This window comes from Indicator indicator, chromosome 25 (assembly GCF_027791375.1).
Source record: "Indicator indicator isolate 239-I01 chromosome 25, UM_Iind_1.1, whole genome shotgun sequence".
NCBI lineage: Eukaryota > Metazoa > Chordata > Aves > Piciformes > Indicatoridae > Indicator > Indicator indicator.
In genome coordinates this window covers 16,591,081-16,657,978 of record NC_072034.1, presented here as the reverse complement: position 1 = coordinate 16,657,978, position 66,898 = coordinate 16,591,081, and the positions used below count along the sequence as shown (strand labels likewise).

Sequence of the window (66,898 nt, the reverse complement as noted above, 5' to 3'; positions counted from 1 at the left end):
TGGTGGGTGGGAGGTTGACCCTGAGCCAGCAATGTGCTCTGGGGGCCAAGGAGGCCAAGGGCAGCCTGGGGTGCATCAGAAGGGCTGTGGGGAGGAGGTCAGAGAGGTTCTCCTGCCCCTCTGCTCTGCTCTGCCCTGCTGAGGCCACAGCTGGAATCTTGTGTCCAGTTCTGGGCCCCTCAGCTCCAGAAGGACCTCAGGGAAGTGCTTGAGAGAGTCCAGCCCAGAGCCCCAGAGCTGCTGCAGGCAGTGGAACATCTTCCTCAGGAGGAGAGCCTGAGGGAGCTGAGGGCTCTGGAGCTTGGAGAGGAGGAGCCTGAGGGGGAGCTGAGTGCTGGGGATGAAGATGTGCAGGGGGAGTGCCCAGAGGCTGGAGCCAGGCTCTGCTGGGTGCTGCCCAGTGCCAGCACAAGGGGCAGTGGTGGAAGCTGAGGCAGAGGAAGCTCCATGGAAACAGGAGGAGAAATTTTTCCCCTGTGAGGGTGCCAGAGCCCTGGAGCAGGCTGCCCAGGGGGGTTGTGGAGTCTCCTTCTCTGGAGATATTCAACCCCCACCTGGATGTGTTCTGTGTGCCCTGTCCTGGGTGCCCCTGCTCTGGCAGGGGGTTGGACTGGGTGAGCTTTGGAGGTCCCTTCCAGCCCCTAACCTCCTGTGAAAGCAATTAAAGAAGAGGAAAGAGTAAAGGACACTCTGAGCCCCAAACCCAAATCCTTCTCTTTGCCATCAGTCAAGTTGAAACTTGCCAAGCTAGGACTTGTCTCCTCATTTTGGTCCCTTTAAGCCAGGATGAGGTTCCATGGAGAAATTTGGGGGTTAAGTATGCCATGGGTTAGTCAGGGGGAGGTGTTAAGGCCTGGAGACAGAGAGACTCATTCACTCATTGACTTGTTGGGGTTGGAAGAGCCTTCTGAGCTCATCCAGTCCCACCAGCACCACCATGACCACTAAACCATGGCCCCAAGTGCCATGGGCACAGCTTTCTGGAACCCCTCCAGGGATGGAGACTCCACCACCTCCCTGGACAGCCTGGCTCAGCACCTGCTGTTCATTGCTGTGTGTGAGAACCAGGCTGCTGATTAGAAAATAGGCATTAGAAGGAAATCCTTGGCCAGGAGAGTGGTGAGGCACTGGCACAGGTTGCCTAGAGAACTTGTGGAGGTTCTAAGACTCAAAGTGTTGGAAGCCAGGTTGGGTGAGGCCTTGAGCAACCTGAGCTGGTGGGAGGTGTCCCTGCCCATGGCAAGGGGTTGGAACTGGATGATCCTTGAGGTCCCTTCCAAGCCAACCTACAGATCAGTGCTGTGGCCACAACAAGTAATGATAGCATCAGGTGTTGGAATCAGAGAACTGTCAGGGCTGGAAGGGAGCTCAAGGCTCAGCCAGTCCCAACCCCCTGCCATGGGCAGGGACACCTCACACCACAGCAGGTTGCTCACAGCCACATCCAGCCTGGCTGCAAAAACCTCCAGGGATGAGGCTTCCACCACCTCCCTGGGCAACCTCTGCCAGGCTCTCACCACCCTCCTGCCCAACAACTTCTTCCTCACATCCAGTCTCAAGCTCCCCACTTCTACTTTTGCTCCATCCCCTCCACTCCTATCCCTCCCTCACACCCTCCAAAGTCCCTCCCCAGCTTTCTTGGAGCCCCCTTCAGATGCTGCAAGGCCACCAGAAGGTCTCCTTGGAGTTGGAGTAAATCTGAGCTGAACTCTCTCTCATCTCACTCCTGCCTCATCCCTCTCCCTACTGATCTCTGCTGCCATTGTTTCTTTCCCCTTCCCAGGCTCTGCAAATCAATGAACTGAGTGGGCTGGACTTCTGTGGCCCCAGCAACATCACAGATGTGGTTGGCAATGTCAGCTGCTCACAGACAAACCAGACGTGAGTATTGTGCTGCCTTCCAGTGAATCTCACCAGCAGGAGCTGAGGAAAGCCTCAAAGCATGAGTGGTCTGTGTGAGACAGAGACACAGAAGGGTCAGGGCTGGAAGGGAGCTCCAAAGCTCCTCCAGGCCAACCCCCTGCACTCAGCAGGGACATCCTCCACTAGATCAGGTTGCCCACAGCCCTCTCCAGCCTCACCTGGAAGATCTCCAGCCATGGAGCCTCAACCACCTCCCTGGGCAACCTCTTGCAGTGTTGCAGCAGCCTCCTGGGGCAGAACTTGTTCCTCACATCCAAGCTCAATCTGCTCTGCTCTCATTTCAAACCATTGCCCCTGGGGCTGTCCCTGCAGGCCTTTGGCAACAGTCCCTCTGCAGCCTTCTTGGAGCCCCTTCAGCTACTGCAAGGCTGCTCTGAGCTCTGCCTGCAGCCTTCTCTTCTCCAGGCTGAACTCCCCCAGCTCCCACAGCAGAGCTGCTCCAACCCCCTGAGCATCTTGGTGGCCTCCTCTGGACCCTCTCCATCAGGTCCAGGTCCCTCCTGTGCTGAGGGCTCCAGCTCTGGCCCCAGCCCTGCAGGTGAGGTCTCCCCAGAGCAGGGCAGAGGGGCAGGATCCTCTCTCTCCAGCTCTGGCCACACTGCTTTGGATGCAGCCCAGGCTGCCCTTGGCCTTCTGGGCTGCAGTCTCACACTGCCTGCTCCTGGCCAGCTTCTCCCCCCCAGCACCCCCAAGTCCTTCTCCTCAGGGCTGCTTTCTCTCCCCTCCTCCCCCAGCCTGCACTGACACTGAGGATTGTTCCAGCCCAGCTGCAGGACCCTGCACTTGCTCTTGGTGAACCTCAGGAGCTTCCCCTGGCACCACCTCTGCAGCCTGCCCAGCTCCCTCTGGATGCCCTCCTGTTCCTCTGGCACATGCCCAGCACCACTCAGCTGGGTGCCATCTGCACACTGCTGATGGTGCCTCCCCCCTGCTGTCTGCAGCAGTGATGCAAACAGTGACCAGCACAGGTCCCAGCACAGATGCCTGAGGGACATCACTTGTCAGTGATCTCCAGCTGGATGTCCACTGCTGCCCAGCCTGCTCTGTGAGGTTTTGTGAGGACAATGGAAGGTTTGAGTGGGGCTTTGCTTTTCTGTCTGCAGGGAACATTCTGATTCTTGTCCTCTTTTGGTGTTTATAGCACTCACAAATTCCCTGGTGGGGTGCTGCTCACTTTTCTCTGAGCTGCCTTTACGTGGAACGAATCCAAACAGCCCCCCAAAAAAAATTCAGCCTCAGAACTTCACTTCAGCCTCCTGGAGGAAACTGGTGGTGGCTACAGGAAACAACCCAACTGAAATAGAAACAGGCATGAAAGGAGGTGATTGAAATGAGAGAGATAAGAGGAACAGAGGAGATAGGTCCCAAGGGGGGAGGTCTTTGCCTGGCTGCTAGAGACAGGGAATCACACCACAGCTTCCTGGCATCTTCTCAGACACTTCAAATTTCAAAGATGCTCAGGGGGTTGGAGCAGCTCTGCTATGGGGACAGGCTGAGGGAGCTGGGGCTGTTGAGCTTGGAGAAGAGAAGGCTGCAGGCAGACCTCAGAGCAGCCTTGCAGTAGCTCCAAGAAGGCTGCAGAGGGACTGCTGCCAAAGGCCTGCAGGGGCAGCCCCAGGGGCAATGGCTTGAAATGAGAGCAGAGCAGATTGAGATTGGATGTGAGGAACAAGTTCTGCCCCAGGAGGAAGGCTGCAGAGAGACGTTTGCTGAGGGTGTCTCAGATAAGCCAAGGGGAATGGTTTGAAGCTGAGGCAGAGCAGGATTAGGCTGGAGCTGAGGAAGAAGTTCTTCAGTGGGACGGTGCTGAGACTCTGGCACAGGCTGCCCAGGGAGGCTGTGGCTGCCTCCTGCCTGGGTGTGTTCCAGGCCAGGCTGGATGATGACTTGAGCAACCTGGGCTGGTGGGAGGTGTCCCTGGGCTTGGCAGGAGGGTTTGGAGTAGATGAGCTCTGAGGTCCCTTCCACCCTGAGCCATTCTGTGAGTCTCTGCTAGACCCCAGAACCACATTGATACAGGTTAGGAGGTGGCTGCCTCCTCCCTTAGCGGTGTGTGCAAGGCCAGGCAGGGTGTGACCTGGAGCAGCTGAGCCCAGCTGTGGGCAGATGCTCCCTGAGGGCCCTCCTAGCCTTAGGACAGCCTCTGCTTCCAGGAGAGCAGCCTGAGCTGGTCCCTGTCTGTGTGCTGCTCTGCAGGTGGTGCATTGGGGACGAGTACCTGAGGAGGCAAGGCATCGAGGTGAGCACCTGGGGGCTGTGGCAGAACCACCTGGCCCTGGCCTGCATGACCCTCATCTTCCTCACCGTTGCCTACCTCAAACTGCACTTCATGAAGAAGTTCTCCTAAAGCCAGAGAGCAAAAGGCAGCTCCTGCTGGACCAACTGCCAGCTGCCCTGCAGCTCTTGGAGGAGAGCTGCCTGCTTAGTCCTCTGCTGGCTGCAGGACCTAGCCCTGTGAGCACCAGCCTGGGGCTGCACACCCTTGGGGTGAGACCCTTGCTGAGAGGCCTCCTCCCTTCTCCTTCCCATGGGAAGGATCCCAGCTCTTCAGTCCTGCACTTCATGCTCCAGCCTAGGGCTGTGCTCAGCAGTGCCACTGAGGCTGAAAAAGGCTGAACCTGAGCAGACAAATCATGGCTGCAGCCGCTGAGCAGCACCTGCCCCCACGCAGGCAGCCCCAAGGTGGTGCTCAGCAGGCCAGCAGCACCACCGTGGTCATGGGCTGCAGGAGACAGGAACCAAAGCATCCTCTCCACCCCAGGGCAGGCCTGGGAGTCACTGCTGCCCCAGAGGGTGCTGGATTGGTGCCATCAGGCTGCTTCTGCCCAGGCTGGGCTGGGAGCAGCTCTGGGTTTAAAATAAAGGTTTGAAATAAAGGTCCTGATTCTGCCAGCTCCTCTGCTCCTGGCACCACAGCCTGAGTGTGCTCTGCCCAGGCCCTCTTCACCCTCCTGCAGCTGGCCTGAGCTCTTAGTCTTTGTTCTGGCCACCAGGTCCAAGTGTGCAGCTCCAAAGGATTGGTGGCACAGGGGTGGGAGTCCAGAGGTTGCAGGAACCCTTTCCTGGCAGCCCTGCTGTGCTCCTGCCCACACAGCAGCAGGAGCTCAGCTCCTTCCACCTGCTACACAGCACAGCAGCAGAGAATGGCTTTGGTTGGAGAAGCTCTTCAGGATCATGGAGTCCAAACCATTCCCTAACTCTGCCAAGGCTGGGGCTGAACCCTGGCCCTCAGCACCACAGCTCTGCCTCTTGCAAACACCTCCAGGGATGGGCATTCAACCACCTCCCTGGGCAGCCTGGGACAGGCTTGGAGAGCCCTCAAGTGGAAGAAGTTTCTTCTGATGTCCAACATAAGCCTCCCCTGGCACAATTCCAGGCCATTCCCTCTCCTCCTGTCACTTGTTTTAGGGAGCAGAGCCCTACTCCCATCTCACAGCAGCCTCCTCTCAGGGAGCTGCAGAGAGCAATGAGGTCTCCCTGAGCTCAGCCTCCTCTTCTCCACACCAAACACCCCCAGCTCCCTCAGCTGCTCCTCCCCAGCCCTCTTCTCCACACCCTTCCCCACCTTTCTTGCCCTTCTCTGGCCCTGCTCCAGCTCCTCAAGGTCCTTCTTGCACTCAGGGCCCCAAAACTGAAGCCAGCACTCAAGCTGTGGCCTCCCCAGTGCTGAGCCCAGGGGGACAATCCCTGCCCTGCTCCTGCTGCCCACACCATTGCTGCTCCAGCCCAGGCTGCTGCTGCCCTTCTTGCCCCCCCGGGGTGCAAAGGCTTTGGCCATGTGTGAGGCTGGATGGTGACACCATGGAGATCCTTCAGAATTGCTTTGGAAGAGCTTGACCCTGTGACAGGAATTAGCCTCTCCAGCGGCTCCTAATCCCCCCCCAGGTCCATGGCCCTGACTCCTTTCTCACAATCCTTCCTCTCTGCCCCGCACCCCCTCATTAGGGAGGGATTTTAGCAGCATTCCTGCAGGGCTCCGGGGCTCCTTAAGCCTTTTTTCCTCCTTAAGCTGCTCCGAATGGCTCTGGCTGTGATCCCTGCTTCGCACTGCGAGGCGCTTAGGAGCTGCTTTAGCTCTGACATTTGCTCCTCCGGGCAGGAGCTTAGCCGCAGGGGGCCGCGGACCGAGGGCTTTGGGGTGCGCCGAGGCTCAGGCACTGCCGCGGCTCAGGGGCGGCCAAGCGCCCGGCGGAGCCTCCGCTGCCGGAGAGCTTCGGAACCTGCCCCTGATCCACGCGGGGAGGTGCGGAGGAGTTTCCTACCCACAGATGTTCATCACCTTCAGATTTTTACACTTCGAGGTTTTTCTCTTTTTCACAGTGTTATAGTTTCAGATTTCTTTTTTTTAATTTTAGTTTTCAGGTGTTTCGATTTTTGGATTTTTGTATTTTCAGATTTTTATATTTTGAGATTTTTGTATATTCAGATTTTTTTTATTTTCCACATTTTTCTCTTTTCCAGTTTTTTTTCTAATTTTTCATATTTTCAATTTTTTATCTTTTTAGATTTTTGTATTTTCAGAGGTTTTATCTTTTTTTCTTTTTTTTCGTTGTTCAGATTTTTACATTTTTCAGTTTTTTATGTTTTCACATTTTTTTCCAGATTTTTACATTTTCAGATATTTGTATTTTCAGATTTTGCTCTTTTTTCCCCCAGATTTTTATATTTTTCAGATTGTTACATTTTCAGTTTTTTATAGTTTCAGGTTTTTATCTTTCTCAGATTTTTATAATTTCAGATTTTTTTGAAATTTTATTTTCCAGGTTTTTACATTTTCACATTTTTGTAATTTCAGATTTTTGTCTTTTCCACATTTTTCTCTTTTCCAGGGTTTTATATTTTTTCAAATTTTTCATATTTTCCACATTTTTATCTTTTTAGATTTTTATATTTTCAGGGGGTTACCTTTTTTCAGATTTTTTTTCTTTTTTCAGATTTTTATATTTTCAAACTTTTATCTTTTTTCCAGATTTTTACATTTTCAGATATTTGTGTTTTCAGATTTCTCTCTTTTTTCCCCCCAGATTTTTATATTTTTCACATTGTTACATTTTCAGGTTTTTACATAGTTTCAGATTTTTATCTTTTTTCAGATTTTTATCTTTTCAGATTTTTTCTAGATTTTTATACTTTCCAGATTTTTTACATTTTTAGATGTTTATATTTTCAGATTTTTTTATTGTTCAGATTTTTTTTACTTTTCAGATTTTTATTTTTTTTCCCCAGACTTTTATATTTGCTGTATTTTTACTTTTTCAGATTTTTATCTTTTTTCCCAGGTTTTTATACTTTTTTTACCTTTTCAGATTTTTTATTATTCCAATTTTTATTTTTCAGCTTTTTATATTTCCAGATTTTGATATTTTCAGATTCTTACATTTTTCAAATATTTATCTTTTTTTCCCAGATATTTACACTTTTTACTTTTTCAGGTTTTCATGTATTCAGATTGTTACATTTTCAGATTTTTATATTTTTCACTTTTTTATATTTTCAGACTTGGATAATTTCAGATTTTTTTTATTTTTCACATTTTTCTATTTTCAGATTTTTACCTTTTTAGAATTTTACATTTTTCAGATTTTGATCTTTTCAGATTTTTCCTTTGTTTTATTTTTACATTTTTCACTTTTTTTTTTTTTTTACATTTCCACATTTTTACATTTTCCACTTTTTTTACATTTTCACATTTTTACACTGTCAGATTTTTTTCCCCAGGATTTTGGATTTTTTCAGATTTTACCTTCCTAGATTTTTACCTTTTCTGATTTTTATCCTTTCAGATTTTTACCTATTCAGATTTTTATCTTTTTCTGACTTTTTAACATTTTCAGATTGCTAAATTTTCACATTTTTGTCTTTTCCAGATTTTTGTATTTTCAGATTTTTATCTTTTCCACCTTTTTACATTTTCAGATGTTTAATTTTTCAGATTTTTGTCTTTTTCAGATTTTTATCTTTTCCACCTTTTTACATTTTCAGATTTTGATATTTTCAGATGTTTAAATTTTCAGATTTTTTATATTTTTCAACCTTCTTACATTTTCAGTTTTTTACATTTTCTGATTTTTGTATTTGCAGATTTTTATCTTTCCATATTTTTTCACTTTCACTCCTTTTTGTGTTCACACTTTTAGATTTTTTCAGGTATTTTCTGACATCTTCTGATTTTCACATTCTCAGACTTTTCCTCATTTTTTGACCTTTCCAGCTTTTCACACTTTCAGAGTTCTCTCTTTTCAGCTGTTTCCATTTTCAGCTTGGTGATGTGCAGGAGTCAGATCTCTGCCCCAGGGCTTTGCCCATTGTGGCTGACCTCATGCCCTGGGGCTGCTCCTTGCAGGAAGCTCTGCAGCAGCTCTCCCTGCACTGCTGTGCCAGGGTCGGGGTGGCCAATCCAGGCCCCGGGGGGGAGATGGAGAGGAGCCTGAGCCCTGTTTGCATACCCACTGGAGATGCTGCTGTGCCCTTCTGGGGGCAGTGCCCTTTTGCTCTCCATGCTTAAAATCCCAGCACCAACATCAGTGTTGAGGTCAGGATCAGTGAATGTCCAGTTAGGCACAACCATGGAACGTGGAAGTGTCCCCAGTGCTGAGCCCAGGGGGACAACCCCTGCCCTGCTCCTGCTGCCCACACCATTGCTGCTCCAGCCCAGGCTGCTGCTGCCCTTCTTGCCCCCCTGGCCACCCCCTGGCTCCTCTCCAGCTGCTGCCACCCAGCCCCCCCAGGCCTTTCCCTGCTGGGCACTTTCCAGCCACTCTGCCCCCAGCCTGGAGCCTTCCTGGGCTTGTTGTGTCCCAAGTGCAGGACCCAGCCCTTGGCCTTGTTGAGCCTCCTGCAGCTGAGCTCAGCCATGGCTGCAGCCTGCCCAGGTCCCTCTGCAGAGCCTTCCTCCTCTCCAGCTGATCAACACTGCCACCCAATTTGGTGCAGAGCTGCACTGTGCTGGGCACTCAAGGTCTGTGGCTGCCCAAGAGGACATGGGGCTGCCAGACTCTTCCCCCAGCTCCTTTCCAGTTCTTCTGCTCGCTCACTCTTTGGTTTAGGTTTGGGGGCTTGGTCTTCCTGGCTTAACTGACTAAAAATGGAGTTTCTGTCTTAAAAGTACCTCTAGAACTGCCACAGAGGAGCTGCTGCTGGCCCCAGACCTTGGGTCTTAAAAGCACCTCCAGAGCTCCCACAGAGGAACTGCTGTCCCAGACCTCGGGTCTTGAAAGTCCCTCCAGAGCTCTTCCAGAGCTGCTGCTGGCCACTGCCCTTGGCCCTGCCACCTCCTAGAGCTGCATTTCAAGGTCTTTGCAGCACTCTGCAGCTTTTCCCCTGGGCTTCCCCATGCTGCAGAGCACCGAGGACCCAGCCCACCAGGGCATCCCACCCCTGCTCACTGGCCCCTCCTCCCAGGGGGGACAGGCTCCAGTGGTGACCTCTCAAGCAGGAACGTGGCTGCTCCAGACTTTATTGCAGGCTGGAGGGTGACCCTCCTGCACTGGCTGTGCTCAGGACCAGAGTCTTTTTCCAGCTGCCCAGCAAGTGTCTGAGCTTGGGGAAGTCCTTGGAGAGGGCAGGTTCCAGGCTGAGCAGCTGGGAGGTTGTTACCTCCTGCAGCTCCAGAAGCTTTCTCCCACAAGCAGGAAATGGTGGAGGTTACACTCCTGGAAACCAGAGCCATGAAGTGGTACTTGAGACCCCCCAGGAGAGGTGCAGCAGGGCTCTGAGGGAGGCTCAGCACCACTCAGTGCTGTGCTCCAGAGCTGTGGGGGGAGGCTCAGCACCACTGAGTGCTGTGCTCCAGCGCTGTGGGGGAGGCTCAGCCCTCACTGCTGTGCTCCAGAGCTGTGGGGGAGGCTCAGCACCACTGAGCAGTGCTCCCTCCACACTCCTGCCTGCTTTCCCCAGCTCAGTAATGCACCCCTGCAGCCTCTCCCTCCGAAGATTCTGCAGTGCCAGCTTCCCAAGAGCAGGATGAGTACAGCTCCTGGCAGGTTGTCTCCTCTCAGCCACACTTCCACTCCATGTTTCCTCCAACCACCAGCGACAAAGAAGCCTCCAGCAGCAGGGCAGCTGCAGCAGGCAAGGTTGGCAGCAGGACAAGGCAGGGTTTGTTTCTTGCCCACAGCCCCCAGGGTGCTGAGCAGCTGTGAGGTGCTTTGCTCTCTGCACTGCCAAGGAGGGAGCAGCTCACATGCAGTCCACGACGTTGCTGGAGCCTTGGCCCATGTCCCGGATCTGGCTGCTGAGACAGGAGCACACAGCCACACCTGCCCCTGCCCTGCAGTGTGACACTGAGCCCACCAGCTCCCACCTGCAGGAGATGGGGAAAGAAAAAAAAAAAAAAAAAACAAAAAACCACAAAAAGTGAATCCCTGGCCCTTTCTCAGCAGCCTGGAAGCTTTTGTGCCTGTCTGAAGTGCTGTCACCCAGCCCCCCCTGGGCAGCCTGCAGCAAAAGACATCGTGAGGGCTTCTGGCATCTCTCTTCCTGCAGCTGGGGCAGGGCAAGGCCAGGCACTGAGACAGGTTGGGCAGGGACTGGAGCCTCTGTTGCAGGAAGGATCTGGAGGGGCTGGAAGGTGTCCAGAGAAGGGCCCTGAGGATGAGCAGAGGGCAGATCATAGAATCAAGAAGGCTGGAAGAGACCTCAAAGATCATCGAGTCCAACCTGTCACCCTACACCTCATGACTATCTAAACCATGGCACCAAGTGCCACGTCCAATCCCCTCTTGAACACCTCCAGGGATGGTGACTCCACCACCTCCCTGGGCAGCACATTCCAATGGCCAACCACTCTCTCTGTGAAGAACTTTCTCCTCACCTCCAGCCTAAACCTCCCCTGGTGCAGCTTGAGACTGTGTCCTCTTGTTCTGCTGCTGGTTGCCTGGGAGAAGAGACCAACCCCCTCCTGGCTACAACCTCCCTTCAGGGAGTTGTAGAGAGCAATGAGGTCTCCCCTGAGCCTCCTCTTCTCCAGGCTAAACACCCCCAGCTCCCTCAGCCTCTCCTCACAGGGCTTGTGCTCAAGGCCTCTCCCCAGCCTCGTTGCCCTTCTCTGGACATGCTCCAGCAATTCAACATCTTTCCTAAACTGAGGGGCCCAGAACTGGACACAGTACTCAAGGTGTGGCCTAACCAGTGCTGTGTACAGGAGTACAATGACCTCCCTGCTCCTGCTGGCCACACTATGCCTGATGCAGGCCAGGATGCCATTGGCTCTCTTGGCCACCTTGGGCACACTACTGGCTCCTGTTCAGCTGCTGTCACCCAGTACCCCCAGGTCTCTTTCCACCTGGCTGCTCTCCAGCCACTCTGACCCCAGCCTGTAGCTCTGCATGGGGTTGTTGTGGCCAAAGTGCAGCACCTGGCACTTGGACTTGTTGAATGCCATCCTGTTGGACTCTGCCCATCTGTCCAGCCTGGCAAGGTCCCTCTGCAGAGCCCTTCTACCTTCTAACAGATCAGCATCTGATGAGCAGATGCTGAGCAGATGAGCAGATGAGCAGAGCTGCTCTGAGGACAGCCTGAGAGAGTTGGGGTTGTGCAGGGTGCAGAGGAGAAGGCTGCCAGGAGACCTTCTGGTGGCCTTGCAGCATCTGAAGGGGGCTCCAAGAAAGCTGGGGAGGGACTTTGGAAGGTCCCATGGCAGGGTGGTTGGGACTGGCTGAGCCTCGAGGTCCCTTCCAGCCCTGACAGTTCTCTGATTCCAGTAAACACAGTGCACAACCAGACTGGAATCACCAGAGGGATGAATGTTCTTGTTGGAAGAAGGGGAGAGGACAGGGTGGGAAGAGGAGGAGGAAGTGGAGCTTCAGTATTTATAGGCAAGAGTAGCACTCCTGGTGCTAGTCACACAGAGTGGGCTGGGCTGCAAGGGAGCTCCAAAGCTCATCCAGGCCAACCCCCTGCACTCAGCAGGGACATCCTCTCCAGCCTCACCTTGAATAGCTCCAGGGATGGAGCCTCAACCACCTCCCTGGGCAGCCTGTTGCAGTGGATGGGGGAGAGAAGCATCGGGGGGGTGGGGGGGGGAGGAAGAGGAGAGGGGAAAGAGGAGAACAGCAGGGGGTAGAGGAGGGGGGGAGGAGGAAGAGGAGGGAGGGAAGGAGGGGGAAGAGGAGGGAGGGAAGGAGGGGGAAGAGGAGGGAGGGAAGGAGGGGGAAGAGGAGGGAGGGAAGGAGGGGGAAGAGGAGGGAGGGAAGGAGGGGGAAGAGGAGGGAGGGAAGGAGGGGGAAGAGGAGGGAGGGAAGGAGGGGGAAGAGGAGGGAGGGAAGGAGGGGGAAGAGGAGGGAGGGAAGGAGGGGGAAGAAGAAGCAGAGGGGGGAGGAGGAGGAAGTGGAGGGGGAGAGGACCAAATGTCCCCAGCAGTTCCCTAACCCCAGGAGGGGTCACAGTCCCCAGCAGTTCCCTGTCCCCAGGGGTGTCACAGCCCCCAGCAGTCACCTATTGAGCAGGGGGTCGAAGGCCTCCACCGTGTTGAGGTAGGCGTTGCCGTTGTGGCCTCCCACGGCGAAGATCTTGCCCATGAGGGTGGCGATGCCCACCCCGCCCCGGGGCGTGGTCAGCTCTGCCACCGCCTCCCAGCGGTTCCGGCGGGGGTCGAAGCGCTCCACCGAGCTCAGCGGAGAGTTGTCGTCAAAGCCCCCTGCAAGGCACCGCCACCGCCTCAGCACACGGGGGGGCTGCTGATGGCACCCAGGGGGGATGCTGATGGCTCATAGGGGGACTGCTGGCACACAGGGCAGCTGGTGCTGGCACCCGGGGGGGTTGCTGGCATTCAGGGAGGACTGCTGGCACCCTTGGCTGCTGCTGGCACTCAGGGGGACTGCTGGTGGACAGGGCAGCTGCTGGCACCCAGCAGAGGGCAGCTGACACCCAGGGCAGCTGCTGGCACCCAGGGCAGCTGCTGGCACCCAGGGCAGCTCCTGCTGGCACCCAGGGCAGCTGCTGGTAGCAATGGGAGCTGCTGGCACCCAGGTGCCCAGGGACCCAGTGGCCAGCCCTGGTTCTTCCCCTGAGCTTTCCCAGCTCCTAGAAGCAGCTCTGAGAGCTGTCCCTCCTGTCACACTGTCACGGAATGCATCCTGCTGGAGGACACCTCCAGGCTCAGCCAGTCCAGCCCTGCACCCAGCACTGCAGGCTCAGCACCACAACACATCCCTGAGCACCAGGTCTGTGCTGCCAGAACACCCCCAGGGATGGTGACTCCAGCACTGCCCTGGGCAGCCTCTGCCAATGTCTGAGAACCTTCCAGGGCAGAAAGATTTCCTGAGATCCAGCCTGAACCTCCCCTGGTGCAGCTTGGAACCATTTCCTCTGCTCCTGTTGCTCAACATCAAGGAGCAGAGGCTGCCTCCTCCTTGCTCCAACCTCCCTCCAGGGAGCTGCAGAGAGCACTGAGGTCTCCCTCAGCCTCCTCTTCTCCAGCCTGCACACCCCCAGCTCCCTCAGTCCCTCCTCTAGCCCAGGGGCTCCAGACCCTTGTTGGACAGGCTCCAGAACCTCAATGTCCCTCCTGGAGTGAGGACCCAGAGGTGAACACAGCACTCAGGATGTGGCCTCCCCAGTGCTGAGCACAGGGGGATGGTCACCTCCTGGCCCTGCTGCCCACCCTGCTTCTGACCCAAGCCAGGAGGCCTTTGGCTATCTTGGCCCCCTGGGCACTGCTGGCTCATGGGCAGTGAGTGCCAACCAACACCCCCAGGTCCCTCTCCAAGCTGCAGCTTTCCAACCACACATCCCCAGGTCTGGAGCTCCCCATGGGGTTGTTGTGACCCAGGGGCAGGACCTGGCAATCAGCTCTAGTGTGAGGTGTCCCTGCCCATGGCAGGGGGCTTGGAACTGCTGAGCCTTGAGGTCCTTTCCAGCCCCTAACAATTCTGTGGTTCTTTTCTCCCCTCACCTTTCTCCTGCCTCATTTGATTTACCTTAACAGGAAAAAAAAACAAGGAGAAGGAGGAGGGAATCTAAACCTGTTTCCCACTTGGGCTTTGGGACTGCAGGGGAAGCTGAAACCAACCCCAGGAGAGTGCTAAGTTCCCTGTCCCCAGGAGGGGTCACAGTCCCCAGCAGTTCCCTGTCCCCAGGGGGGTCACAGTCCCCAGCAGTTCCCTGTCCCCAGGAGGGGTCACAGTCCCCAGCAGTTCCCTGTCCCCAGGGTGGGTCACAGTCCCCAGCAGTTCCCTGTCCCCAGGGGGGTCACAGTCCCCAGCAGTTCCCTGTCCCCAGGAGGGGTCACAGTCCCCAGCAGTTCCCTGTCCCCAGGAGGGGTCACAGCCCCCAGCAGTTCCCTGTCCCCAGGGTGGGTCACAGTCCCCAGCAGTTCCCTGTCCCCAGGGGGGTCACAGTCCCCAGCAGTTCCCTGTCCCCAGGAGGGGTCACAGCCCCCAGCAGTTCCCTGTCCCCAGGGGGGTCACAGTCCCCAGCAGTTCCCTGTCCCCAGGGGGGGTCACAGTCCCCAGAAGTTCCCTGTACCCAGGAGGGGTCACAGTCCCCAGCAGTTGCCTGTCCCCAGGGTGGGTCACAGTCCCCAGCAGTTCCCTGTCCCCAGGAGGGGTCACAGTCCCCAGCAGTTCCCTGTCCCCAGGGAGGTCACAGTCCCCAGCAGTTCCCTGTCCCCAGAAGGGGTCACAGTCCCCAGCAGTTCCCTGTCCCCAGGGAGGTCACAGTCCCCAGCAGTTCCCTGTCCCCAGGAGGGGTCACAGTCCCCAGCAGTTCCCTGTCCCCAGGAGGGGTCACAGCCCCCAGCAGTTCCCTGTCCCCAGGAGGGGTCACAGTCCCCAGCAGTTCCCTGTCCCCAGGGAGGTCACAGTCCCCAGCAGTTCCTCCGCATCCCCAGCAGAGGGCAGCACCGCAGCCGCTACTCACCCACGACGTAGAGGCAGCCGTGCAGCTCGCTGACGCCGTTGCCGGCTCTCCTCTGCCCCATCTCCTTCACCTCCAGCCACTTGTCCAGGTGGGGGTCGTACTTCTCCACGCTGGACAGAGAGGCCACACCGTCGTTGCCCCCCACGGCGTAAACGTGGTTCTGGAGGGCAGTTGCAGAGAGGCAGCTGAGCTGTGCCTGGAGCCCTTCAGGCAGAGGGCAGAGCCGAGGGCTGTCCCCCACAGCTCTCCCTCCCTCCCCCATCTCCAGAAGACAAAAGGACTGAAATTGCCTTCTCCTCCCCCTGGGGGGACAGGTAACAAGGCTCCATTCTTCTTCTATGGGAGAAGCCCACGCTGGGATTTGGGACTGTGCTTGGCTGGGCTCTTCCTGCCCAGAGTATGTTGGCAGTGGGCACATTGCCCAGGAAGGTCTGAAACAGAGTGAGCAGGAAGAGGTCTCTGCTCTCTCCTCTTGGCTCTCCTTTTGGGATCAGTTTTGGGGCTCGTTTTAGACTCTTGCTCTGAATTTACAGTGAGAAACCAGAGCTTAGAACCAGAGAACTGTCAGCAGGTTTGCTGCTGGCACCAAGCTGTGAGGTGCTGCTGACAGGCTGGAGGGAAGGGATCCATCCAGAGGGACCTGCACAGGATGCAGAGCTGGGCCCAGGACAACCTCAGGAGCTTCAACAAGACCAAGGGCAAGGTCCTGCAGTTGGGGCAGGGCAATCCCAAGCACAAATCCAGGCTGGGAGGGACTGGCTGGAGAGCAGCCCTGAGGAGAGGGACTTGGGGGTGCTGGGGGATAAGAAGCTGAGCAGGAGCCAGCAGGGAGCACTTGCAGCCCAGAGAGCCAAGCAGAGCCTGGGCTGCAGCAAGAGAAGTGTGGCCAGCAGGGCCAGGGAGGGGATTCTCCCCCTCTGCTCCACTCTGCTCAGACCCCACCTGCAGCTCTGGGGCCAGGGCTGGAGCCTCTGTTGCAGGAAGGCTCTGGAGGGGCTGGAAGGTGTCCAGAGAAGGGCCCTGAGGATGAGCAGAGGGCTGGAGCTGCTCTGCTCTGAGGACAGCCTGAGAGAGTTGGGGTTGTGCAGGCTGGAGAGAAGGCTCCCAGGACACCTTCTGGTGGCCTTGCAGCATCTGAAGGGGGCTCCAAGAAAGCTGGGGAGGGACTTTGGAGGGAGTGAGGGAGTGATAGGAGTGGGGGGGATGGAGCAAAAGTTTAAGTGGGGAGCTTGAGATTGGATGTGAGGAAGAAGTTGTTGGGCAGGAGGGTGGTGAGAGCCTGGCAGAGGTTGCCCAGGGAGGTGGTGGAAGCCTCATGCCTGGAGGTTTTTGCAGCCAGGCTGGATGTGGCTGTGAGCAACCTGCTGTGGTGTGAGGTGTCCCTGCCCATGGCAGGGGGTTGGGACTGGAATGAGCCTTGAGCTCCCTTCCAGCCCTGACAGTTCTGTGATTCTATCATTTAACAACTTGTTAATGCCCTCTCCCAACCAAAGAGGTGGAGAAGCTGGGCAGGGCATCCATGGTGACAGAGGGGTTAAGGTGCAGATACCTTCAGCAACCATGACCAAGCAGAGCCTTTGGAGTGAAACATGAAGCCTCAGGCTGATGTCAGCAGGAGGCTGCTACCTGCCCCCAGTACCTCAAATCACAGAATCAACCAGGTTGGAAAAGACCTCAGAGATCATCAAGCCCAACCTATTACCTAACACCTAACCCCTCCTGACAGCTAACCCATTGCACCAAGGGCCACAGCCAAGCTTGGTTTGAACACCTCCAGGGATGGGGACTCTACCACCTCCCTGGGCAGCACATCCCATGGCCAATTACTCTTGCTGGGAAGAACTTTCTCCTCACCTCCAGCCCAAACCTCCCCTGCACAGCTTGAGACTGTGTCCTCTTGTTCTGGTGCTGCTTGCCTGGGAGCAGAGCCCAAGTCCCACCTGGCTACAACCTCCCTGCAGGTAGCTGTAGAGAGCAATATGCTTGGAATGGGCAGCAGGAGGAGTCTCTGCCTAAATATCCTCACCTCAGTTACAAAATGGGTTGGAATGGACCTCAAAGCTCCTCCAGCCCCCAGCCCCCTGCCATGGGCAGGGACACCTCCCACCAGCCCAAGCTCGCCCATGGCCTCATCCAGCCTTCAGCACCTCCAGAGAGGAGTTCCCTAGGGATTTTGCTGCCTCGGGGTGCTGAGCCCCACCGGCTGCACTGAGTATGGAGGTGTGTGGCTAAGCTGTGCCCAGCTGGGGAGGGGCAGGGTGGCACTCACCAGGAGGGCAACGGAGCCCACCCCTCCACGGGGCGTGTTCATGGGGGCCACGGCGCTCCAGCGGTCGCAGTCGATGTCGTACCTCTCCACATCACTGAAGCAGGTGTTGTCATCCAGCCCTCCTATGGCATAGATGGGGCCACCAAGGGAGGCCAGGGCAATGCCCCTCCTAGGGGAAAAGCACAGCAGACACATCTCAGTGCGAGCCCCACCGGGGAGGGAAGGCAGCCAGGAAGGGAACTGAGGAGGCTGGGCAGGGACCGGCTGGAGAGCAGCCCTGAAGGGAAGGCCTTGGGGGTGCTGGGGCTGGTGTTGGGTATTTGCCTCTTTATCCTTATCCTTTGCCTTTGTGACCCTCCCTGTTACTGAGGGATACACACACACAATATATACACACACACAATATATACACACATCTAGCAGGACATCCCTGTCAAGACATCCCTATCAATCAGAATATCTCTATCAGTCTATCAGAATGTCCCTACCAGTATACACACATATCTGTATATATATCTATATCTATGGTTAAAAAATTCCTTTCTTTACTTCCAAATCGATTCTAGATCCAGGCTGGGCAGGGACTGGCTGGAGAGCAGCCCTGAGGAGAGGGACTTGGGGGTGCTGGGGGAGGAGAAGCTGAGCAGGAGCCAGCAGGGAGCACTTGCAGCCCAGAGAGCCAAGCAGAGCCTGGGCTGCAGCAGGAGAAGTGTGGCCAGCAGGGCCAGGGAGGGGATTCTCCCCCTCTGCTCCACTCTGCTCAGACCCCACCTGCAGCTCTGGGGCCAGGGCTGGAGCCTCTGTTGCAGGAAGGCTCTGGAGGGGCTGGAAGGTGTCCAGAGAAGGGCCCTGAGGATGAGCAGAGGGCTGGAGCTGCTCTGCTCTGAGGACAGCCTGAGAGAGTTGGGGTTGTGCAGGCTGGAGAGGAGAAGGCTCCCAGGAGACCTTCTGGTGGCCTTGCAGCATCTGAAGGGGGCTCCAAGAAAGCTGGGGAGGGACTTTGGAGGGGGTGAGGGAGGGATAGGAGTGGGGGGGATGGAGCAAAAGTAGAAGTGGGGAGCTTGAGATTGGATGTGAGGAAGAAGTTGTTGGGCAGGAGGGTGGTGAGAGCCTGGCAGAGGTTGCCCAGGGAGGTGGTGGAAGCCTCATGCCTGGAGGTTTTTGCAGCCAGGCTGGATGTGGCTGTGAGCAACCTGCTGTGGTGTGAGGTGTCCCTGCCCATGGCAGGGGGTTGGGACTGGCTGAGCCTTGAGCTCCCTTCCAGCCCTGACAGTTCTGTGATCCTGTGACACCAACTCCAGCACTACTTGGGCAGCACTGGCTGCAAGCTATGGCAAAAAGAACAGGGAAAAGGTCAAGTTTGTAATAAATAATCACTGAGTGGGCAGGGTTGGAAGGGATCTGAAAGATTGTATAGCTCCAGCTTCCCTGCTATGTGCAAGGGCAGTTCCTCCTAAGACCAACTTCCTCAATGCCCATCCACCCTGGCCTTGGAACCCTTCCAGGCTTGGAGCCTCCACAACTTCTTTGGGCAACCTGTGCCAGTGCCTCACCATCCTCCTGGGCAAGAATTGCTTCCTCAGGTGTCATCTCCATCCAGCTTCTTCCAGCTTGAAGCCATCACCCCTTGTCCTGTCACTCCATGTCCCTCAGCACCACATCTCTGCCTCTTTGAAACACTTCCAAGGATGGGGATTCAACCATTGGGGGATGTTGAGCTTGTTCCAGTCTTTGATAGGCCTTTCAGGGAAGAATTTTGCCTCATATCCAACCTAAAGGTACCTCCATGGGATTCTTGAGTGGGAATCTTTTTTCCTGCCTTTCTCCCCCCACTTTCCCCAAGTGAGATTAGACATAGTATTGTTAACATAGAATCATAGAATTGTTTTGGTCAGAAAAGGCCTCCAAGCTCATCCAGTCCAACCCTCAACCGCACCATGGCCACCAAACCATGGCCCCAAGTGCTCTGTCTGCAGGTGGTGGAAATCAGGACTGGCCAAGGGGCTGAAGGCTCAGAGAAAAATCACAGAATCATTAAGGCTGGAAAAGCTCTCTGAGGTCATTCAGTCCAACACCAACCCAACCCCACCATGGCCACCAAACCATGGCCCCAAGTGCCATGGCCACAGCTTGCTGGAACACCTCCAGGGATGGGGACTCCACCACCTCCTTGGGCAGCCTGTGCCAGTCCCTGACCACTCTTGCAGCAAAGAAATTGTTCCTCCTCTCCAACCTAACCCTCCCCTGGCACAATTTCAGGTCATTGCCTCTACTTCTCTCACCTGAGCCTAGTGAGCAGAGCCCAAGCCCCACCTGGCTGCAGCCTCCTCTCAGGGAGCTGCAGAGAGCAATGAGGTCTCCCTGAGCTCAGCCTCCTCTTCTCCACACCAAACACCCCCAGCTCCCTCAGCTGCTCCTCCCCAGCCCTCTTCTCCACACCCTTCCCCACCTTTCTTGCCCTTCTCTGGCCCTGCTCCAGCTCCTCAATGTCCTTGTTGGAGTGAGGGTCCCCAAACTGAGCCCAGTAGCACAGAGTGGGATTGAAATCTCAGCTCAGGGCACACATACCTCTTGGTGTTCATTGATGCCTTCATCATCCACTTGTTTGTGAGAGGATCAAACACTTCCATGCTTCCCAAGTGTTCATTGCCATCATGGCCTCCCACTGCATAGACTTTACCTGAAACACACAGACACACCCCCCCACACACACACAACCTTTCAGATGGCTTGGCCACACCTCAGCTCTCATTTACCTCCCTGCATGGAAATGGAAAGCTCAGCTAAGGGCTAAAGCTTTCCAATGTTTTCAAAGCTTTCCAATGTTTTCAACATCAGGGCTTCAGGAAGTGCATTTCTGCAGGCTGTACCCAACCAAGGCTCTGTCCTGATGTGGACTTCCAGAAGTCTTCCCCTGAGTACTGTAGCAGAGATCACTTTGGGATGTTTCTTTCAGCCTCTTCTGTTTTTCTACAGGGGTAAAAAAGATCTCTGGCCTCCTGCAGCACCACAGGGGAGCCTCCTGCAGCCCCTCCAGGGCCTACTGTGTACATGGAGAAGTTGCTTCAGGGCTGCTGAGTTGCTCTGGACTGCACAGACCTGTGTCAGAAGATGGCAGAGCCAAAACTAAAGGGCTGCCCTTGGAGGAGTTGTGGCCTTGGGGGCTTGCCCATACAGATTTAAGTCTGAAAGGAGCAAATTCCAGGTGACTCTCATTATTATAAATGGTCTTAAACTGATGAACAAAAATATAAATCACCCTATTAAAGCAAGAGTTCATAGAATCAGAGAGTACCTTGGTCTGCAAGGAACCTTTAAAGGTCATCTAGTCCAGTCCCACTGCACTCAGCAGGGACAGCTTCAACCAGAGCAGGTTGCTCAGGGCCCCATCCAACCTGACCTGGAATGGTTCCAGGCATGGAGCTTCTACCTTCTTCTCTGGGCAACCTGGAACAGGCTCTCACCACCCTCAGGGTCAAACATTTCTCCCCTCTCTCTACTCTGATTCTCCCTCTGAGTTCAAACCATCCCCCCTTGTCCTGTCACACCAGGCCCTGCTCAAAACCTGTCCCCAGCTTTCTGATCAGCTCTTGAAGCACTGAAAGGCCACCAGAAGGTGTCTCCAGAGCCTTCTCTTCTGCAGGCTGAACAGCCCCAACTCTCCCAGCCTGCCCCCACAGCAGAGGTTCTCCAGCCCTCTGATCATCTTCTTGGCCTCCTCTGGACCCACTCCAGCAGTTCCATGTCCCTCTTTTGCTGGGGGCACCATTGCTTCAGCATCAAGTTCCACTTCTACATTTTATGAAAACCACCAACCATCAAATCCTGGAAAGCTCTAAAGTCACCTTGGAGCCTTTTCTCCAGGCTGAACAGCCCCAACTCTCCTAGCCTATCCCCATAGCAGAGGTTCTGCAGCCCTCTGATCATCTTGGTGGCCTGCTCTGGACCCTCTCCAACAGCTCCAGGTCCTTCTTGTGTTGGGGGCTCCAGAGCTGGAGGCAGTGCTGCAGGTGTGGTCTGAGCAGAGCAGAGGGGCAGGATCCCCTCCCTGTCCTGCTCCCAGCTTGTCCCCATAGCAGAGGTCCTCCAGCCTTGGATCATCTTCATGCTCTCCTCTGTCCCCATGTCTCTTTAAGCACCAAAAGGCCTGGCCAAGGTGCCCCTGGAGCCTTCTCTCCAGCCCAGCTCTCCCAGCTGGCTGCAGAGCCCTTGCCACGAGCACGCCTTGGGATCGCTTCAGCATTCAAACCCCCTCCCGGGGGCAGCAGCTTCCCTGGGGAAGCTTGCAGTGAAAGCAAGCCCTGCAAAAGCAGCAGGAGCACACAAGAGGCTGTGGAAGAGGCCTGCTGGGCTGGGGGGTTACTGACCTCCCACGGAGATGACCCCCACGTGCCTCCTCCTGCTGTTCATCTCGGGGCCGAAGAACCAACTGTTCCTCCTGATGCAGTAACACTCGATGCTGCGGAAGGGGTCCCCCGAGCCTCCTCTGCCCCCCACACAGAACAGCACACCTGCAGGAGACACAACACCACTGCCAGGCAAGCAGGGAAAGGAGGAGAGGGCTAAAGCTGCAGAGCAGAGAGAACTCCACAGCAAGCAGCTGGGGAGAAGTCCTTTTGCAGGAGTGCTGACCTGCCTAAGTGGGTGCTTGGGTTCTGGCCTTGGGCTGCTGCTATGGCAATGAACTCTCTGTGCTCTTGGCAAAAAAAAAAAACCAAACCCAAACAAAGCATGTTTCAGATATGCTCTTGGGGATCTGGCTCAGCTCAGGGAGATAAATGGGGAGCTTGTTAAATACAACAATGGGGAAGTTAAGCTTTAGAGCCTCGTTTGCAGCCCTTGCTTCTGGCTCTAGGTTCAAGCCACAGAGTTTTAAAAGGCAGCTCGACCTTCTCAAGCCAAAAAGGTGAGCACTGACTGCTCTGGGTATGGCTTTGAGCCCATCCTTCCCATCCCAGCTTTGACAGATATCCCATCAGGATAACCAAAGAGTGTTCTGGAGATCCAGCTTTAATAGATATCCCATCAGGATAAACAAATAAGTGTTTTGGAGATCCTTCCCATCCCAGCTTTAACAGATATCCCATCAGGATAAACAAATAAGTGTTTTGGAGATCATTCCCATCCCAGCTTTAACAGATATCCCATCAGGATAAACAAATAAGTGTTTTGGAGATGCTTTCCATCCCAGCTTTAATAGATATTCCATCAGGATAAACAAATAAGTGTTTTGGAGGTCCTCCACATCCCAGATTTAATAGATATCCCATCAGGATAAACAAACAAGTGTTTTGGAGATCATTCCCTTCCCTCCTTTAACAGATATCCCATCAGGATAACCAAATAGTGTTTTGGAGGTCCTCCACATCCCAGCTTTAACAGATATCCCATCAGGATAAAGAAATTATGTTTTGGAGGTCTTCCACATCCCAGCTTTATAAAAAATGCTATGGAGATCCTTCCCATCCCAGCTTTAACAGATATCCCATCAGGATAACCAAATAGTCTTTTGGAGGTCCTCCACATCCCAGCTCTAACAGATATCCCACCAGGATAAACAAAGAGTGTTCTGGAGATCCAGCTTTATTTGTTTATCCTGATGGGATATCTATTAATGTTTTGGAGGTGCTTCACATCCCAGCTTTTACAGATACATCATCAGGATAACCTAATAGTGTTTTGGAGGGCCTCCACATCCCAGCTTTAACAGATATCCCATCAGGATAAACAATGTTTTGAAGGTCCTTCACATCCTAGCTTTAATAGATACATCATCAGGATAAAAAAAATAATGTTTTGGAGGTGCTTCACATCCCAGCTTTAATAGCTATCCCACCAGGACAAATAAATAATGCTGTGGAGATCCTTCTCATCCCAGCTTTAATAGATATCTCATCAGGATAAACAAATAATGTTTTGGAGGTCCTCCACACCCCAGCTTTAATAGACATCCCATCAGGATAAACAAATAATGCTCTGGAGAAAGACAGTGGCTGCTAAAGGTCTGCTAGGGAAGGGCAGCACAGCCCCTAACTGCCCAGAGGCACAGAATGGCTTTTCCCAGTGCTCATCCCATGTCCACAGAATGGGCTGGGTTGGAAGGGACCTTCAAGATCATCCAGTTCCAACCCCCTCCCACCAGCACAGGCTGCTCAAGACCTCATCCAGCCTGGCCTTCAACACCTCCAGGGAGGAGGCCATCCACAGCCTCCCTGGGCAACCTGTGCCAGTGTCTCCCCACCCTCACTGGCCAGAATTTCATCCTGATCTCCAGTCTCAATCTCCCCACCTCAAGCTTTTTGCATTCAGGCCATGACCAAGCCTTTCCAGCAAGCTCCCTAAACCCTGCACACCACTTCCCTGCTGATCACCAGACACACATTTAGATTACCAGCAGTCTGCTTCCTTGGTGTTGTGCGAATGGAGTACTCAAAGTCTGGCACTGCCCTGCTGCTCAGGTGAAGGTGGTAGTTTCTTGCTTCATCCAGCAAATCCCTACATTTTAGATTCTGCTTGACAATCTCTTCCTTTGCCACAACACCCATAAGGAAGCAAACGGGCAAGAGAGGCAGCCGGACCTGACAGAAACGAAGACAGTTGGAGTCAACTGCTGGAGGGGCTCAGGGTCACCCCCGGCCAGCTGCCAGTCCCCATGCTCCTCAACAACACCAGCCAGGGTTCAGCTGGCCCTGCCCACACTCCCAGTAGGGTCAGCAGCTCTTTGGAGGGACTACAGCCACGTGGGTTTCAGCAGCAGTGCAGAATCGGCCCTTGGAGCAGGCTGGGAGCAGAGGAATCATCGATTCGTAGAAAGGTCTGGGCTGGAAGGGAGCTCCAAAGCTCATCCAGGCCAACCCCCTGCACTCAGCAGGGACATCCTCCACTAGATCAGGTTGCCCACAGCCCTCTCCAGCCTCACCTGGAAGATCTCCAGCCATGGAGCCTCAACCACCTCCCTGGGCAACCTCTTGCAGTGTTGCAGCAGCCTCCTGGGGCAGAACTTGTTCCTCACATCCAAGCTCAATCTGCTCTGCTCTCATTTCAAACCATTGCCCCTGGGGCTGTCCCTGCAGGCCTTTGGCAACAGTCCCTCTGCAGCCTTCTTGGAGCCCCTTCAGCTACTGCAAGGCTGCTCTGAGCTCTGCCTGCAGCCTTCTCTTCTCCAGGCTGCACACCCCCAGCTCCCTCAGCCTGTCCCCATAGCAGAGCTGCTCCAACCCCCTGAGCACTTTTGTGGAAGAAGTGCTGCTGCTAGTGCTGCAAAACCCACCTGGCCCAGCAGCTCTGACTCCACCAGGAGAGCCTGGGTTAGGTTAGTCTGCTGGAGGCAGGGATTTTGTTATGCCAGCCTAGGAGGGTGGATTAGGAAACACTGAGCATGAGCTCTGTGCCTACTGAGGAGGTGCTGCTGGTGCAGTGACACCTTGCTCTGGTGTGGACTTGACAGACTACAGGATTGAAGAAAAAACAAACAAACCCAGCCAAAAAAAAAGGAAAAAAAACACCTAATAGGTTGTTGACTTCCCCAAATCCTTCCTGTGGCTCCCCAGCAGAGAGCTGGAACAGGCTGAGGAATGGAAGGGCCCTTTCTGGGTGAGGCCACAAGTGGTCACTGCCCAGAGCAATCCCCAGTGCCAGAGCAGCTCTGAAGATCTGAAGAGCAGCCCCTCCAAGCCTGCCCTGAAATGTCCTCCTCCCCACAGCCATTTATTTCTGCAAGCCTTCTGTGTGTCCTTGTGAGAGAAACAGTGAGGAAGATGAAGAACAAGAGAGGAGAGAAAGATCCACTGAGGTAAAACAGCATATCCAGAGGAGATGCACTAGGAGGAGTGTGGGCAGCAGAGCCAGGGAGGTTCTCCTCCTTCTCTACTCTGCCCTGCTGAGACCTCCCCTGGAATATTGCATCCAGTGTTGGGCTCCCCAGCTCAGGAGGGATCTACAGGGATCTGCTGGAGAGAGGCCAAGGGAGGGCTGCAAGGATGCTGAAGGGCCTGGAGCACTGCCTGGGGAGGAGAGGCTGAGAGCCCTGGGGGTGGTTAGTGTGGAGAGGAGAAGGCTGAGAGGGATCTGCTCAATGTCTCTCAAGAGCTGAGGGCTGGGGGGCAGGAAGGAAGGGACAGGGACAGCCTCTGCTCACTGTGCCCTGGGCTAGGCCAAGGGGCAAGGGATGGAAACTGCAGCACAGGAGGTTCCAGCTCAGCAGGAGGAGGAACTTCTGCACTGGGAGGGTGCCAGAGCCCTGGAGCAGGCTGCCCAGAGAGGTTGTGGAGTCTCCTTCTCTGGAGCCTTTGCAGCCCTGTCTGGATGTGTTCCTGTGTGCCCTGTGCTGCATTCTCTGGTCCTGCTCTGGCAGGGGGGGTTGGACTGGAAGATCTCCAGAGGTCCCTTCCAACCCCTCACATCCTGTGAGCCTGGGAGCCTGTGAGCTGAAGGATTTTGGAAGACAGAGTTGTGATCTATAATGAGGAACTGTGAACACTGCTGAGGACAATGACAGCAGCATGCCAGTGGAGCTTGGCACTCACAGAGCTTGGCACTCACAGGGGACCAAGGCAACTCTGCAGTGCAAAACACCCAAGGAGAGTTGAGGGACTGAAAGCAGCAGAGCTGATGCCACCTGCTAAGATCCAGAGGGCATTTTGCAGTGCAGGGCTGGTACCTTCCCTCCTCTCCAGCACAGCTCCCCCACACCTGACTCAGACACTGCATTTCAAACTCTCACAGCCACTACCTGTGGAGCTGGAGCAACACTTTGACAGGGGGCAGGCTGATGGTGTTTGGATGAGTTCAGCTGAGGGTCATCCTGACACCTGGGTGTGTTTCTTTCAGATCACAGAAGGGTAGGGGTTGGAAGAGCCCTCGAGAAGCAGTGGACTCACATCAAGTCTAGAGGTGTGAACTGCAAACTCCTTCTGGATCCTGCAGTGCCAGCCCAGTGAGCACTGACAGTTCCAGCATGTCACCTCCAGGGATGGGCACTCAACCACCACCCTGGGCAGCCTGGGCCAGGCTTTGAGAAGCCTTTCAGGGAAGAAATTTCTTCTCATGTCCAACCTAAACCTCCCCGGCACAATTTCAGGGCATTGCCTCTTCCCCTATCACTTGTTCCTAGGCAGAAGAAGTGGCACAACGTGATGGGGCACAGCTCAGGCAGAGTTTAAATTGCCCAGCCATGGACAGACCCTCCTCAACAGCTCTGCTCTGCTTTCTTAAGCACAAACACTCACCAGCAAGGGAAGTGAGTGTTTAACAGAATCACAGAATGACTGAGGCTGGAAAAGACCTCTGGAAAAGACCTCTGAGATCACCAAGTCCATGACCTAACACCACCACCTCAGCTAAGCCCTGCCACCAAGTGCCACATCCAACCTTTTCTTAAAGACCTCCAGGGATGGTGACTCCACCACCTCCCTGGGCAGTGCAGCCCAGTGCCTGAGGCTGCAGCAGCAGCAGGCCAAGTGATGGCTTTCAGCTCCCCACCCCTCAGCTATGACCACCAGAAGTCTCCCTCTTCTCTCTACAGAAAGGAGAATGATTCTTCCTGATGGTCAGGGGACCTAACCTGCTTCCACAACTGCCACCACTCCCCACATGAGGCACCAGCTGCTAAGGACACTTCCCCCCTTGAGATCTCCCTAAGCACAGGCTCACAGATGTTAGGGGTTGGAAGGGACCTCTGGAGATCTTCTAGTCCAAGCCCCTGCCAGAGCAGGACCAGAGAATGCAGCACAGGGCACACAGGAACACATCCAGACAGGGCTGCAAAGGCTCCAGAGGAAGGAGACTCCACAACCTCTCTGGGCAGCCTGCTCCAGGGCTCTGGCACCCTCCCAGTGCAGAAGTTCCTCCTCCTGCTGAGCTGGAACCTCCTGCGATGAAGTTAATATTCATTGCCCCTTTTCCTATCACAGGGTGCACTGAGCAGAGCCTGTCCCCTCCCTCTTGACCCCCAGCCCTCAGATGTTCCACAGAATCATAGAAGGGACCTCCAAAGCTCACCCAGTCCAACCCCTGCCAGAGCAGGGGCACCCAGGGCAGGGCACACAGGAACACATCCAGGTGGGGTTTGAATATCTCCAGAGAAGGAGACTCCACAACCCCCCTGGGCAGCCTGCTCCAGGGCTCTGCACCGTCACAGGGGAAAAATTTCTCCTCCTGTTTCCATGGAGCTTCCTCTGCCTCAGCTTCCACCACTGCCCCTTGTGCTGGCATTGGGGAACACCCAGCAGAGCCTGGCTCCAGCCTCTGGGCACTCCCCCTGCACATCTTCATCCCCAGCACTCAGCTCCCCCTCAGGCTCCTCCTCTCCAAGCTCCAGAGCCCTCAGCTCCCTCAGGCTCTCCTCCTGAGGAAGATGTTCCACTGCCTGCAGCAGCTCTGGGCTGGACTCTCTCAAGCACTTCCCTGAGGTCCTTCTGGAGCTGAGGAGCCCAGAACTGGACACAAGATTCCAGCTGTGGCCTCAGCAGGGCAGAGCAGAGCAGAGGGGCAGGAGAACCTCTCTGACCTACTCAACACAGCCCTATACATTTATTAAATCCCCTCTCAGCCTTCTCCTCTCCACACTAACCACCCCCAGGGCTCTCAGCCTCTCCTCACAGGGCAGTGCTCCAAGTCCTTCAGCATCCTGGTAGCTCTCCCTTGGACCCTCTCAAGTACATCCCTGACTCTCCCCAGCAGATCCCTCTGCCGCCTAGATCCCTGACTCCCTCCAGCAGATCCCTGACTCTCTCAAGTAGATTTCTGAGTCTCCCCAGCAGATCCCTGACTCTCCCACATAGATCCCTGACTCTGCCCAGCAGATCCCCGACTCTCCCCAGCAGATCCCTGACTCTCTCAAGTAGATTTCTGAGTCTCCCCAGCAGATCCCTGACTCTCCCACCTAGATCCCTGACTCTGCCCAGCAGATCCCCGACTCTCCCCAGCAGATCACCGACTCTCCCACCTGGGTCCCTGCCCCAGCCGCCGCCGAGGCAGCCCATGCCCGCCCCCAGCCCGCCCTTACCTGTGCCAGGATCTCATCCAGCCATGCGGCATGGTGCTGGGGGTTGGCCAGCAGCCACTTGATGGCGGCGTCGTAGACCTGCCGCTCATCCTGGATGTTGAGGTCGCTGGAGGAGAGCAGCTTGTGGAGGTGCTGGGGGGTGACGGTGACGAAGTCCTCGCCCTCCACCACCTGGGCGAAGTGCTCGCAGGCGTAGCGGTCGGCCATGTCCATCAGGTCCAGGCGGTTGTGGCTCTCGGCGAAGGCCCTGACCGCCAGGCAGTTGGAAGGGTGGAAGTGCAGCTTCATGTACTCGCAGCAGGCCTTGGCCACCAGCTCCACCTGCAGGATGCAGGCGGCGTACAGCAGGGGCTGGACGTTGTCCACCGTCAGGGTGAGGCGGGAGGAGTAGACGAACTTCACCAGGTCCTCGATGGCGTCGCCGTCGAAGTCCCGGATCTCGATCAGGCTCTGCTTGGCCTCGGCCATTTCGGACAGGAACATGGCTCTGAAGTAAGGGATGACACAGGCCAGCACCAGCTTGTGGCAGGAGATCAGCTTGGAGCCAACCTGAAAGAGAAGAAGAGGACACCATGTGGGGAGACCCCACCTGGAGAGCTGCATCCAGGGCTGGAGCTGCAGGAAGGTGCTGGAAGCTGTCCAGAGAAGGGCCACAAGGGTGAGGAGTGCAAGCCCAGAAAGGAAGGGAAGGCAGAAGGGAACAGAACCAATATAGGATGGGCAGGGACTGGCTGGAGAGCAGCCCTGAGGAGAGGGACTTGGGAGTGCTGGGGGAGGAGAAGCTAAGCAGGAGCCAGCAGGAAGCACTTGCAGCCCAGAGAGCCAAGCAGAGCCTGGGCTGCAGCAAGAGAAGTGTGGCCAGCAGGGCCAGGGAGGGGATTCTCCCCCTCTGCTCCACTCTGCTCAGACCCCACCTGCAGCTCTGGGGCCAGGGCTGGAGCCTCTGTTGCAGAAAGGCTCCGGAGGGGCTGGAAGGTGTCCAGAGAAGGGCCCTGAGGATGAGCAGAGGGCTGGAGCTGCTCTGCTCTGAGGACAGCCTGAGAGAGTTGGGGTTGTGCAGGCTGGAGAGGAGAAGGCTCCCAGGAGACCTTCTGGTGGCCTTGCAGCATCTGAAGGGGGCTCCAAGAAAGCTGGGGAGGGACTTTGGAGGGTGTGAGGGAGGGATAGGAGTGGGGGGGATGGAGCAAAAGTAGAAGTGGGGAGCTTGAGATTGGATGTGAGGAAGAAGTTGTTGGGCAGGAGGGTGGTGAGAGCCTGGCAGAGGTTGCCCAGGGAGGTGGTGGAAGCCTCATCCCTGGAGGTTTTTGCAGCCAGGCTGGATGTGGCTCTGAGCAGCCTGCTGTGGTGTGAGGTGTCCCTGCCCATGGCAGGGGGTTGGGACTGGCTGAGCCTTGAGCTCCCTTCCAGCCCTGACAGTTCTGTGATTCTATGACACCCACAGCCTTTTACTGCACTGTTCAGGTTCAGCCACAGAGGAGGGACAGCTCAGCTGAAAGGTGAATTCTGAACTCCAAGAGCAGCGAGCTGCTGTGTTTTAGTCAAGCTGACTCCTTCTGCCCTGCTCTTCTGACATCAGATCAACAGATCCCAAGCAGATCTCAGTTGTAATCTGGCCACCAGAGCTGGGCAGGCCATTAAACAAGGATGCAACAGCACTGATGCAGTAAACTTAGAATCACAGATTCCTAGACAGGTTGAGGTTGGAGAGGACCTTGAAGACCACCTGGTATCAGCAATGGTGTGGGCAGCAGGAGCAGGGCAGGGATTGTCCCCCTGGGCTCAGCACTGGGGAGGCCACAGCTTGAGTGCTGGCTTCAGTTTTGGGGCCCTGAGTGCAAGAAGCACCTTGAGGAGCTGGAGCAGGGCCAGAGAAGGGCAAGAAAGGTGGGGAAGGGTGTGGAGAAGAGGGCTGGGGAGGAGCAGCTGAGGGAGCTGGGGGTGTTTGGTGTGGAGAAGAGGAGGCTGAGCTCAGGGAGACCTCATTGCTCTCTGCAGCTCCCTGAGAGGAGGCTGCAGCCAGGTGGGGCTTGGGCTCTTCATCCTCTCAGCAAGTGATAGGAGAGGAAATGGACTCAAGTTGCCCCAGGGGAGGTTTAGGTTGGACATTGGAAGAAACTTCTTCCCTGAAAGGGTTCTCAGAGCCTGGCCCAGGCTGCCCAGGGAGGTGGCTGAATGCCTATCCCTGGAGATGGTTCCGAGAGGCAGAGCTGTGGTGCTGAGGGCCATGGCTTAGCAGTGCACTTGGCCTGGATGACCTTAGAGGTCTTCTCCAGCCTAAATGACTCCATGAAGTCTCTGCCTACCCAACAGCAGTGTGACCCTGCCTGGGGAGCAGTCAGCTGAGTACAAAACCAAACACACTCAGAGGAGGCTGCAGATCAAAACGGTGCAGTGGAGTTGATTACATCACTCCACAAAGAACAAAAAGAAACCAACCCAGGAGGAAAAAAGCAGATGGTGAGCATCTGCCACCCTCCACCTTCCACCAGGGAGCTGCTCACGTGGCAGATGCAGCAGGGTAGGTGAGGTTCCACGCTGAACTCCTTGGAGCAGAGCAAGCCTCCCTGCCTGCTCCCACGGCTTTGTCACTCCAATTAATGACAGCACTGAGGCAAAAAGGCTGCCACCAGCTTCTCTGCTCTACCAGGAAGAGCCCCTGTGCCTTTCTCACCTTCAGAGATCCTCCTTCTGCCCACATCCCACTCTCTAATTAGAGCCTTTGGTTTAATTGCCCCATCCCTGGAGACATTCAAGACCAGACTTGGTGTGGCCCTGGGCAACCTGATCTACTTCGGAGCTGGGGGTTGGACAAGATGACCTTGGAGGGTCCCTTCCAGCCCAGTGCAATCTGTGACTGAAGTGGTTTTGCTGTTTTACCCAAATCTGCTAATTTTAACTCCCCAGCATGTGCTTGGCATTGCAAAAGCAGAGCTCCCCTCCAGCCAGCAGTTAAATCAGTAACTGTCTAACAAGAGCAATGCCAGAACTGCTCACCGTCAGAGCTCAGGCACAAGGGCAGTAGTATTCTTCTGAAAGCAGGAGAAATCAGAGAGTCACACAATGGTAGGGGCTGGAAGGGAGGCCCAGAGATCACTGGGTCCAAGCCCCCTGCCAGAGCAGGCTCCCCTAGGGCAGGGCACACAGAACACATCCAGGCTGGCTTTGAAACTCTCCAGAGCAGGAGACTCCACAACCTCTCTGGGCAGCCTGCTCCAGGCCTCCAGCAGCCTCACACCAAAGAAGTTTCTCCTCATATTGAGCTGGAACTTCTTGGGTTCCAGATTGTGTCCCTTGCCCCTTGTCTTATCCCAGGACAGCCAAGAGCCTGACCCCTGCTGCTTGCTCCCCACCCTTCAGCTATTGACAGACATTGATCAGATCCCCCTCAGCCTTCTCCTCTCCAGGCTCACCACCCCCAGGGCTCTCAGCCCTTCCTCACCAGACATGTTCCAGGCCCTTCATCACCCTCAGCATCTCTTGGACTCTCTCCAGTACTTTCCTGTCCCTCTTGAAGTGGACAGAACTGGACACAATACTCCAGGGCAGAGTAGAGCGCTCTCACAGAGCAGAAGTTTCTCCTGCTGAGGTGTAACTTCCTGGGTTCCAGCTATTATCCATTATTCCTGGGTGCCACTGATCAGAGCCTGGCCCCTCTGACCCTCTGGATCATTCACCCAGTGCTAAACTAACCTCAAGCAGATGGATTTTACTGCTGATTTGGGGATCAAGCACAGGCTCCCAGGATGTTAGGGGTTGGAAGGGACCTCTGGAGCTCTTCCAGTCCAACCCACCCTGCCAGAGCAGGACCAGAGAATGCAGCACAGGGCACACAGGAACACATCCAGACAGGGCTGCAAAGGCTCCAGAGAAGGAGACTCCACAACCTCTCTGGGCAGCCTGCTCCAGGGCTCTGGCACCCTCCCAGTGCAGAAGTTCCTCCTCCTGCTGAGCTGGAACCTCCTGTGCTGCAGTTTCCATCCCTTGCCCCTTGGCCTAGCCCAGGGCACAGTGAGCAGAGGCTGTCCCTGTCCCTTCCTTCCTGCCCCCCAGCCCTCAGCTCTTGAGAGACATTGAGCAGATCCCTCTCAGCCTTCTCCTCTCCACACTAACCACCCCCAGGGCTCTCAGCCTTTCTTCACACAGGAGATGTTCAAACCTCTTCATCACAAATCCCTGAGTGCTCCAGAAAGAAGCAGCAGCCCTCCACAAAACTCGACTTGAAGACAGAGTTGTCAGTGACTTGCAAGGGGGCACTGCAGGAAGCCTGCTCAGATGCAGGGAGGTTCTTCTGGCCTCCACTGCCTCTTCCCTGCCTGAGGCCTGGAAGCCAAGCCCTGCACTCCTCTGTCCTTCAACTGCCAAAGCAGCTGCCCCCACCTCATACACATGAGCAGCAGCAAAGCCCAGCTCAGGAAAGCTGAGCTGCAGCCACACTTCTGAGGCAAGGCTGAGAGCCCTGGGGCTGTTAGCCTGCAGAAGAGCAGCCTGAGGGGATCTGATCAATGCTGATCAATACTCCACGGCTGGGGGTCAGGAGGATGGGGCCAGGCTTTGTTCAGTGGTGCCCAGGGACAGGACAAGGGCTCAGGGCACAGAGTGGAACATCAGAAGTTCATCTGAACATGAGGAGGATCTTCTGTAATGTAAGGGTGAGGGAGCCCTGGGGCAGGCTGCCCAGAGGGGTGGTGGAGTCTCCATCTCTGGGGACATTCAGAACCCACCTGGATGTGTTCCTGGGTGACCTCCTAGGTGATGCTGTTTGGCAGGGGGGTTGGACTGGATGATCCCCAGAGGTCCCTTCCAACCCCTGTGTTTTCCAAGCCAAGCTTTCCCAGCAGGAGCAAATGTTTAATTCTCTTGATCAAACTCAGACTTTCTGCCTTTTACACCAGAGTGCATGGAAAGGGAGAAAGATGAGGATGAGGTAAAGAAAAGGGAAGAGGAAGATTGCTGAGATCTGGTATGACTCTTGTGCTTGTGCTGCCTGGAGAAGCTTCAGTGTTGTCAGTCAGTGTCCTGTAAGCTTTAACTCAAATGCTGGGAGCACTACAGGCTGCTGCATGTGCTGCCTGCCCAAGACTGATGACAGGCAATTTAATCTCTGCTGTCAAGCAGAAGAGGAAAATGTTCTTCCTTATTCTACTCTTCTTGGCCACTGGGGTGGAAGGGAGACAGAGCCTCCTCCTCTCAGCCTCCCACTGTCTCCCAAGTGGTTTAGAATGATGAGGTGGCTACCGCTGGGGTACCAGGGACACATCTCTCAGGGATTCTCCCTGTTCAGACCCAATAGTAAGGCAAACAATTTCTCCTAAAGGCAGCTGGCTTGGCACAGGAGCTGTGCTTCATCTCTTTCCCTTAAGGAACCATCTTGAACTGCTAAGATGGCAAGGTCAGAAACACCTCAGCTACATGATTCTGGAATCATTTCGGCTGGAAAAGATCTTTCAGATCATGGAGTCCAACCATCCTAACCCTGCCAAGGCTGGGGCTGAGCCATGGCCCTCAGCACCACAGCTCTGACTCTTGCAAACACCTCCAGGGATGGGCATTCAACCACCTCCCTGGGCAGCCTGGGACAGGCTTTGAAAAGCCTTTCAGGGAGGAACTTTCTTCTCATCTCCAACCTAAACCTCCCCTGGGGCAACTTGAGGCCATTCCCTCTCCTCCTGTCACTTCTTCCTAGGGAGCAGAGCCCAAGCCCCACCTGGCTGCAGCCTCCTCTCAGGGAGCTGCAGAGAGCAATGAGGTCTCCCTGAGCTCAGCCTCCTCTTCTCCACACCAAACACCCCCAGCTCCCTCAGCTGCTCCTCCCCAGCCCTCTTCTCCACACCCTTCCCCACCTTTCTTGCCCTTCTCTGGCCCTGCTCCAGCTCCTCAAGGTCCTTCTTGCACTCAGGGCCCCAAAACTGAAGCCAGCACTCAAGCTGTAGCCTCCCCAGTGCTGAGCCCAGGGGGACAATCCCTGCCCTGCTCCTGCTGCCCACACCATTGCTGCTCCAGCCCAGGCTGCTGCTGCCCTTCTTGCCCCCCTGGCCACCCCCTGGCTCCTCTCCAGCTGCTGCCACCCAGCACCCCCAGGCCTTTCCCTGCTGGGCACTTTCCAGCCACTCTGCCCCCAGCCTGGAGCCTTCCTGGGGTTGTTGTGCCCCAAGTTCAGGACCCAGCACTTCACAGGTGTTAGGTGCTGGCAAGCACTGCTCCAGATGCTAGCAGTAAATTGAGCTCTGGGTGTGAGCAATAAAAGCAGAGCTCTTGCTATGCAAGATTCATAAAGCTGTTTCCCTCCCTCCTCCTTTGCTCTTTGATCAGCTGCAGTGTAATTGTCTGGGGCTTGGTTTGGGGTTTTCCCTTTGAGAATGGTGGAAGTCAGATGTGTTGCAGAAATCCTGTTGGCCAGGAAGCATTAGGCAAAGTAACAATGCTCAACTGGAGATAAAAATCAGGAATGAAAGTGTGTGTAGAACAATGAAGCTGCAAGGAGCTGCCACTGCACAGAAATGTGATGATCAACAGTGGGAACTTGCTTAGGAGGCAAGCTGGGGGAGATCAAAGCCAGGTCCTTCCTCTCCTGGACTGTCAGGATCTTCAGTGTTTACCTTTCAGCTGTAAGCTCTCTAAATAAGGAAGAAAACCCCTTGGGTACATCTAAAGAAGCCTCAGATCCAACAGGCATTTTATGGCTTCCATGCTCCTGCCCAAACCCACTGCCACCTCTAGCACATTGACACAAAGGGCAGTGGTCAATGGCTCCATGCCCAGACGGAGAGGGCTGACAAGTGGAGACCCTCAGGGGTAAGTGCTGGCACCAGAGCTGATCAATATCTTCATCAATGATACAAACAATGACATTGAGGCACCCCCAGCGGGGTGCAGATGGCACCAAGCTGAGTGCTGTGGGTGAGGAGTCTGAGGGATGGGATGGGAGCCAGCCAGAGGGACCTGGGCAGGCTGCAGAGGAGAATCTCCTGAGGCTCAACAAGGCACAGGGCAAGGTCCTGCAGCTGAGACAGGGCAATGCCAGATATCAATGCAGGCTGGGGGTGATGAGACTGAGAGCAGCCCTGCAGAGAAGGACTTGGGGCTGCTGGGGGGGAGAAGCTGGAGAGGAGCCAGCAATGGGCACTGGCAGCACAGAAGGCCAAGGGCAGCCTGGGCTGCATCCAAAGCAGTGTGGCCAGAGCTGGAGAGAGAGGATCCTGCCCCTCTGCTCTGCTCTGGGGAGACCTCACCTGCAGGGCTGGGGCCAGAGCTGGAGCCCTCAGCACAGGAGGGACCTGGACCTGATGGAGAGGCTCCAGAGGAGGGCACCAAGATGCTCAGGGGGTTGGAGCAGCTCTGCTATGGGGACAGGCTGAGGGAGCTGGGGGGGTTCAGCCTGGAGAAGAGAAGGCTGCAGGCAGAGCTCAGAGCAGCCTTGCAGTAGCTGAAGGGGCTCCAAGGAGGCTGCAGAGGGACTGTTGCCAAAGGGCTGCAGGGACAGCCTCAGGGGCAATGGTTTGAAATGAGAGCAGAGCAGATTGAGCTTGGATGTGAGGAACAAGTTCTGCCCCAGGAGGCTGCTGCAACACTGCAAGAGGTTGCCCAGGGAGGTGGTTGAGGCTCCATGGCTGGAGATCTTCCAGGTGAGGCTGGAGAGGGCTGCAGGCAACCTGATCTAATGGAGGATGTCCCTGCTGAGTGCAGGGGGTTGGCCTGGATGAGCTTTGGAGCTCCCTTCCAACCCAGACCATTCTGGGATTCTCTGCTTCATTCCCAGCTCATTGGTCAGTGTTAGATGAATAGAGCTGTGACAACCTCACCTTCAGTGTGATATCACAGAGCTCCCCAGCTTCAAAGAAGTGAAGAAGAGAGCTGTGGAAATCCTTCCAGGCCTCATTGGCTTCAAAGACAAAGATGTCATCCTCAGCATCACTGTTGGAAGCCCTCTCTTGCTGCTGCTGCCGCCTCTTCCCCTTCACCTGCTGTTGTTTTGCCTGCTCTGGGACCATGGATTCTGAAGCCATCAGCTGTTTCTGCTGTCACTCCTTGAACCTCCAAAAGCTCCTGCCAAGACACAACCCAGCCCCATCAGTAGTCAAGTCCTGCACTGCAGGTTAACATCTGCTCAGCCTCCTGGTTGAAAAACCACCACAGAAACAGCAGAGGAGACAGACACAAGGTGCATGCTGCTGCCACCCAGCACTGGGGCTGCAGAGCAGTACCTGCTGCTGCCTAGCACTTGGATTGCCACTGGGGAGGCCACACCTGGAGTGCTGGGCTCAGTTTTGGGGCCCTCACTTACAGCAAACACATTGAGCTGCTGGAGAGCATCCAGTGTGGGCAGAGTGGAAAGTGCCCAGCAGGGAAAACTCTGGGAGTGCTGGGTGGCAGCAGCTGGAGAGGAGCCAGGGGGTGGCCAGGGGGGCAAGAAGGGCAGCAGCAGCCTGGGCTGGAGCAGCAATGGTGTGGGCAGCAGGAGCAGGGCAGGGATTGTCCCCCTGGGCTCAGCACTGGGGAGGCCACAGCTTGAGTGCTGGCTTCAGTTTTGGGGCCCTGAGTGCAAGAAGGACCTTGAGGAGCTGGAGCAGGGCCAGAGAAGGGCAAGAAAGGTGGGGAAGGGTGTGGAGAAGAGGGCGGGGGAGGAGCAGCTGAGGGAGCTGGGGGTGTTTGGTGTGGAGAAGAGGAGGCTGAGCTCAGGGAGACCTCATTGCTCTCTGCAGCTCCCTGAGAGGAGGCTGCAGCCAGGTGGGGCTTGGGCTCTGCTGCCTAGAAACAGGTGATAGAAGGGGAGGAAATGTCCTGGAATTGTGCCAGCGAAGGGTTAGGTTGGAGAGGAGGAAAAATTTCTTTGCTGCCAGAGTGGTCAGGGATTGGCAGAGGCTGCCCAGGGAGGTGGTGGATTCCCCATCCCTGGAGGTGTTCCAGCAAGCTGTGGCAATGGCACCTGGGGCCAGGGTTTGGTGGCCATGGTGGAGTTGAGGGTTGGAGTGGATGACCTTGGAGAGCTTTTCCAACCCAAACAATTCCATGATTCTACATCATAAATACTACCTTTAATCTCACATGGGGAAGGTGGGGGGAGGAAGGCAGGAAAAAAGCTTCCCACTCCAGAACCTCATGGAGATACCTTTAGACAAACCACTGCTTGCCAACTTGTGCCCCATACTTGCAGAAGACATGGAAAAGAAGAGGCAGGGCTGAGAAAATGAAGCTTCAGGAGTTCCAAATTGAACATGGAGGAGGAAGAGGAAAAAGGGGGAAGCTGAAATGCTGAGCAAGGGTTTTACCCCATGGTGTTATCCTAGTCCTTGACTGACACTCTCACTGCACTGCTCCTGAGCTGCTCACATCTAACAGGAGTCCTACATCCCAGCACCTGCTGGAGAATCACAGAATGGGTTGGGATGGAAGGGACCTCAAGGATCATCCAGTTCCAAGCCCCTGCCATGGGCAGGGACACCTCCCACCAGCACAGCTTGCTCAAGGCCTCATCCAGCCTGGCCCTCAACACCTCCAGGCAGGAGGCAGCCACAGCCTCCGTGGGCAACCTGTGCCAGTCCCTCCCCACCCTCACTTGAAACAATTTCTTCTTCCTCTCCACTCTCAGTCTCTCCTCTCCCAGCTCAAAGCCATTGTCCCTCAGCCTGGCACTCCCGGCCCTTGTCCAAAGTCTCTCCCCAGCTCTCCTGGAGCCCCTTCAGCTACTGGCAGGCAGCTCCAAGGTCTCCCTGGAGCCTTCTCTTCTCCAGCCTCAGCTCTCCCAGCCTGTCCTCACAGGGGAGATTCTGCAGCCCTCTGCTCATCCTTGTGGCCTCCTCAGGACCCTGTAGACCTGATTTCAGACGAGTTAGACTTCACTCAGAAGCCCCCAGAAGTCTGAAGAGTGACCTCTTGCCCCCAGGACTTTTAACACTGACCAAGGTGAGGTTTTAGAGGCTACCTAACTGTCCTCCTGGTGCTTCCTAGGGGCCCAGGAGGAACTGCTGCTCACCTGGACAGAATGTTCTCTTTGCCATGAAGCAGCAAGAGGTACTGGTCCAGCTGCTTGCTCAGGCTGAGCAGCAGACACCATCAGTATTTCTAAACACTGGTGACCTGTTCTCAGCACACAGTGAGGAGCTGTAAACAGTGCAGGGCTTGTTTTCTTTTTTTTTTTTTTTTTAATTCAGATAGTATATGGAAACCGTGGAGCAGCTGTCTACAAGGAATAACAGCTGCTGTTGTGGATGAGGCACTTCCTTTCTTGTGCTTACAGTCAGTCAGCTTCTCTGGAGGTCACTTACACTCTCAGTGTATCAGACAATCACAGAACTGTCAGGGCTGGAAGGGAGCTCAAGGCTCAGCCAGTCCCAACCCCCTGCCATGGGCAGGGACACCTCACACCACAGCAGGTTGCTCACAGCCACATCCAGCCTGGCTGCAAAAACCTCCAGGGATGAGGCTTCCACCACCTCCCTGGACAACCTCTGCCAGGCTCTCACCACCCTCCTGCCCAACAACTTCTTCCTCACATCCAATCTCAAGCTCCCCACTTCTACTTTTGCTCCATCCCCCCCACTCCTGTCCCTCCCCAGCTTTCTTGGAGCCCCCTTCAGATGCTGGAAGGCCACCAGAAGGTCTCCTGGGAGCCTTCTCCTCTCCAGCCTGCACAACCCCAACTCTCTCAGGCTGTCCTCAGAGCAGAGCAGCTCCAGCCCTCTGCTCATCCTCAGGGCCCTTCTCTGGACACCTTCCAGCCCCTCCAGAGCCTTCCTGCAACAGAGGCTCCAGACCTGGCCCCAGAGCTGCAGGTGGGGTCTGAGCAGAGTGGAGCAGAGGGGGAGAATCCCCTCCCTGGCCCTGCTGGCCACACTTCTCTTGCTGCAGCCCAGGCTCTGCTTGGCTCTCTGGGCTGCAAGTGCTCACTGGCAGCTCATATTGAGCTCATCCATCTCTAGATCCTTTCAGTATTTCCAAGGTCCTTGGTAGCAAGGCTTGGCCTGGATTATTGTTTGATGTTACTTAGCACACAGAAAACAGTGCAATGGGCACAGCTGGCACCAACTCTCATCTGCTTCTATAACCAACACCCCATGAGTGTTGTAGGTACACATGCAGTGAAGGAGGGCAGATCTCAGTTGGAAGCATGCAGCAGAGAAAGGACAGAAAAAGTGTTTTGCAGAGCATAAAAAAAGCACAGCTAGATAAAAGCTCATTTTGGAAATAATTCTGCCTGACAGTCCCTTAATCCTGCTTTGAAACAACTTCTTCCCTGCTTCCTTACATGCACTGTATGATTATGCTCAGCAAAGTTCTGCTGGGGTTTAATGCCAGTTTCCATCAAACACCAGAAAGGCCAAATGCCCTGAAGGGGCTCCAAGGAGGCTGCAGAGGGACTGTTGCCAAAGGCCTGCAGGGACAGCCCCAGGGGCAATGGTTTGAAATGAGAGCAGAGCAGATTGAGCTTGGATGTGAGGAACAAGTTCTGCACCAGGAGGCTGCTGCAACACTGCAAGAGGTTGCCCAGGGAGGTTGTTGAGGCTCCGTGGCTGGAGATCTTCCAGGTGAGGCTGGAGAGGGCTGTGGGCAACCTGATCTAGTGGAGGATGTCCCTGCTGAGTGCAGGGGGTTGGCCTGGATGAGCTTTGGAGCTCCCTTCCAGCCCAGCCCAGGCTGGGATTCTAAGGCATGGTGCCCACCAGAGCAGCCCAGAGCCCAAACACAGATTTCCATACACCCACCAGTGCCACCCCCTAAAGGGCTCTCTGCCTTAGCTGCCAACCATCATCATAATCTCTCATCTAGAATCAAGCTTCCCTCAGGCTGCAGCCTCACATCACACAAGTCCAACAGCTCAAACAAAGCAACACCTCCTCCCTTCTGACTGAGAGCTCCTTCAACACCTCTCTGAAATCAGAGGCAGTGCAAGATAAAAGAAGGCTGGTGAGGGGTTTGGAGGGCATCTTACCAGGAGCAGCTGAGGGAGCTGGGGCTGTGCAGTGTGGAGAAGAGGAGGCTGAGCTCAGGGAGACCTCATTGTTCTCTGCAGCTCCTGAGAGAAGGCTTCAGCCAGATGGGGCTTGGGCTCTGCTGCCTAGTCTCAGGTGATAGGAGAGGCAATGACCTGAAACTGTGCCAGGGGTGGGTTAAGTTGGAGATGAGGAAAAATTTCTTTGTGGCCAGAGTGGTCAGGAATTGGCACAGGCTACCCAGGGAAGTGGTGGAGTCCCCATCTCTGGAGGTGTTCATGAAGCATGTAGTGGCCATGGTAGTTGGGTTACAGCTGGACTCCATGATCTTAAAGGTCTTTTCCAACCTGAATGATTCTGTGGCTTTAATTCATGAGGCAGGAAATCATTCTCATGGACTCACTGTTCACCCAGCACTGCCCAGGCCACCACTAAACCACCTCCCTCAACACCACATTTACACAGCTTCTAAATACCTCCAGGAATGACGACTCCTTCATTGCCCTGCGAACTTTGTTCCAGGGCCTGACAACCCTTTTGGGGAAGGAATTTTTCCTAATATCATTACAAAATCTGGCAAAGCCTGCTCAGGGAGGACCAAGACAGTGCCTGCCATGGCACTATGCTGCCCTGCAAGACTTCCAAAGGTCTTCCAATCCAACCCTCCCTGCAGTCAGCAGGGGCACAGAATCACAGAACTGTCACGGTTGGAAGGGACCTCAAGGCTCAGCCAGTTCCAACAGAGGCTCCAGACCTGGCCCCAGAGCTGCAGGTGGGGTCTGAGCAGAGTGGAGCAGAGGGGGAGAATCCCCTCCCTGGCCCTGCTGGCCACACTTCTCTTGCTGCAGCCCAGGCTCTGCTTGGCTCTCTGGGCTGCAAGTGCTCCCTGCTGGCTCCTGCTCAGCTTCTCATCTATATCAGGTTGCCCAGAACCCTCTTGAGCTCTCCCCTTGAATACCTCCAGGGATGGGGCCCCAACCACCTCTCTGGGCAGAAGCAGCTGCTTAAAGAAGGTGGCCTCAGCACCATTACAACCACTGGAAGCTGTACATGGCAGATCTGACATGGGTCTAACACCACATGGGAATCTTTTCTGGATTCTACTTCCAGAATCCTTTGCAACAGGCAGAGAAAGTCAGATGCCTCTGAGTTTTGTAACTTCCGCTACTGCAAAGCAGACAGGAGCAACCATGCAAAGGAGGAAACACAACTTATGGAGTAGGAGGTCCTAGCTGGTCTGCCAACCACCTCCACAGCCCTTATTAAATAACAGCTCCAGGGCCAGTAAGCAATCAGCTTGGGCAGAGATAGGAAAGTGGAACCTATCAAAGCAGGAAGGAAACTCAAGCAGGCAATAGAAAGAGCTGGTGGAGCTGCAGCACAGAATCACTGAAAGGTTTGGATTGGAAAGGATTCTAAACTCATTTAGTTCCAACCCCCTGCCTCCTACTAGAATACCTTGATCGAGGTGCCATCCATCTTGGCTTTCAACACATCCAGGCTTGGACCCTCCAAGAGTTTTATTTGCAACCTTTTCCATTGCCTCAGGACCCTCATGGGGAAGAATTGCTTCCTCCTGTGTCATCTGAAATCATCTCCCTCCAGTCTAAAGCCATCACCCCCTGTGCTTTCATTTCCATGCCTTTGCCAGCAGTCCCTCTGCAGCATTCCTGGAGGCCCCCTTGAAAGCATCTGACATACTCAATTTATTTGAGAAGGAAGGAGAGGCTGGGAGCTCCTGATGCTCTTCCCAGCAGCAGTTTTGAACACAAGGAATATTAAGTTTGGGATAAAGGAAATGCCTCTGCTTTCTGCCAACAGCAAGCCGCATCCAGCCTGGCTGCAAAAACCTCCAGGCATGAGGCTTCCACCACCTCCCTGGGCAACCTCTGCTAGGCTCTCACCACCCTCCTGGGCAAGAACTTCTTCCTAATATCCAATCTCACTCTCCCCACTTCCAGCTTTGTTTGGGGTGAGGGAAGTACCTCTGCTTTCTGCCAACAGCCAGCTTATTTCTCAGGCTGTGGTCATAGAATCACAGAATGTTAGAGATTGGAAGGGACCTCCAGAGATCACCCCAGTCCAACCCCCCTGCCAAGCAAGATCACTCAGGGTAGTCCTCAGAGGAATGCATCCAGGTGGGTTTGGAAAGCCTCCAGAAAAGGAGACTCCATGACCTCTCTGGGCAGCCTGTTCCATGCAGCATCTCGGAAGGTGTGGGGCTGCCAGCTCGGTTTATGTGCGTGGGATTGCCTCCCTGCTCGAGTCGTTGGGCCATCAAGAGCCCTGTGCAGCCCGGGCTCCGCAGGACCTGCCCTGCTGGCCGTCAGAGGCCAGCCCCGGCTGCGTGCCAGCCCTTGCCCGCTCTCACGGGGGGTGATCCGCAACCGCTGTGGCTTCATTCACACCAATCCCAGGCTCAGTTCGGCTCTCTGAAGCCGGCCGTGGCGATAACCGCTCCCAACGAAAGGCTGCCGGGCTCGTCCCATCCCCCGGGGCCGAGACTGTGCTACCTCCGGTGGGCTGTGGGCGGAGAGCTGGGGAGGGACTTTCTAGGGAGTCATAGGACTCGGGGGAGGTGGAATGGAACACAAATAGAACTGGGCCAGGGAGGGGATTCTCCCCCTCTGATCCACTCTGCTCAGACCCCACCTGCAGCTCTGGGGCCAGGTCTGGAGCCTCTGTTGCAGGAAGGATCTGGAGGGGCTGGAAGGTGTCCAGAGAAGGGCCCTGAGGATGAGCAGAGGGCTGGAGCTGCTCTGCTCTGAGGACAGCCTGAGAGAGTTGGGGTTGTGCAGGCTGCAGAGGAGAAGGCTCCCAGGAGACCTTCTGGTGGCCTTCCAGCATCTGAAGGGGGCTCCAAGAAAGCTGGGGAGGGACTTTGGAGGGGGTGAGGGAGGGATAGGAGTGGGGGGAATGGAGCAAAAGTAGAAGTGGGGAGCTTGAGATTGGATGTGAGGAAGAAGTTGTTGGGCAGGAGGGTGGTGAGAGCCTGGCAGAGGTTGCCCAGGGAGGTGGTGGAAGCCTCATCCCTGGAGATTTTTGCAGCCAGGCTGGATGTGGCTGTGAGCAACCTGCTGTGGTGTGAGGTGTCCCTGCCCATGGCAGGGGGTTGGGACTGGCTGAGCCTTGAGCTCCCTTCCAGCCCTGACAGCTCTATGAGGGCCTTCCAGGGGCAGGCAGAGCGGCGCTACGCTGCAGACAGGACAAGCTCAGCCCGGCCGCGCCGGCGCAGGCCACTCCGCTTCCCCCGCACCTGGGGGCAGATGAAGGGAGGCAGCGCCAAGGCGCCATGGCGGCGGCGGGCCCCGACCGAGGAGCGGTGCTATACAGGGCGGGGGGCGGCGGGGGCGAAAAGGCTCCGGGGTAAGGGCGTGCAGCCCTCCCGCTGCGGTGGCGTCAGCGGCGGTCTTTCAGCCGGGGAAGAGAAGACCCGGCTCCCTCCCGGTGCCCGCCCCGCTCACCTGCGCCGCTGCTGCTGCTGCTGCTCCCACCGCCGCGAAGCGCTGGGGTCCGGCGCAGGCCGGGCAGGAGGGAGCGGGCGCGCCCGCGCCGGGCAGAGCGGTGGCGGAGACGGAGGCGCATGCGCAGGGCGCGGGGGCGGGGCCGCGCTCTAGGCGCCTCTGAGGGGTGGTCTTTGGTGGGAGTGGTTGGGGGCGGCTCTTGAGGAGCCTCCGAGGAGTGGTCTTTGATGGGAGTGGTTGGGGGCGGCTCTTGAGGAGCCTCTGAGGGGTGGTGTTTGATGGGGGGTGGTTGGGGCTGGCTCTTGAGGAGTCTCTGAGGGGTGGTCTTTGATGGGAGTGGTTGGGGGCGGCTCTTGAGGAGTCTCTGAGGGGTGGTCTTTGATGGGGGGTGGTTGGGGGCGGCTCTTGAGGAGCCTTTGAAGGGTGGTTGTTGTGCTGTGTCCAGTTCTGGGCTCCTCAGTTCAAGAGAGAGGTTCAGATGCTGGAAGGTGTCTAGAGAAGGGCAAGACGGCTGGGGAGGGGTCTGGGGCACAAGGCTGGGGAGGGGTCTGGGGCACAGCCCTGTGAGGAGAGGCTGAGGGAGCTGGGGGTGTTCAGCCTGGAGAAGAGGAGGCTCAGGGCAGACCTCATTGCTCTCTACAACTACCTGCAGGGAGGTTGTAGCCAGGTGGGGGTTGGTCTCTTCTCCCAGGCAAGCAGCACCAGAACAAGAGGACACAGTCTCAAGCTGTGCAGGGAAGGTTTGGGCTGGAGGTGAGGAGAAAGTTCTTCCCAGCAAGAGTAATTGGCCATGGGATGTGCTGCCCAGGGAGGTGGTGGAGTCCCCATCCCTGGAGGTGTCCAAACCAAGCTTGGCTGTGGCCCTTGGAGCCATGGGGTAGGTGTCAGGAGGGGTTGGGTGTTAGGTAATAGGTTGGGCTTGATGATCTGTGAGGTCTTTTCCAACCTGGTTGATTCTGTGATTCTTCTTGCTGGAGCTGCGCTCTGACTCTTTTCAGCAGAGAGGTTTCTGTGCAAAGTGTTTTTTTCACGGCAGTTTAAGAACAGACAAGATGTGCGTGGGAGTGCTGCTGGATCCCATGCTAGACATCTGTCCCAGGGCAGTTTCCCAGTGAAAATCAGCCTCTTTGGTTTGCTGTTCTCATAATCATGTTTCCCTTTTCTGGTTCAGTGCCATGCACTCAAACTTAACCTCCTTTTGTCTTGGCACGTAAAAAAGCTGTGCTTCAAATGGAAGCAGAGGCAGGAAGAACAGTTCCTGAGAAATACCATCACCCAGCTCCCCCAGGTGCCATCACCCAGCTCCCCCAGGTGCCATCACCCAGCTCCCCCAGATGCCATCACTCAGCTCCCCCAAATACCATCACCCAGCTCCCTCAGATGCCATCACCCAGTTCCAGTTCTGGAGCCCCCAGTACAAGAAGGACCTGGAGCTGCTGGAGAGGCTCCAGAGGAAGCCACAAAGATGATCAGAGGCTGGAGACCCTCTGCTGTGGAGCCAGGCTGAGAGAGTCGGAGCTGTTCAGCCTGGAGAAGAGAAGGCTCCAGGGAGAACTCAGAGCAGCCTTCCAGGACCTGAAGGGGCTCCAGGAGAGCTGGGGAGGGACTTTGGACAAGGGCTGGGAGTGCCAGGCTGAGGGACAATGGCTTTGAGCTGGGAGAGGGGAGAGTGAGAGTGGAGATGAGGAAGAAATTGTTTCAAGTGAGGGTGGGGAGAGACTGGCACAGGTTGCCCAGGGAGGCTGTGGCTGCTTCCTGCCTGGAGGTGTCGAAGGCCAGGCTGGATGAGGCCCTGAGCAAGCTGTGCTGCTGGGAGGTGTCCCTGCACATGGCAGGGGATGGAGCTGGATGATCCTTGAGGTCCCTTCCATCCCAACCCATTCTGTGATTCTATGAAAATCTGACCCAGTGCAGTCTCTCAGGTAACAGAGGTGAGAGTGACCCTGCTTCGGATTGTGCAGGGAGTGTTCCCTGGGAGTTCAGGGAGAGAAGGATCTAGGAGAAAGGAGAAGGCTGTTACAGCTCCTTCCTTCCCACCTGCCCACCAGCTCAGGCTCACACACCATGTCCCTGGCTCACAGTGCATTTCAGTGCAGGAAGCTGTTTCCCCATGAAACACTTCCCCCCAGCTTTCTTTGAGTCACTTTCTTTGTAGACCTCACCTGGAGCACTGTGTCCAGTTCTGGAGCCTCTGTAACAGGAAGGATCTGGAGGGGCTGGAAGGTGTCCAGAGAAGGGCCCTGAGGATGAGCAGAGGGCTGGAGCTGCTCTGCTCTGAGGACAGCCTGAGAGAGTTGGGGTTGTGCAGGCTGGAGAGGAGAAGGCTCCCAGGAGACCTTCTGGTGGCCTTGCAGCATCTGAAGGGGCTCCAAGAAAGCTGGGGAGTGACTTTGGAGGGGGTGAGGGAGGGATAGGAGTGGGGGGGAATGGAGCAAAAGTAGAAGTGGGGAGCTTGAGATTGGATGTGAGGAAGAAGTTGTTGGGCAGGAGGGTGGTGAGAGCCTGGCAGAGGTTGTCCAGGGAGGTGGTGGAAGCCTCATCCCTGGAGGTTTTTGCAGCCAGGCTGGATGTGGCTGTGAGCAACCTGCTGTGGTGTGAGGTGTCCCTGCCCATGGCAGGGGGTTGGGACTGGCTGAGCCTTGAGCTCCCTTCCAGCCCTGACAATTCTGTGATCCTATGATTTGTAGTGCCTCTGCCTGCAGAGCAAGAAGGGTGTCTTCATCTGGCTGTGCTTAAAGCTTGACTTGAGAAGCTGAAAAGAGTTAGCTCAGGATATTTTACAGGCTGTTAGAGCTGAAGAAAGAACTTGTTAAGGAATTACATGGCCTGGGAAGCAGGGAGCTGAGTGCCTCCCAGTACATCAAGCAGGGGCAGCCAGCTGAGAATGCTCTCAGCCTCCCAGCCAGCCCAGCTCAGCTTGTTCCCAGCTGCAGAGCTGAAGGCTGGGCTCTCGTGCTGCATGCCAGATCCATCTCTGGAACTCTGCAGAATAATTCTAGGATTTCCTGGAAAGCAGGAATGTGTGTTCCAAAGTGGTGCTTATCTGAAAGCAATGGCTGGAGGTTCATGGTTCCACATGGAATATACAGGCACCATAAAAAGTGTGGCCAGCAGGGCTAGGGAGGTTCTGCTCCCCCTCTGCTCTGCCCTGCTGGGACCACACCTGGAATATTATGTCCAGTTTTGGGCTCCCCAATTCAAGACAGACAGGGATCTGCTGGAGAGAGGCCAAGGGAGAGCTATGAGGGTGATTTGGGGACTTGAGCACCTACCCTGGAAAGAGAGCCTGAGAGCCCTGGGGGTGGTTAGTGTGGAGAGGAGAAGGCTGAGAGGGATCTGCTCAATGTCTCTCAAGAGCTGAGGGCTGGGGGGCAAGGTGAGGGGGCCAGGCTCTGCTGGGTGGTGCTCAGCAATAAGCCAAGCACCAATGGACATCAACTGGAGCAGGGAAGGTTGCAGCTCAACAGGAGGAAACTTCTTTGGTGTGTGTGGGTGCTTGAGGTCTGGAGCAGGCTGCCAGAGAGTCTCCTGCTCTGGAGACTTTCCAGACACATCTGGATGCATTCCTGTGAGGACTGCCTTGGGTGACCCTGCTCTAACAGGGGATTGGACTGGGTGATCTCTGGACGTCCTTTCCAACCTCTAATGTTCTGTGACTCTGTGATTCTCTTGACTCTCTGACTGACTCAGTGATTGGGACGACGTTTTTTGGGGAGATTTGAAGGGAAAAATGTCCAGCTAAATAGAAATGCTTTTGGGGGCTGGCCTGTTTGGGAAAGGATCAGAACATAAACCCTACCAATGTAATGGGTTGGGGTTGTTCTTTCTCCTGCTGCCATGAAGTTCATAGAGCTCAGAGGTGGTGCCACTCAGAGCAAACAGCTGAGCTGGTTACATAGAATCATAGAATGGTCTGGGCTGGAAGGGAGCTCCAAAGCTCATCCAGGCCAACCCCCTGCACTCAGCAGGGACATCCTCCACTAGATCAGGTTGCCCACAGCCCTCTCCAGCCTCACCTGGAAGATCTCCAGCCATGGAGCCTCAACCACCTCCCTGGGCAACCTCTTGCAGTGTTGCAGCAGCCTCCTGGGGCAGAACTTGTTCCTCACATCCAAGCTCAATCTGCTCTGCTCTCATTTCAAACCATTGCCCCTGGGGCTGTCCCTGCAGGCCTTTGGCAACAGTCCCTCTGCAGCCTTCTTGGAGCCCCTTCAGCTACTGGGAGGCTGCTCTGAGCTCTGCCTGCAGCCTTCTGAACACCTGAGCTCCCTCAGCCTGTCCCCATAGCAGAGCTGCTCCAACCCCCTGAGCATCTTTGAGGCCATTTCCTCTCCTCCTGTCACTTGTTCCTAGGGAGCAGAGCCCAAGCCCCACCTGGCTGCAGCCTCCTCTCAGGAGCTGCAGAGAGCAATGAGGTCTCCCTGAGCTCAGCCTCCTCTTCTCCACACCAAACACCCCCAGCTCCCTCAGCTGCTCCTCCCCAGCCCTCTTCTCCACACCCTTCCCCACCTTTCTTGCCCTTCTCTGGCCCTGCTCCAGCTCCTCAAGGTCCTTCTTGCACTCAGGGCCCCAAAACTGAAGCCAGCACTCAAGCTGTGGCCTCCCCAGTGCTGAGCCCAGGGGGACAATCCCTGCCCTGCTCCTGCTGCCCACACCATTGCTGCTCCAGCCCAGGCTGCTGCTGCCCTTCTTGCCCCCCTGGCCACCCCCTGGCTCCTCTCCAGCTGCTGCCACCCAGCACCCCCAGGCCTTTCCCTGCTGGGCACTTTCCAGCCACTCTGCCCCCAGCCTGGAGCCTTCCTGGGGTTGTTGTGATCCAAGTTCAGGACCCAGCCCTTGGCCTTGTTGAGCCTCATGCAATTGCTGTCACCCAACCCACTCTAGAATTCTATCTGCATGCTGGGTGCAGCAGCTCAGGCAATAAAATCTCTTTGGGATCCTCCTGCTCCTGTGCTTTCTGAGAGGAAAGCAGCTGCCAGAGCTGGGGAAGGAGCTGTGCCTCCTCCTCCCTCCCCCCTTTCCCCTGCCCTCTGCCCAGCGTCCTGCTGCTTTAGCCATAGCCTCACTCATCTTGCCTGCAGGAGGCTGGGCTGACTCCAGCTGAAGCATCCAGAGCCAAGCACTTCTCTCTTTGCTTTTGCAACTTCGTTCTCTTGTTAATTAGCACATCAGCGTTTGGGCCAGACCCTAATTGCACAGCTCAGGAGGCTGTCATTTTCCTGGCTCCTCAGTGCTGAGGCCAAGAGGGAGGAGACAGGGAGGGCAGAGAAGTGCCCAAGGCACCTCAGAAGGAGGCAGAGCACAGTCAGTAACCTGACTGATAAGGAGGTGTGAGGTGCTGCACCTCAAAGGGGACTTGCTGTGGGTGGCTTTATGAAGCTTGCCTGCAGCCACCCATAGTGGCCAGGCTTGGGGATAGGCTTCAGTTGTCTGTTCACAGGATCCCAGGATGTTAGGGGTTGGAAGGGACCTCCAGACATCTTGCAGTCCAACCCCCTGCTAGAGCAGGACCAGAGAATGCAGTACAGGGCACACAGGAACACATCCAGACAGGGCTGCAAAGGCTCCAGAGAAGGAGACTCCACAACCTCTCTGGGCAGCCTGCTCCAGGGCTCTGGCACCCTCCCAGTGCAGAAGTTTCTCCTTGAGTGCTGTGTCCAGTTCTGGGCCCCTCAGTTCAAGAAAGATGTTGAGTTGCTGGAAGGTGTCCAGAGAAGGGCAAGAAGGCTGGGGAGGGGTCTGGGGCACAAGGCTGGGGAGGGGTCTGGGGCACAGCCCTGTGAGGAGAGGCTGAGGGAGCTGGGGGTGTTCAGCCTGGAGAAGAGGAGGCTCAGGGCAGACCTCATTGCTCTCTACAACTACCTGCAGGGAGGTTGTAGCCAGGTGGGGGTTGGGCTCTGCTCCCAGGCAAGCAGCACCAGAACAAGAGGACACAGTCTCAAGCTGTGCAGGGGGAAGTTTAGGCTTGGTCTTAGCAAGAAGTTCTTCCTAGAGAGATTGCCCTTGGGATGTGCTGCCCAGGGAGGGGTAGGAGTCATCCTCCCTGGAGGTGTTTAAGAAGAGCCTGAATGACGCACTTAGTGTCATGGTCTGGTTGATCAGTTAGGGTTGGGTGATTGGTTGGACTGGATGATCTTGGAGGTCTCTTCCAACCTCATGGATTATTCTGTGGTTCTGTATTCAGTGCTCTGTGACTTTCCCAGTGAAGAAGTTCCTCCTGTGCTGGAGTTTCCATCCATTGCCTCTTGGCCTATGTTGCAACCAGAAAGAGAACTGGGAGGCAGGATGATGCAGTCCTGTCACTGGTGCTCAGGAGATAAGGGCTTGAAGCCTTCACTTGATGTCTGCTGGTTTGTCCTGAAGGGTCAAACCCCCAAACATGCCCTAGCCCAGACAATGGCTAAGCAACCCTGAATGTGCAAACCTGGACACCTCCTGGGGTCCAGATAAACATGGGCCAGGTGTGATTAACTGTGTGACACAGCTAGGAACTGTGTGTGCCCCTGGCCATGTGTGGATATGCCCCATTCCATAGGTCCAGTGATCAGGGTGCTGGCTACCAAAGGGCATTAATTGTCTTGGAACAGGACTTAAACCAGCCAAGAAGTCAGGCAGCTTCCCTTGTGCTCACCCAGACAGCAAGCAGAGCCAAAAGCTGCTGGAGTAGCAGCTGAGGGGCTGCTTACCACAAAGAGACAAGTGCCAAGTGCTGCCTGAGTAGCAGCTGAAGAACCTGCTCTAGCAGACCAACAACTTCACCCAGGCCTTGCATCTGAACCAGGGCAGAAAGGGGAAAAGCTCCAAGGGAACTGAACCCCAGAAGAGTCTGCAGCAAAGTGAAGGAGCACACAGGAGAGAGGCCTCCAAGCTCTCTGCAAGCCAAGGGTAAGCTCCAGACTGTGCACTGGGCACAAGAGAGAGGCTCTTAGCCCTCTCCAAGCCAAGGGCAAGCTCCAGACTGTGAACTGGGCATGACAAGAGAGAGGCCCTTAGCCCTCTCTGAACCAAGGGCAAGCTGTGTTGCAGGAGGAAAAGGAGATCATTTTGCTGTCACCCAGCACCCAGTGGTGCTGCCAGCCCCTGGTCCCACCTCAGAGCAGGAAGGGCTGGCTGAGGAGGGCTCTCCCACAGCTGAAGAACCTCAGTTTGCAGCAGAAGATGGAATGCTGAGGTGAGTGGGATGGAGCCTACTGGAAGCCCCCCAGCTGCAGCTGTGCCAAGGCTGGCAGCATGCCCAGGCCCGCCTGGAGGGCTGTGAGGCAGCAAGTGCCTGCTGCAGGCAGGAGTTGCACAAGGAGGGGGAGAGCTCAGCTGTGCCCTGGAGAGGTCTCTGACCTGTGTTCCATCAGCTGCTGCTCTCTTGTGCCACAAGCCAAAGCCCTCTGGGATGTTCACCTCCTGCTCAGGATGTGTCCCAGCACAGCAGGCTGCTGGGCTGTGCTGAGGAGCTGTGGGGAAGCTCAGCTGGAGCCTTCCCCCTTGTCCCCCCTGCCCCAGCAGCCCCTTTCAGCCTGGCCCTGGCCCCAGCCCTTGTGTGGCTGTGCTGGTGCTGAGCTGTGCCCAGCCGTGTGCCTCCTTATTCCTGCTGTGGCTTTCTGGTGGCATTGGGGACCTGCCTGTCCCTGCAGCCTGGCCTGGTGCTCTGCAGCCTTTCCCTGCTCTGCCAAGCTTGCTGGGAGCACTGTGCAGTGCCTCCTCCTGCCAGGAATCCCTGCTCTGCTGCCCCACTGCTCCTGGAAAGATAAGCCCAGGATCCCTGAGGAATGTTGTTGGCTTGTTGCAGCTTCTCTAGCCAGCCAGGCAGCCTTCCAGAGTGCAACAGAGGAACCCTCAGCCTGCTGCTGGAGTGTGTGAGCAGGCAGAGGAGAGGGAGTGTGGAGAAAGGTGGTGCCTGGTGCCCACGTGGCTGTGATGAATGTGCTAATTAGTCAAGGTGAAGACAAATATTGAGGAGCTGCCAGGAGTTCAGGCCTCTTCTTGCATTGCACACAGCTGCACCAGCCCAGTAGTGGCCTTCTAAACTCAGTGCTGCATGTGAGCAGAGACTCTCCTGGCTCAGCACCACCTTGCTCTGCTCTTCTGACAGGAGGCTAACATCAATGCTGAAGCAGAGAGACAACAGAGTTTCCGTTGGAAGGCAAGGAGCAAACCACTCCAGCTTGGTCTGCATTCTCCTGGGATAATAAAAATCCATTCCCTAGCATGCAGTAGGCCACCCAGGATGTTGTGAAGGAACACTGCACTGGATTCCCAAAGAGATCTTTGAAAGGTGTCTGGGAGCTACAGATGAGCAGTGAGACATGAACAGGCAGAGAGTTTTGATGCCTAACCTCAAATGGCACCTCCTGGCCCATTTGGTTCCCACTTTTCACTGCTGTCAGACACCTTTGGGTTCAAATCACTGCATTTATTCTGAGTAAGGCACATGGATGGTGCCATGGCACCAGGGATTGCATCAGGTCTAAGGCTGCAGCACTGCAGGTCTTCACACAAAGGCATAGGAAACTCAGTGTGCATCAGAGCAGTTTTAGAGTTGAAAAGGCAAACTGAGGGGAAGAGGCCTCCCTCCTCTTCTCAGCATTGCTTCTTGCAAGGCATTTTGGCTGAGGGCTGAGCACAGACTCTTCTCAGGCCATCCCTCTGCACTCAGGCAGGCAGCTGTGCTCTCCCCAAGAGGCTCTGCAGGAGCTGCTGGCTGCCTCAGCACCAGAGGTGATGTGAGTGCAGCCAGAGCAGCCCTTTGGACCCCCAGAGCTGCAGCTTTGCTCTGGGAACACCCCAAGGGCTGCAGGCTTGGTTCTGCTGCAGCTGGGGGATAAACCCTTGGGTGTGCTTGGGAATGGGGGCCTGGGAGCAGCTCTCTGGCTCCTGCTGTGAAGCAAAGGAGCTGAAGGTCCCTCAGCAGACCTTCCGTTCTCCCTGGTGCCACTGGGCAACGAGATTCACTTCTCACTGGGTGCTTCTCTGCCCAACAACTGCATCAAACTTGACCTCAGTCAGCTTCTTCAGAAAATTCAGGGCACGTTCTGGAAACAACCTGTAAGAGAGAATGGCACAGAATTGAACAAGGAATGAGAAACTTAAACTAGAGGAGTAAGGGGAGCAGGCTGTGGGGGAAGAGCTGGTCTGGGAGCAGAGGGAGGCATTTGCTTCCTCTTTGTTTCCCAAACCTGATGTGGTTAACCTGGGGATTTCTTGGAGGCAAAAGAAAAGATCACCCCAACCACTTTACACCTCCCCACAAAACCAAATCTGGGGTTGGACCCAAGCTTTCCAAAGAAGAAACTGCCAAATGTTTCACGAAATAGAGCAGAAAGGACCAGAGAAGTGACCAGCCAGATGTTCTGTCATCAACTAAATGTGAGGTTATTTGTTTGGGGCTTTCATTGCTGGGTGCTTGCCTTTCAAAAAGCAAAGCAACACGTTGCCTTGAAGGAACAAAAACCATCTTCTTGTTGGTCAGGACTCCTTCCATCAGGGCCTCAACGACTTCCTCAACCTCCAGGACCTTCCCCAGCCTAGGGAGCAGAGCAGCCAGGTCAGAGGCAGCAGCTGCCCCAGGAGGCTCCAGGCACAGCCTCAGGCAGCAGTGCTGGGGGGGGGGAATGGCTGCAGGCTGCCTTCAGCCAGGTGCCAGCCCTGTGTGCAGAGGCAGCTGGGCAGCAAGGCCTGGAGCTGGGCACACTGGCAGTGCCCTGAGGCAGGGCAGCAGGCCCAGGAAGCTTGGAGCCTTACCTGGTGCTGGGGTTTTTGACAAAGCCAGTGTTGATAAAGACTGGGCACAGGCAGGTGGTTTTGATGCCATCCTTCCCCAGGGCAGCCAGCTCCTCGGTCAGGGCTTTGTGAAACCCAACTGCAGCAAACTTGGTGGAGCTGCAGCGAGGCCAGGAGCACAAAGGAGAAGGCAGAAAGACTCTTTCCAGCTTGCTGCAACTGCCCATGGCCTCAGAGAGCAGGCAGGACTGAGCAGGAAGCAGCATCACTTTGGCTGCTCTGTGCTGGCTGCAGCAGAAGGCAGAGCTGCAGACAAGGATGCAGAGAGCTGCTTCACAAACCACTTACCAGTAAGTCACCATGAAAGGAGTGCCAAAGTGCCCTGCTGCTGAGGCCACAGTGACAATGTGGCCGTGGTTGGTGTCCATCATGGCTGGCAGAAAGGCTCTGGTGGTCTGCAACAGGCACAGGTGGGGTGGGGGGAAGGAGGAGAAGAGTTCCTTAGGCACATCCCACACTGCCCCTGCCCTTCACCAAGCCACTGCTGCTGTGGCCCCTGCTGGCAGCTGCCCTGCCCCTCTCTCCCTGGCTGCTGCTGGAAGGAATGGGCACTGTGAATCTGCCTCCTCAGCCCTGCTGCCAAGCCCCAGGGGCATGGGGAGGGTTGTGGTCCTTACCCACATGTGAGCAAGAATGTTGACTTCAAACATCCTCTGGATCTGGTGGTCCTGAGTGGAGAGCAGGTCAGCAGCTGTGATCACCCCAGCGTTGTTCACCAGGATGGAGACATCCCCAATCTGCTTCTTCACCTGTGGCACACAGAGCAGCAAGCTGCAGCTCAGCCCTCAGCAAATCCCAGCCAGTGCCCCCAGTGCTGTCTGGGTGCTGGTCAGGAGACTAAAAGGGCAGAAATTCCTTCAGGACCTGCAAGTCTCAACAGCAAACCTGGCACCCAGGCCAGAGCCTCACAGTAGAGGCTCAGAAGTGCTGCTTCCCTCTCCCGTGCCCCTGCTCCTCACCTTCTCTGCAGCACTGTAGATCTCCTCCCTCTTGCTGCAGTCCACCACAAAGGTCTGGACAGTGGCTCCCAGCTTCTGGCATTGTGCTGCTGTCTCCTCCAGGCCGTGCTGCAAGAGGCACAACAGACAGACACAGCTGTGCCACTGTCCCCTGCCCACCTGTGGCTGCTGGGGCACCCTGGCAGAGCAGCCAGAGGCTGCAGGTTTGTCCTGGGTGGATTTCACCATGGCCAAGGCCAGGAACAGTTCCTGGGTGCCCAGGGAAAGAGCTGCAGCTAGGTCCATGGCAGGGCAGAGCTTCCAGCCTCACCTTTTGGCTGCCAGGAAGGGAAGCTGGCAGCCAGAGGCAGTTTGCCTTGGCAGAGCAGCCAGAGGGAGGCTGCCCCGGCACAGCAGGCAGAGCCCCTGGCTCCAAGCAGAGCTCTGCAAACACAGCCCCTGGCTGCCAGCCCAGATAGGAACAGTGGCTGTGAGCCCTTCTGCACCCAGGGGTAGGGGGTGAGCAGGGAGCTGAGCTCCAGAGTACTCCAGGGAGACTATGCTCAGGAGAACAGCAGCTGGCACAAAGGGAAGCTCTCCAGAGTTACAGCAGCACACTCAGGCAGAGCTGACTTTGCTGTAGCCTTGTCCTCAGATGCCAGAAGGCCATGCCAGGGGGCACCTGTGCAGTGAACAGCCCCCAGGGCTCAAATGGCTTGGGGCAGCTCAGCATGTGGCTGAGGTTGTGACATGTCCCTGGGGTTGTGCCTGGGCAGCCCCCCTCACCCCAGCTGCTGCTGAAGCCTGCAGGTTGCCAGCAACGAGGCCAGGGCAGGGCAGTTGGGTTGGGGCAGGGCAATGCTAAAGCCTTCGAGCCCCCCCCCCAGCTGCTGTGCCACGGGGTTTGAGTGCCTGCTTGCACCCAGCCTCACAAGACACTTCCCAGCACCACAGCCAGGGCTCCTTTGCTACCAGTGATTCCTTTCCCCCCGCCCAGGTCAGGGCACATGGACAGCACTGCGGCTGGCAGCACCCTTGCCACATCGGGAGAGCAGAGCTGTGACCCTGCCAGCTGGACACAGGGCCGGCCAGCTCCGCGCAGGCAGCGGTGCCCTCCGCAGGAGCACACAGCCAGCTCCTCCAGCAGCGCCCAGCAAGAGCTGAGGCAGGGCACAACGAGCAGGAGGGGAAGCTGCTGCTGAGCACCAACAGCCTCCGGGCCGAGCCTGCCTTTGCTGACAGCCCCGGCGACAGATCCTGCCCCAAGGCCCCTACCTTTGCCCCAGTCTGGTCAGCGCCTCCTGCCACCGCTCCTGCCCCTGCCCCTGCTCCTGTTTCTGCCCCGGCGCCGGCCCCGACTCCTGCCCCAGCCCCAGCCCCAGCCCCTGCCCCCTGCGCTCCCTCCCGCAGGGCTGTGGCTGCTGTGCTGCTGCCCTGAGGGCCCCCAGCGAGAACTGGGACCAGTCCCCGGCGGCCCCTGACACAAGCGGGCTCCAACCTCCTCCTGGCGTTCGCTGTCACCGCCAGGCAGCCGCCGGCAGGCGATGCGGGGCCGGGGGCCCTGCAGCCCCTTCCTAGGCGCCACAAACGCCGCGGGCTCGGAGCCGGCCGTGCCGGGCCGGCAGCGCAGCCCTTACCTGGTTGATGTCCCACAGCACCAACCTGCTGTGCTGCTTGGCGAACTCGAAGGCAGTGGCTCTGCCCACGCCGTGCCCGGCGCCCGTCACCAGCACCAGCTCGCCGCTGATCGACTTCTTGCGCACGGGCACGAAGAGCTTCAGCAGCGCCTCCAGGTAGGAGTAGAGCAGCGTGGCCAGGAAGAGCAGCAGGTCCAGCACCGGCCTCATGCTTCTCCCGAGCCCCCGAGCCCCTTCACCGCGCACTGACCTTCGCTCCGGCCGCCTAAGCCCTTTGGCCCCACTGCCTCTCCCAGCCCGGGGCTGTGCCCCTGCACGAACCGCCCCTGCCCACCGCCCTCCCCGGGCTGAGGCGGGACCGACACGGCCGGGGCCGGGCGCTGGGGGAGCCTGGGCGGCTGCCGGGCAAGGGCCGGGGGCCGGCAGCAGGGAGCAGGCAGCGTCAGCCGGCCCCGCGCTGAGCTCAGCCGGACAGGGCTGGCAGGGGGCGGCTGGGGGGCTCCGGGCGGAGCTGGGAGCGGGGCCGGCAGAGCTGCCCTGAAGCAGCCACGGACGTTCCCTAGCGCGGCACATCCAGAGCACAGCAGGAACCGGGGGAGCTGGCTGGGACGCGCAGAGCACTGCTGGGCGCCTGGCTGGGCAACGGTCCGGGGGTGCCATTGCCTTGTGCCGCATTTGGCTGTCCTTGGGGTTTAGTTTTCCCTCTGTGTTTCCTCTGCTCATCTCCATTTCTACCCTTGATTATTCACTGAGCTGTTAAAACAGTTTTGTCTCGGCCCCCAACTTTTCCTTTCCTCTCCAGTTCCTTTCATCCCACTGGGGGGCACTGAGCAGGGTCTCTGTGGTGCTGCTGCTGGCAAGGGACAGTCCCTTTAGGGGGCCAGCGTGCGTTGAGATAAGGCCAGATCTGACCAGAGTGTTCCAACAGATTTATTACTGCATTAGTGTCCAAGCTGCTGCTCCCAGTCTTGATTCCTTTGCTCTCCAAGCTGCTGTGGCTGTTCCCGAAGCTGAGTTTCCCTTTACTAGCAGCAGATGCTCCCTGGGCTGCTGTGGGAACTGGGCTGGAGTCCCCTCCTTGCTGGAGGTTTTTGTGTGATGAGAGTGCTACTGAAGAAAGTCATCTGGGGTTTCTCCTCAGCACTGTCACCTCCGCTCTCCAGGAGCCAGCTGCTGGAAACTTCTTCATCATCTCACCTTTTACCTCTTCTCCTCAGAGAGCCAATCTGTGGAGCAGACCTCTGCCCCCAACCTGCCCTTCTCTGCCAGGCTAATCACATCTATGGAATCACAGAATGGGTTGGAATGTCATCTGCTTCCATCTCCCCTGCCATGGGCAGGGACCCCTCCTACCAGAACACTTTGCCCCAGGTCCCATCCAGCCCAGCTTTGAGTACTTCCATGGCTGGAGCCTCCACAACCTGTCTGGAGCACCTGTTCCAGCACAGCAGCCACAGCACACAGCTGGGTGCCTTTGGCAGGCTTGCTGAGTGCCTGCATCCCACTGCCCACGGTGCCAACAGAGATGTTAAGCAGTGCTGGTGCCAGGACTCACCCCTGAGGAGCTGCACTGCTCACTGGGCTCTACTTGGACCTGGAGCTGCTGACTTCAGCTCTTTGAGTGTGACCAGCCAGCCACTTGCTTCTCCACCCAGGGCTCTACCTGCCAGATCCATGGCTCCAGCTCAGGGACAAGGATCTCATGCAGGGCAGTGTGGAATGCTTTGCACAAGTCCAGGAGGGGGATGTCAGTTGCTCCTCCCTCATTCACCAACGCTGCTGAGGGCCAGGTCCTGTCGTGGGAATGTTAGAGGAGCAAAAGGAGAGCATTTTGCTGCCATCCAGCACCCAGTGGTGCTGCCAGCCCCTGGTCCCACCTCAGAGCAGGAAGGGCTGGCTGAGGAGAGCTCCCCCACAGCTGAAGAACCTCAGTTTGCAGCAGAAGATGGAATGCTGAGGTGAGTGGGATGGAGCCTACTGGAAGCCCCCCAGCTGCAGCTGTGCCAAGGCTGGCAGCATGCCCAGGCCTGCCTGGAGGGCTGTGAGGCAGCAAGTGCCTGCTGCAGGCAGGAGTTGCACAAGGAGGGGGAGAGCTCAGCTGTGCCCTGGAGAGGTCTCTGACTGTGTTCCATCAGCTGCTGCTCTCTTGTGCCACAAGCCAAAGCCCTCTGGGATGTTCACCTCCTGCTCAGGATGTGTCCCAGCACAGCAGGCTGCTGGGCTGTGCTGAGGAGCTGTGGGGAGGCTCAGCTGGAGCCTTCCCCCTTGCCCCCCCTGCCCCAGCAGCCCCTTTCAGCCTTGCCCTGGCCCCAGCCCTTGTGTGGCTGTGCTGGTGCTGAGCTGTGCCCAGCCGTGTGCCTCCTTATTCCTGCTGTGGCTTTCTGGTGGCATTGGGGACCTGCCTGTCCCTGCAGCCTGGCCTGGTGCTCTGCAGCCTGGCCTGGTGCTCTGCAGCCTCTGGCTGACCTTTTCCCTGCTCTGCCAAGCTTGCTTGGGGCTGCTTACCACTTCCAGTGCTGGCAGACAGCTTTGGGTTAGAGAAGTGCATTTATTGGGCAAAGGGAGTGTTGGTGGTGCCAGTGCACAGCTGGACATGGCCATGGCACCAGGAGTTACATTCAAGACAAGCCTGCAGCACTTCTCACTGGGTGCTTCTCTGCCCAACAACTGCATCAAACTTGACCTCAGTCAGCTTCTTCAGAAAATTCAGGGCACGTTCTGGAAACAACCTGTAAGAGAGAATGGCACAGAATTGAACAAGGAATGAGAAACTTAAACTAGAGGAGTAAGGGGAGCAGGCTGTGGGGGAAGAGCTGGTCTGGGAGCAGAGGGAGGCATTTGCTTCCTCTTTGTTTCCCAAACCTGATGTGGTTAACCTGGGGATTTCTTGGAGGCAAAAGAAAAGATCACCCCAACCACTTTACACCTCCCCACAAAACCAAATCTGGGGTTGGACCCAAGCTTTCCAAAGAAGAAACTGCCAAATGTTTCATGAAATAGAGCAGAAAGGACCAGAGAAGTGACCAGCCAGATGTTCTGTCATCAACTAAATGTGAGGTTATTTGTTTGGGGCTTTCATTGCTGGGTGCTTGCCTTTCAAAAAGCAAAGCAACACGTTGCCTTGAAGGAACAAAAACCATCTTCTTGTTGGTCAGGACTCCTTCCATCAGGGCCTCAACGACTTCCTCAACCTCCAGGACCTTCCCCAGCCTAGGGAGCAGAGCAGCCAGGTCAGAGGCAGGGTGGGAGCAGAGGAGAGGCAGCAGCTGCCCCAGGAGGCTCCAGGCACAGCCTCAGGCAGCAGTGCTGGGGGGGGGGAATGGCTGCAGGCTGCCTTCAGCCAGGTGCCAGCCCTGTGTGCAGAGGCAGCTGGGCAGCAAGGCCTGGAGCTGGGCACACTGGCAGTGCCCTGAGGCAGGGCAGCAGGCCCAGGAAGCTTGGAGCCTTACCTGGTGCTGGGGTTTTTGACAAAGCCAGTGTTGATAAAGACTGGGCACAGGCAGGTGGTTTTGATGCCATCCTTCCCCAGGGCAGCCAGCTCCTCGGTCAGGGCTTTGTGAAACCCAACTGCAGCAAACTTGGTGGAGCTGCAGCGAGGCCAGGAGCACAAAGGAGAAGGCAGAAAGACTCTTTCCAGCTTGCTGCAACTGCCCATGGCCTCAGAGAGCAGGCAGGACTGAGCAGGAAGCAGCATCACTTTGGCTGCTCTGTGCTGGCTGCAGCAGAAGGCAGAGCTGCAGACAAGGATGCAGAGAGCTGCTTCACAAACCACTTACCAGTAAGTCACCAAGAAAGGAGTGCCAAAGTGCCCTGCTGCTGAGGCCACAGTGACAATGTGGCCGTGGTTGGTGTCCATCATGGCTGGCAGAAAGGCTCTGGTGGTCTGCAACAGGCACAGGTGGGGTGGGGGGAAGGAGGAGAAGAGTTCCTTAGGCACATCCCACACTGCCCCTGCCCTTCACCAAGCCACTGCTGTTGTGGCTCCTGCTGGCAGCTGCACAGCTCCTCAGCTTCCCACAGCCACCCTGACTCCTGCTCCCTGTGCAGCTGGCACAGCTGCCAACCTGCTTTGCAAGCAGGAAGGTCTCATGCAGCCAGGTGCCAGCAGGAGCTGATTCTCCCAGCCCTGCTGAGCTGCCTTCCCCATGCCAGGTGCTGGCAGCAGCACTGCCAGTGTCTCACCCCAGGGCTGCTCACTCTGCAGCTTCTCCTCCCTGCTGCTGCCAACGAGGAGGCCCAAGAGCTGCAGCCCTCCCCCACTGAGCCCTGCTGGCAGCTGCCCTGCCCCTCTGTCCCTGGAAGGAATGGGCACTGTGAATCTGCCTCCTCAGCCCTGCTGCCAAGCCCCAGGGGCATGGGGAGGGTTGTGGTCCTTACCCACATGTGAGCAAGAATGTTGACTTCAAATGTCTTCTGGATCTGGTGGTCCTGAGTGGAGAGCAGGTCAGCAGTTGTGACCACCCCAGCGTTGTTCACCAGGATGGAGACATCCCCAATCTGCTTCTTCACCTGTGGCACACAGAGCAGCAAGCTGCAGCTCAGCCCTCAGCAAATTCCAACTAGGGAGTGCCAATTAATGGTACTCTGGATGCTGTTTCCTTCGGGGAGAGGATGCTGGCCCCACCGTGTGGCAGGAAAGTGAGGCAGGGCCAGGAAATAGGCTTTGGAGCTGCTCCTTCTCCTCCATTCCTGCCAGGAGCTAAGGGCTGCCACACACTGCCCTCAGCCACGGTGTGCTCTGGGGGGTCCCAGTGGAGGTTGGCCAGGGACAGGCTGTTTCCAGCCAGCTGCACCATGGCCTCTGCAAGCAAATGTTTCACATGGCCCCAGTGCTGTCTGGGTGCTGGTCAGGAGACTAAAAGGGCAGAAATTCCTTCAGGGCCTGCAAGTGTCAGGAGCAAACCTGGCACTTAGGCCAGAGCCTCATAGAAGAGGCTGAGGCTGGCCATGACCTCAGAAGTGCTGCTTCCCTCTCCCTACAGCAAGGACTGGGGAGGTTGCAGGGCCTGGCATGAGGGGGGCACAAGGCCTCTTCTCTTCTTTCCATGGAGCATGTCTGGGGAAGCCTTAGTCAGTGCCCCTGCTCCTCACCTTCTCTGCAGCACTGTAGATCTCCTCCCTCTTGCTGCAGTCCACCACAAAGGTCTGGACAGTGGCTCCCAGCTTCTGGCACTGTGCTGCTGTCTCCTCCAGGCCGTGCTGCAAGAGGCACAACAGACAGACACAGCTGTGCCACTGTCCCCTGCCCACCTGTGGCTGCTGGGGCACCCTGGCAGAGCAGCCAGAGGCTGCAGGTTTGTCCTGGGTGGATTTCACCATGGCCAAGGCCAGGAACAGTTCCTGGGTGCCCAGGGAAAGAGCTGCAGCTAGGTCCATGGCAGGGCAGAGCTTCCAGCCTCACCTTTTGGCTGCCAGGAAGGGAAGCTGGCAGCCAGAGGCAGTTTGCCTTGGCAGAGCAGCCAGAGGGAGGCTGCCCCAGCACATCAGTCAGAGCCCCTAGCTCCAAGCAGAGCTCTGCAAACACAGCCCCTGGCTGCCAGCCCAGATAGGAACAGTGGCTGTGAGCCCTTCTGCACCCAGGGGTAGGGGGTGAGCAGGGAGCTGAGCTCCAGAGTGCTCCAGGGAGACTATGCTCAGGAGAACAGCAGCTGGCACACAGGGAGGCTCTCCAGAGTTACAGCAACACACTCAGGCAGAGGTGACTTTGCTGTAGCCTTGTCCTCAGGTGCCAGAAGGCCATGCCAGGGGGCACCTGTGCAGTGAACAGCCCCGGCCCCGACTCCGGCTCCTGCCCCCACCCCGGCAACGCCTCCTGCCCCGGCCCCGGCTCCTACCCCAGTCCTGGCCCCGACCCTGGCCCCGGCTCCTGCTCCTGCCGCGGCCCCAACTCCGGCACCGGCTCCAGCTCCTGCCCCAGCCCCGGCTTCTGTGCCTGCCGCGGCCCCGATTCCGGCTCCGGCTCCTGCCCCAGTCCCGTCAGCGCCTCCTGCCTTGGCTCCTGCTCCTGCTCTGGCCCCGGTCCCGGCATCGCCTCTGCCCCGGCCCCGGCTCCTGCCCCAGTCCCGGCCCCGGCTCCGGCACCGGCTCCAGCTCCTGCCCCAGCCCCGGCTCCTGCCTTGGCCCCGGCTCCTCCCCCAGCCCGGCCCCGGCAGTGCCTCCTGCCCCGGCGCCTGCTCCTGCCCTGGCCCCAGTCCCGGCAGCGCCTCCTGCCCCGGCCCCGGCTCCTACCCCAGTCCTGGCCCCGACCCTGGCCCCGGCTCCTGCTCCTGCCGCGGCCCCAACTCCGGCACCGGCTCCAGCTCCTGCCCCAGCCCCGGCTTCTGTGCCTGCCGCGGCCCCGATTCCGGCTCCGGCTCCTGCCCCAGTCCCGTCAGCGCCTCCTGCCTTGGCTCCTGCTCCTGCTCTGGCCCCGGTCCCGGCATCGCCTCTGCCCCGGCCCCGGCTCCTGCCCCGGCCCCGGCTCCGGCCCGGCTCCAGCTCCTGCCCCAGCCCCGGCTCCTGCCTTGGCCCCGGCTCCTCCCCCAGCCCGGCCCCGGCAGTGCCTCCTGCCCCGGCGCCTGCTCCTGCCCTGGCCCCAGTCCCGGCAGCGCCTCCTGCCCCGGCCCCGGCTCCTACCCCAGTCCTGGCCCCGACCCTGGCCCCGGCTCCTGCTCCTGCCGCGGCCCCAACTCCGGCACCGGCTCCAGCTCCTGCCCCAGCCCCGGCTTCTGTGCCTGCCGCGGCCCCGATTCCGGCTCCGGCTCCTGCCCCAGTCCCGTCAGCGCCTCCTGCCTTGGCTCCTGCTCCTGCTCTGGCCCCGGTCCCGGCATCGCCTCTGCCCCGGCCCCGGCTCCTGCCCCAGTCCCGGCCCCGGCTCCGGCCCCGGCTCCAGCTCCTGCCCCAGCCCCGGCTCCTGCCTTGGCCCCGGCTCCTCCCCCAGCCCGGCCCCGGCAGTGCCTCCTGCCCCGGCGCCTGCTCCTGCCCTGGCCCCAGTCCCGGCAGCGCCTCCTGCCCCGGCCCCGGCTCCTACCCCAGTCCTGGCCCCGACCCTGGCCCCGGCTCCTGCTCCTGCCGCGGCCCCAACTCCGGCACCGGCTCCAGCTCCTGCCCCAGCCCCGGCTTCTGTGCCTGCCGCGGCCCCGATTCCGGCTCCGGCTCCTGCCCCAGTCCCGTCAGCGCCTCCTGCCTTGGCTCCTGCTCCTGCTCTGGCCCCGGTCCCGGCATCGCCTCTGCCCCGGCCCCGGCTCCTGCCCCAGTCCCGGCCCCGGCTCCGGCCCCGGCTCCAGCTCCTGCCCCAGCCCCGGCTCCTGCCTTGGCCCCGGCTCCTCCCCCAGCCCGGCCCCGGCAGTGCCTCCTGCCCCGGCACCTGCTCCTGCCCTGGCCCCAGTCCCGGCAGCACCTCCTGCCCCAGTCCCGGCCCCGGCTCCTGCCCCAGTCCCGGCAGCGCCTCCAGTCCCGGCCCCAGCTCCTGCTGCAGCCCTGGCTCTGGCCCCGGCTCCTGCCCCGGCTCTGATTCCGGCTCCTGCCCCAATCCCGGCCCTGGCTCCTGCCCCGGCCCGGGCTCCTGCCCCGGCTCCGGCTCCTGCCACGGCCCCGGCTCCGGCTCCTGCCCCAGTCCCGTCAGCGCCTCCTGTCCCGTCTCCTGCCCCGGCCACAGCTCCTGCCCCGGCTCCTACCCCGGCACTGGCAGCACCTCCTGACCCAGCCCCGGCCCCGACCCCGGCTCCTGCCCCAGTCCCGGCAGCACCTCCTGCCCCGGCCCCGGCTCCTGCCCCGGCCCCAGTCCCGGCCCCGGCTCCTGCCCCAGTCTCGTCAGCGCCTCCTGCCCTGGCTCCTGCTCCTGCCCAGTCCCGGTCCCGTCAGCGCCTCCTGCCCCGGCTCCTGCCCCTGCCCCGACTCCTGCCCCGCCCCCGTCTCCTGCCCCGGCCCCGGGCCCGGCAGCACCTCCTGCCCCAGCCCCGGCGCCGGCTTCTCACCCAGCCCCGGCCCCGACTCCGACGCCGGCTCCAGCCCCGGCCCCGACCCCGACGCCGGCTCCAGCCCCGGCCCCGGCAGCGCTTCCTGTCCCGGCCCCGGCTCGTGCTCGTTTCCCGGTCCCGTCAGCACCTCCCGTCCCGGCTCCTGCTTCTGCTCCGGTTCCTGCGGCGGCCCGGCCCCGGCTCCTGCCCCGGCACCGACTCCGGCTCCTGCCCCAGTCCCGGCAACGCCTCCTGCTCCTGCCCCGGCCCCAGTCCCAGTCCCGACAGCACCTCCCGCCCCGTCCCCTGCTTCTGCTCCTCTTCCTGCCGCGGCCCCGACTCCGACCCCGGCTCCGATACCTGCCCCAGCCCCAGCCCCCTGCGCTCCCTCCCGCAGGGCTGTGGCTGCTGTGTTGCTGCCCTGAGGGCCCCCAGCGAGAACTGGGACCAGTCCCCGGCGGCCCCTGGCACAAGCGGGCTCCAACCTCCTCCTGGCGCTCGCTGTCGCCGCCAGGCAGCCGCCGGCAGGCGATGCGGGGCCGGGGGCCCTGCAGTGCCTTCCTAGGCGCCACAAACGCCGCGGGCTCGGAGCCGGCCGTGCCGGGCCGGCAGCGCAGCCCTTACCTGGTTGATGTCCCACAGCACCAACCTGCTGTGCTGCTTGGCGAACTCGAAGGCAGTGGCTCTGCCCAAGCCGTGCCCGGCGCCCGTCACCAGCACCAGCTCGCCGCTGATCGACTTCTTGCGCACGGGCACGAAGAGCTTCAGCAGCGCCTCCAGGTAGGAGTAGAGCAGCGTGGCCAGGAAGAGCAGCAGGTCCAGCACCGGCCTCATGCTTCTCCCGAGCCCCTTCACCGCGCACTGACCTTCGCTCCGGCCGCCTAAGCCCTTTGGCCCCACTGCCGCTCCCAGCCCGGGGCTGTGCCCCTGCACGAACCGCCCCTGCCCACCGCCCTCCCCGGGCTGAGGCGGGACCGACACGGCCGGGGCCGGGCGCTGGGGGAGCCTGGGCGGCTGCCGGGCAAGGGCCGGGGGCCGGCAGCAGGGAGCAGGCAGCGTCAGCCGGCCCCGCGCTGAGCTCAGCCGGACAGGGCTGGCAGGGGGCGGCTGGGGGGCTCCGGGCGGAGCTGGGAGCGGGGCCGGCAGAGCTGCCCTGAAGCAGCCACGGACGTTCCCTAGCGCGGCACATCCAGAGCACAGCAGGAACCGGGGGAGCTGGCTGGGACGCGCAGAGCACTGCTGGGCGCCTGGCTGGGCAACGGTCCGGGGGTGCCATTGCCTTGTGCCGCATTTGGCTGTCCTTGGGGTTTAGTTTTCCCTCTGTGTTTCCTCTGCTCATCTCCATTTCTACCCTTGATTATTCACTGAGCTGTTTAAAACAGTTTTGTCTCGGCCCCCAACTTTTCCTTTCCTCTCCAGTTCCTTTCATCCCACTGGGGGGCACTGAGCAGGGTCTCTGTGGTGCTGCTGCTGGCAAGGGACAGTCCCTTTAGGGGGCCAGCGTGCGTTGAGATAAGGCCAGATCTGACCAGAGTGTTCCAACAGATTTATTACTGCATTAGTGTCCAAGCTGCTGCTCCCAGTCTTGATTCCTTTGCTCTCCAAGCTGCTGTGGCTGTTCCCGAAGCTGAGTTTCCCTTTACTAGCAGCAGATGCTCCCTGGGCTGCTGTGGGAACTGGGCTGGAGTCCCCTCCTTGCTGGAGGTTTTTGTGTGATGAGAGTGCTACTGAAGAAAGTCATCTGGGGTTTCTCCTCAGCACTGTCACCTCTGCTCTCCAGGAGCCAGCTGCTGGAAACTTCTTCATCATCTCACCTTTTACCTCTTCTCCTCAGAGAGCCAATCTGTGGAGCAGACCTCTGCCCCCAACCTGCCCTTCTCTGCCAGGCTAATCACATCTATGGAATCACAGAATGGGTTGGAATGTCATCTGCTTCCATCTCCCCTGCCATGGGCAGGGACCCCTCCTACCAGAACACTTTGCCCCAGGTCCCATCCAGCCCAGCTTTGAGTACTTCTATGGCTGGAGCCTCCACAACCTGTCTGGAGCACCTGTTCCAGCACAGCAGCCACAGCACACAGCTGGGTGCCTTTGGCAGGCTTGCTGAGTGCCTGCATCCCACTGCCCACGGTGCCAACAGAGATGTTAAGCAGTGCTGGTGCCAGGACTCACCCCTGAGGAGCTGCACTGCTCACTGGGCTCTACTTGGACCTGGAGCTGCTGACTTCAGCTCTTTGAGTGTGACCAGCCAGCCACTTGCTTCTCCACCCAGGGCTCTACCTGCCAGATCCATGGCTCCAGCTCAGGGACAAGGATCTCATGCAGGGCAGTGTGGAATGCTTTGCACAAGTCCAGGAGGGGGATGTCAGTTGCTCCTCCCTCATTCACCAACGCTGCTGAGGGCCAGGTCCTGTCGTGGGAATGTTAGAGGAGCAAAAGGAGAGCATTTTGCTGCCATCCAGCACCCAGTGGTGCTGCCAGCCCCTGGTCCCACCTCAGAGCAGGAAGGGCTGGCTGAGGAGAGCTCCCCCACAGCTGAAGAACCTCAGTTTGCAGCAGAAGATGGAATGCTGAGGTGAGTGGGATGGAGCCTACTGGAAGCCCCCCAGCTGCAGCTGTGCCAAGGCTGGCAGCATGCCCAGGCCTGCCTGGAGGGCTGTGAGGCAGCAAGTGCCTGCTGCAGGCAGGAGTTGCACAAGGAGGGGGAGAGCTCAGCTGTGCCCTGGAGAGGTCTCTGACTGTGTTCCATCAGCTGCTGCTCTCTTGTGCCACAAGCCAAAGCCCTCTGGGATGTTCACCTCCTGCTCAGGATGTGTCCCAGCACAGCAGGCTGCTGGGCTGTGCTGAGGAGCTGTGGGGAGGCTCAGCTGGAGCCTTCCCCCTTGCCCCCCCTGCCTCAGGAGCCCCTTTCAGCCTGGCCCTGGCCCCAGCCCTTGTGTGGCTGTGCTGGTGCTGAGCTGTGCCCAGCCGTGTGCCTCCTTATTCCTGCTGTGGCTTCCTGGTGGCATTGGGGACCTGCCTGTCCCTGCAGCCTGGCCTGGTGCTCTGCAGCCTGGCCTGGTGCTCTGCAGCCTCTGGCTGACCTTTTCTCTGCTCTGCCAAGCTTGCTTGGGGCTGCTTACCACTTCCAGTGCTGGCAGACAGCTTTGGGTTAGAGAAGTGCATT

The 66,898-nt window shown here is 57.4% G+C and overlaps 4 protein-coding genes across 6 annotated transcripts in view; 1 reads left to right on the top strand and 3 right to left on the bottom strand.

The window, feature by feature from the left end:
• The window catches only part of ABCG2 (ATP binding cassette subfamily G member 2 (Junior blood group)), a 25,482-nt gene extending 21,198 nt beyond the window's left edge, over window positions 1–4,284 (top strand). Inside the window, exons 10-11 of the mRNA XM_054392248.1 lie at window positions 1,784–1,881; window positions 4,120–4,284. Coding sequence (XP_054248223.1) covers window positions 1,784–1,881; window positions 4,120–4,270 — 249 coding nt within the window. The 3' untranslated portion in view covers window positions 4,271–4,284. The remainder of the gene's footprint in view (window positions 1–1,783; window positions 1,882–4,119) is intronic.
• A 5,817-nt stretch (window positions 4,285–10,101) lies between these two features.
• KLHL8 (kelch like family member 8) lies at window positions 10,102–36,058 on the bottom strand. 3 transcript variants are annotated; one of them, XM_054392370.1, is made up of 9 exons: window positions 35,855–36,058; window positions 28,056–28,604; window positions 23,442–23,628; window positions 21,418–21,561; window positions 19,619–19,730; window positions 17,051–17,219; window positions 14,782–14,941; window positions 12,358–12,559; window positions 10,102–10,225 (listed from the first exon to the last, which is right to left on the bottom strand). In XM_054392370.1, the coding sequence occupies exons 1-9, from the start codon at window positions 36,056–36,058 to the stop codon at window positions 10,102–10,104; spliced, it is 1,851 nt and encodes a 616-aa protein (XP_054248345.1). The 3 variants fall into 3 exon arrangements, with proteins under 3 accessions (XP_054248345.1, XP_054248346.1, XP_054248347.1); XM_054392371.1 differs by having other exon boundaries at window positions 28,056–28,376; XM_054392372.1 differs by lacking the exon at window positions 28,056–28,604.
• A 16,337-nt stretch (window positions 36,059–52,395) lies between these two features.
• Window positions 52,396–56,005, bottom strand: LOC128975416 (estradiol 17-beta-dehydrogenase 11-like). The gene is made up of 7 exons (XM_054392289.1): window positions 55,796–56,005; window positions 54,180–54,287; window positions 53,838–53,969; window positions 53,509–53,615; window positions 53,182–53,319; window positions 52,848–52,964; window positions 52,396–52,483 (listed from the first exon to the last, which is right to left on the bottom strand). Exons 1-7 carry the CDS (start codon window positions 56,003–56,005, stop codon window positions 52,396–52,398), a joined length of 900 nt encoding a protein of 299 aa, XP_054248264.1.
• Window positions 56,006–58,436: 2,431 nt separating this feature from the next.
• LOC128975410 (estradiol 17-beta-dehydrogenase 11-like) lies at window positions 58,437–64,566 on the bottom strand. The gene is made up of 7 exons (XM_054392280.1): window positions 64,357–64,566; window positions 60,887–60,994; window positions 60,173–60,304; window positions 59,572–59,678; window positions 59,245–59,382; window positions 58,889–59,005; window positions 58,437–58,524 (listed from the first exon to the last, which is right to left on the bottom strand). Exons 1-7 carry the CDS (start codon window positions 64,564–64,566, stop codon window positions 58,437–58,439), a joined length of 900 nt encoding a protein of 299 aa, XP_054248255.1.
• Between the last annotated feature and the right edge of the window lie 2,332 nt (window positions 64,567–66,898).

Coding starts and splice junctions, on each gene's coding strand:
- KLHL8 (XM_054392370.1), bottom strand. CDS start 36,058: ATGGCTTCAGAATCCATGGTCCCAGAGCAGGCAAAACAACAGCAGGTG. Junction 28,605..35,854: donor TCTGTGATATCACACTGAAG/GTGAGGTTGTCA, acceptor CTTCTCTTTCAG/GTTGGCTCCAAGCTGATCTC. Junction 21,562..23,441: donor ACCAAGGAAGCAGACTGCTG/GTAATCTAAATG, acceptor TGTCTCCTGCAG/GTGTGCTGTTCTGTGTGGGG.
- LOC128975416 (XM_054392289.1), bottom strand. CDS start 56,005: ATGAGGCCGGTGCTGGACCTGCTGCTCTTCCTGGCCACGCTGCTCTAC. Junction 53,970..54,179: donor TCTACAGTGCTGCAGAGAAG/GTGAGGAGCAGG, acceptor TGTGTGCCACAG/GTGAAGAAGCAGATTGGGGA. Junction 52,965..53,181: donor GTCAAAAACCCCAGCACCAG/GTAAGGCTCCAA, acceptor TCTGCTCCCTAG/GCTGGGGAAGGTCCTGGAGG.
- LOC128975410 (XM_054392280.1), bottom strand. CDS start 64,566: ATGAGGCCGGTGCTGGACCTGCTGCTCTTCCTGGCCACGCTGCTCTAC. Junction 59,383..59,571: donor CCTTTCTTGGTGACTTACTG/GTAAGTGGTTTG, acceptor GCCTCGCTGCAG/CTCCACCAAGTTTGCTGCAG. Junction 59,006..59,244: donor GTCAAAAACCCCAGCACCAG/GTAAGGCTCCAA, acceptor TCTGCTCCCTAG/GCTGGGGAAGGTCCTGGAGG.